General features: G+C 49.6%; 33 non-coding genes and 7 pseudogenes across 33 annotated transcripts; all 40 read left to right on the plus strand.

The window, feature by feature from the left end:
• The first annotated feature begins 26,529 nt into the window (after positions 1 to 26,529).
• LOC147853132 (5S ribosomal RNA) lies at positions 26,530 to 26,648 on the plus strand. The gene has a single exon (XR_015531383.1). It is a non-coding gene; the product is annotated as a 5S ribosomal RNA (ribosomal RNA).
• A 487-nt stretch (positions 26,649 to 27,135) lies between these two features.
• On the plus strand, positions 27,136 to 27,254 carry LOC147853133 (5S ribosomal RNA). Its single transcript, XR_015531385.1, has one exon. It is a non-coding gene; the product is annotated as a 5S ribosomal RNA (ribosomal RNA).
• Positions 27,255 to 27,741: 487 nt separating this feature from the next.
• Positions 27,742 to 27,860, plus strand: LOC147853134 (5S ribosomal RNA). Its single transcript, XR_015531386.1, has one exon. It is a non-coding gene; the product is annotated as a 5S ribosomal RNA (ribosomal RNA).
• Positions 27,861 to 28,347: 487 nt separating this feature from the next.
• On the plus strand, positions 28,348 to 28,466 carry LOC147853135 (5S ribosomal RNA). Its single transcript, XR_015531387.1, has one exon. It is a non-coding gene; the product is annotated as a 5S ribosomal RNA (ribosomal RNA).
• A 487-nt stretch (positions 28,467 to 28,953) lies between these two features.
• LOC147853136 (5S ribosomal RNA) lies at positions 28,954 to 29,072 on the plus strand. Its single transcript, XR_015531388.1, has one exon. It is a non-coding gene; the product is annotated as a 5S ribosomal RNA (ribosomal RNA).
• Positions 29,073 to 29,559: 487 nt separating this feature from the next.
• On the plus strand, positions 29,560 to 29,678 carry LOC147853137 (5S ribosomal RNA). The gene has a single exon (XR_015531389.1). It is a non-coding gene; the product is annotated as a 5S ribosomal RNA (ribosomal RNA).
• Positions 29,679 to 30,165: 487 nt separating this feature from the next.
• On the plus strand, positions 30,166 to 30,284 carry LOC147853138 (5S ribosomal RNA). Its single transcript, XR_015531390.1, has one exon. It is a non-coding gene; the product is annotated as a 5S ribosomal RNA (ribosomal RNA).
• A 485-nt stretch (positions 30,285 to 30,769) lies between these two features.
• On the plus strand, positions 30,770 to 30,888 carry LOC147853139 (5S ribosomal RNA). Its single transcript, XR_015531391.1, has one exon. It is a non-coding gene; the product is annotated as a 5S ribosomal RNA (ribosomal RNA).
• A 487-nt stretch (positions 30,889 to 31,375) lies between these two features.
• LOC147853140 (5S ribosomal RNA) lies at positions 31,376 to 31,494 on the plus strand. The gene has a single exon (XR_015531392.1). It is a non-coding gene; the product is annotated as a 5S ribosomal RNA (ribosomal RNA).
• A 487-nt stretch (positions 31,495 to 31,981) lies between these two features.
• LOC147853141 (5S ribosomal RNA) lies at positions 31,982 to 32,100 on the plus strand. The gene has a single exon (XR_015531393.1). It is a non-coding gene; the product is annotated as a 5S ribosomal RNA (ribosomal RNA).
• A 487-nt stretch (positions 32,101 to 32,587) lies between these two features.
• LOC147853142 (5S ribosomal RNA) lies at positions 32,588 to 32,706 on the plus strand. The gene has a single exon (XR_015531394.1). It is a non-coding gene; the product is annotated as a 5S ribosomal RNA (ribosomal RNA).
• Positions 32,707 to 33,193: 487 nt separating this feature from the next.
• LOC147853143 (5S ribosomal RNA) lies at positions 33,194 to 33,312 on the plus strand. Its single transcript, XR_015531396.1, has one exon. It is a non-coding gene; the product is annotated as a 5S ribosomal RNA (ribosomal RNA).
• A 487-nt stretch (positions 33,313 to 33,799) lies between these two features.
• On the plus strand, positions 33,800 to 33,918 carry LOC147853144 (5S ribosomal RNA). The gene has a single exon (XR_015531397.1). It is a non-coding gene; the product is annotated as a 5S ribosomal RNA (ribosomal RNA).
• Positions 33,919 to 34,405: 487 nt separating this feature from the next.
• On the plus strand, positions 34,406 to 34,524 carry LOC147853145 (5S ribosomal RNA). Its single transcript, XR_015531398.1, has one exon. It is a non-coding gene; the product is annotated as a 5S ribosomal RNA (ribosomal RNA).
• A 487-nt stretch (positions 34,525 to 35,011) lies between these two features.
• On the plus strand, positions 35,012 to 35,130 carry LOC147853146 (5S ribosomal RNA). Its single transcript, XR_015531399.1, has one exon. It is a non-coding gene; the product is annotated as a 5S ribosomal RNA (ribosomal RNA).
• A 485-nt stretch (positions 35,131 to 35,615) lies between these two features.
• LOC147853147 (5S ribosomal RNA) lies at positions 35,616 to 35,734 on the plus strand. Its single transcript, XR_015531400.1, has one exon. It is a non-coding gene; the product is annotated as a 5S ribosomal RNA (ribosomal RNA).
• Positions 35,735 to 36,207: 473 nt separating this feature from the next.
• LOC147853148 (5S ribosomal RNA) lies at positions 36,208 to 36,326 on the plus strand. The gene has a single exon (XR_015531344.1). It is a non-coding gene; the product is annotated as a 5S ribosomal RNA (ribosomal RNA).
• Positions 36,327 to 36,821: 495 nt separating this feature from the next.
• On the plus strand, positions 36,822 to 36,940 carry LOC147853149 (5S ribosomal RNA). The gene has a single exon (XR_015531401.1). It is a non-coding gene; the product is annotated as a 5S ribosomal RNA (ribosomal RNA).
• A 487-nt stretch (positions 36,941 to 37,427) lies between these two features.
• Positions 37,428 to 37,546, plus strand: LOC147853150 (5S ribosomal RNA). Its single transcript, XR_015531402.1, has one exon. It is a non-coding gene; the product is annotated as a 5S ribosomal RNA (ribosomal RNA).
• Positions 37,547 to 38,039: 493 nt separating this feature from the next.
• LOC147853151 (5S ribosomal RNA) lies at positions 38,040 to 38,158 on the plus strand. The gene has a single exon (XR_015531403.1). It is a non-coding gene; the product is annotated as a 5S ribosomal RNA (ribosomal RNA).
• A 485-nt stretch (positions 38,159 to 38,643) lies between these two features.
• On the plus strand, positions 38,644 to 38,762 carry LOC147853152 (5S ribosomal RNA). Its single transcript, XR_015531404.1, has one exon. It is a non-coding gene; the product is annotated as a 5S ribosomal RNA (ribosomal RNA).
• Positions 38,763 to 39,253: 491 nt separating this feature from the next.
• Positions 39,254 to 39,372, plus strand: LOC147853153 (5S ribosomal RNA). Its single transcript, XR_015531343.1, has one exon. It is a non-coding gene; the product is annotated as a 5S ribosomal RNA (ribosomal RNA).
• A 483-nt stretch (positions 39,373 to 39,855) lies between these two features.
• Positions 39,856 to 39,974, plus strand: LOC147853154 (5S ribosomal RNA). The gene has a single exon (XR_015531405.1). It is a non-coding gene; the product is annotated as a 5S ribosomal RNA (ribosomal RNA).
• A 489-nt stretch (positions 39,975 to 40,463) lies between these two features.
• Positions 40,464 to 40,582, plus strand: LOC147853155 (5S ribosomal RNA). Its single transcript, XR_015531407.1, has one exon. It is a non-coding gene; the product is annotated as a 5S ribosomal RNA (ribosomal RNA).
• Positions 40,583 to 41,071: 489 nt separating this feature from the next.
• Positions 41,072 to 41,190, plus strand: LOC147853156 (5S ribosomal RNA). The gene has a single exon (XR_015531408.1). It is a non-coding gene; the product is annotated as a 5S ribosomal RNA (ribosomal RNA).
• A 489-nt stretch (positions 41,191 to 41,679) lies between these two features.
• On the plus strand, positions 41,680 to 41,798 carry LOC147853157 (5S ribosomal RNA). The gene has a single exon (XR_015531381.1). It is a non-coding gene; the product is annotated as a 5S ribosomal RNA (ribosomal RNA).
• Positions 41,799 to 42,291: 493 nt separating this feature from the next.
• On the plus strand, positions 42,292 to 42,410 carry LOC147853158 (5S ribosomal RNA). Its single transcript, XR_015531409.1, has one exon. It is a non-coding gene; the product is annotated as a 5S ribosomal RNA (ribosomal RNA).
• Positions 42,411 to 42,903: 493 nt separating this feature from the next.
• LOC147853159 (5S ribosomal RNA) lies at positions 42,904 to 43,022 on the plus strand. Its single transcript, XR_015531350.1, has one exon. It is a non-coding gene; the product is annotated as a 5S ribosomal RNA (ribosomal RNA).
• Positions 43,023 to 43,511: 489 nt separating this feature from the next.
• Positions 43,512 to 43,630, plus strand: LOC147853160 (5S ribosomal RNA). Its single transcript, XR_015531382.1, has one exon. It is a non-coding gene; the product is annotated as a 5S ribosomal RNA (ribosomal RNA).
• A 493-nt stretch (positions 43,631 to 44,123) lies between these two features.
• On the plus strand, positions 44,124 to 44,242 carry LOC147853161 (5S ribosomal RNA). The gene has a single exon (XR_015531410.1). It is a non-coding gene; the product is annotated as a 5S ribosomal RNA (ribosomal RNA).
• Positions 44,243 to 47,956: 3,714 nt separating this feature from the next.
• LOC147853162 (5S ribosomal RNA) lies at positions 47,957 to 48,075 on the plus strand. Its single transcript, XR_015531346.1, has one exon. It is a non-coding gene; the product is annotated as a 5S ribosomal RNA (ribosomal RNA).
• A 517-nt stretch (positions 48,076 to 48,592) lies between these two features.
• Positions 48,593 to 48,711, plus strand: LOC147853163 (5S ribosomal RNA; annotated as a pseudogene).
• Positions 48,712 to 49,196: 485 nt separating this feature from the next.
• LOC147853164 (5S ribosomal RNA) lies at positions 49,197 to 49,315 on the plus strand (annotated as a pseudogene).
• A 487-nt stretch (positions 49,316 to 49,802) lies between these two features.
• LOC147853165 (5S ribosomal RNA) lies at positions 49,803 to 49,921 on the plus strand (annotated as a pseudogene).
• A 493-nt stretch (positions 49,922 to 50,414) lies between these two features.
• LOC147853166 (5S ribosomal RNA) lies at positions 50,415 to 50,533 on the plus strand. The gene has a single exon (XR_015531411.1). It is a non-coding gene; the product is annotated as a 5S ribosomal RNA (ribosomal RNA).
• Positions 50,534 to 51,016: 483 nt separating this feature from the next.
• LOC147853167 (5S ribosomal RNA) lies at positions 51,017 to 51,135 on the plus strand (annotated as a pseudogene).
• A 493-nt stretch (positions 51,136 to 51,628) lies between these two features.
• Positions 51,629 to 51,747, plus strand: LOC147853168 (5S ribosomal RNA). The gene has a single exon (XR_015531341.1). It is a non-coding gene; the product is annotated as a 5S ribosomal RNA (ribosomal RNA).
• Positions 51,748 to 52,230: 483 nt separating this feature from the next.
• LOC147853169 (5S ribosomal RNA) lies at positions 52,231 to 52,349 on the plus strand (annotated as a pseudogene).
• Positions 52,350 to 52,850: 501 nt separating this feature from the next.
• LOC147853170 (5S ribosomal RNA) lies at positions 52,851 to 52,969 on the plus strand (annotated as a pseudogene).
• A 521-nt stretch (positions 52,970 to 53,490) lies between these two features.
• On the plus strand, positions 53,491 to 53,609 carry LOC147853171 (5S ribosomal RNA; annotated as a pseudogene).
• The last annotated feature ends 12,926 nt before the right edge of the window (positions 53,610 to 66,535 follow it).

Below are 66,535 nucleotides of genomic sequence, written 5' to 3' on the forward strand. Positions count from 1 at the left end.
CATAGAGAGATAACAACGCTTAAGCTTTCATTAATTAACCGCTAACTATTACACTGTATCCGGGCCTTTAAATAGGTTTCCGGTCTGTATTACAAAACGGTGCCATCCGCACCTGTTCGGGATCGGTCCGGATCCGGAACGGCATACCATTTCCGGTCCGTCCGTCCACACTCATAGCTTAATTACAACCACATTCCTACTACTTAATTAACTCTCCGTTTCCAACTCTGGACTCCTTTGCCGGCCGGTAACACCTTGTATGGTTTGAGCCAGAGCTGGTAGGATCCTTTAAATTCTCTTGTTATCTAGTATGGTCCTGTCCACCGGAACCGGAGCTTCCTTGGCATGCTCCCCATCGGGGTCTGAAACACCAGCACTAGTTTTCCGATTCCAAATTCCTTCTCATTTCCCTTCCAGTGTTGGTCGACGAATGCCTTCCATCGATGTTGTTCTAGCTCCAATTGCATGAATCTTAATATCTGGTGTTCTTCAAGCTCACAAAGTGTTTCCAACTGGAATCATTCCGACTCTTGCTCGCTCAACCGTTCACGTACTTGTAAGCGCAAACTAGGAATTTGGAATTCCATTGGCATAACTGCTTCTAGGCCGAATGCCAATTAGAACGGTGTTGACCGGATGCTCGTCTTGTATGTTGTCCGGTAAGCCCACAGAGCATTGTGCAACTTCGTATCCCAGCCTGTCAGGTTGTTCACAAATTTCCATCATATATTCTGAAGCATCTTATTGGTCGATTCCACCAATCCGTTTGCTTGTGGGTAATACAACGTACTCTTCTTGTGGACTACAATGTACAATGTTGTGAGATTTTGGAACACTTGACCTATGAAGTGTCCCCTGAAGATCGAATATGTGCAGAAATGTATGTGTGAGGATCTGTTATAGTGTTCAACAAAAAACACAAAAGGAAGGCAAGAGAATAAACAGAGAATGGACACGTTCGAAGCTTTAATGGAAGCTTTAATATATTACGTTCTTTCTCTCTCTCACTCTGAGATCACTATACAAGATGATCAAGAAGTTCTCTCTCTTTTACACTGTTAGGTTATTGCTTATATACTAAGCCCTAACTCTTTTGGACGAGTTGACACTAGGATACAAATTGGAAGGAGTCGGCCTTTTATGCCAACAAACTCCCTAGTAAAAGGACTACTCTTTCCTGCATGTACAAGTGTTTGGGGTTATCTCCCCCGTAAACCTAGATTACAACATTAATCTAAATTTATATTTACAAGTCAGTCGGCATGTGGCTGAGTCGGCAAAGATGTGTTCAATGTATAGCTTGGTTAGGCTAGTCATTCAGATTGAATTGTTTGAGTCGATCGGTTCGACTTACCTTCTGCTCCTCGTTCAACCTTCTTTTGCTTGGTCATTTGTCGCAGTCCCATCTTTGTCCTTAGTGTTCCGAAGCGTTGATCTGGGAGAGGCTTCGTCAGGAAATCAACGATGTTCACCTTGGTGTCAATCATTCGAACTTCAAGCTTCTTCTCTGTTATGAGCTCCAGGATGTGATGATACCGCACCTCAATATGCTTTGTCTTTGCATGATAGACAGGATTGTTGATGAAACACCGAGTCATTTGAAACAGGTAATATGTCGCAATTTAAGAACAGTTCTTCCAAAAAAGGCACAAAGTAGGTCATTTCACAAAAAGGACCATCACATGCATAAAGGGTTTTGGAAATTTAATCAAAATATATTGATTTATACCATGTCCAAAAATTTAGGGCTTTCAAAAAATGCCCCTAATAATCGACAGGTGAAATTCACAAGAGAACGTACTAAAATTACAAAATGACTACCATGTATATATATACATATTTGTGAATCGCCATATTGATGTAACATACAATATTTACATTTCATATATGAGATCCATCACTTCCCAGAGATACGCCTTCCCCTTCAAACCCACCCGATGAACTGGAAGAGCTTTGTGAGGTCTCATCCTCATCATCACTAGCAACGAATACATTGTCTTCATCCAATTGAAATCCAACGTCACTGTGATTATGAGACATAGTCCATGTTTGTCTTTGTGTTGCGTCAACAAGCACATTTGGGATCTTCTCTTTTATTACCTTGATTGTAGTTTGTCTTAGATGGCCTATTTTGGTCAAGGAGAAGTCATACACGAGTATGTCGACATTATCAAGTGCTAGAGTAGACGTGCTTAATAGATTCTTTTTTCTTCTCTTTCTACTTGTGCCTTCGACATCCTTAACCATCTCTAAACAGTACCTCCCAATCAATGCATCTTTGGAAGAGGTATGATACCAATGAACCATAATAGACTCTACTTGATTGCCTTCATCATCCTTAATAATTTCAATGATTTTGGCAATCCAGAAGGGATGGCCCAACTTATCACCCCCAGCTAATGTTGCAACCAACATACCAACTTGTAGCTCATGTAGATTGCCTTGCCACCTCGCCTCTGCAACATGCAATAATCTTGGTCCCATGTAAATATCTCTTTGTCGTGGACGAACTAGATTATTCAATTCAAGATTATCTAGTGGTTGTAAATGAGTCGTGCTTGCCTTTGATGGGCCACAAAGCGCCCATTCAAATTGATTTTGTAGTGGCCAGTACCCTGTAAAGTGGTTATCTAATATTGTATGTTGATGATTAAAGAAGACATCCCACCAATCCACATCCTGATCACCAACGTACTTTCTAGTTCGCTCAATATTTTTCTGTTTTTCCTCAAGGCACTGAATCCAATATATCTTTTGCTCTTCAATTGAACTACCAATAGCCAATCTTTTATGGTCGTCATAGGGCATTTGCTCAACACCATAGATTGTTGCATCTGGGAAATGCAATAAGAGCTTACCTCCATCTTGTGGCTCCCATTGCGAGCTAGATGAGTATTGTTTGGCATACAACATGGTCTATTTTTGACTGACCACACTTTTTTGGATGAGGAAGACGTGGTTAAAACTTATATTATTAAGTGGAGCAAGAACCCTACATCCATTCCCATCACCATCCGAACAAAAGCGCTTGAAATCATATACTTCATCTAAATGTTGCACATCTGGCTTGGGTTTATAAGCTTCAGCGATCAACCTTGATAGCAAAGGAAGTGTGAAAGCATCGCACCTCGCTAATTTCTTGTAGAACCTACTAAACATTTTATCTATGTGATTATGTATATGACCAACTAGCAAGAAGTTGACCTTAATCTTTTTGAAAATACTCTTGTCTGCTAACATGCTCAAATAACCAAACATAGTTGAGTTCTTGTTTTCTCTCGCGTGTTGTCAAGTTGCACGTATAGTACTGGTGGGAGTAAACCTTGTCAACTCTGTACAACTCTTTGCATGATTGTCACTATATGATTAGGGTCGTTGTGGATATTTGGATAAGTTAGGAAAACTTCAAGCCTTATTGTCTGACAATACACAATACATCCTACTAAGTGCATTTGCACTAGGCATTCATCTCCAACATCCTTGGGCAACCTTCGAAAATGTGGCAAACAAGTTTTCTTTTGATCCATCCCATCTATAATCAAACACATATATCTTTCTAGCGATTGAAGCGCCTTTTGACAATGGTGCATAGCTTTAGATCTTTCCAATGCCCGGCTTTCTCAATGTTCTCTCAATAAATTCTTATATTTTGTTATTTCTTCATCTGTTGTCCCACTCTTTGCCTTGCTTTTTAAACTCGCACATATAGAACAAACACCCATCCGGACCTTGTGGGGTATGACCACATTGTTAAACTTCGATCTCTATAAACGATGAAAATGTTGATATGGTATGCAAGATACACTTTGCAATAACTTGACATCCTTATACGCTTGGTATACCTCACGACGAGTGAAGTTATCTAACAAATGTAACCTTCCAGTGGTGGGCATAACATCACATTGCGTCGAGAAATATATCTCCATCCATCAAACGACATGCCGCCCAATTAGACCCTTACATGTAGATTCTGTATTGTTGAAAGGTACCCACCACCCCTTAAGTAATCGATGTTGATTTTCTTTGTAGGCTCATGTTCCCGATGCTATAGGCAATTTTAAAAACAACTCGAAAACTCTTCATAGTAAGTGAAAGGTAATATTCCACCTGTTGAGAACATGACACTCCCACATGACAAGTTGCATATTGGAAATTAAGAATGTATCTTGTTCGTCGCCATTGAGAGGCAAATACTTTTGTCGCAACCCCCACAAGTTTTTCTTCCCAAAATTTGTGAGACAAAGGCTCCCACAACATACCTTGCATATATCAATTGCAATTTGGTAAACTGAACACAAAAATTTATATCGTTTAACGCTCACTTGTCGAGGAATGCTTCGAAAATTTAGAGGCTTGTTGGCACAGTCGTCGTCAACATTCAAAAAACTAGACTCGTCATGAATTTTATCTACTTTAATATTTCTTATTTTACCTAAGTTAAAAGACTCTATCGAAAAAAGTGACGTCAAACTTTGCTCTTGATCGTCGTTTGACTTTATATGGCACAATTTGTTATTAACATGGTTATATTCCTTGAATGAGAATAACGAGTTATCAAATAATTTAAAAGGCTCAATAGAAAATAGAGAATTTTTACTCGAGTTTGAGGACATTTTGAGTAAGGGGCCTAAGATCACGAGAGTTCAAAATAGGCTCAAGTTTAGTTTTATAATAAGCACCATGTCCAAAAGCATTTTTTCTAAAATACAAAATTTTTAACAAAAACATTAAAAAAATAAATAAAAACAAAACTATATAAGGGAAAGTCATCTTCTCATTGTCATTATCGCGTTCAAGCAACAAAAGAGCACAGAGCAACCAAGATTTCTAGTTTTTGCCTCCCCAGTCAATTCAACACCAACGTCAGCAACTTGAACAAGGGAAAGAAGATTGCCATGTATGTTATCCGAACTATATTTTTAGATTCTCCAAAGATTCCTTTGTGTGTTTGTTAATTTCTACGTCCAGAATTTGAAGCTTTCAATCGAGTTCTCATAATTTTAATGAGAACTCGATGTAGTGCATCGAGTTCTCGTTGAAAGGTGGGACTTTCATGATCAAAATACTAGAATTGGTCACTTTCTTGCTATTTTTTGACATTTTTCTCAATGTTTTTTATGTAACATTACAACCCTAAATGGGTGATTTTTGCCTACTTTTGCAAAACTTTACCTTAGTTTTCAAGTTTATGTTGTGGATTTTTAAGATTCTCGATATATTATTGTGTTATTACCTGTTGTTTTCAGTGAATCATGACAGAAGGTCCCATCCTTCAAATTGAAGATTCCCTCCCCAACAAAGAAAACTTCGACACCATGCCCAAGCCTGACTCACGGAAAACATTTATTGAGTTGGGAGGGGATGGGAGTTCGCACACTTTAGGTGAAAAGAGTAGTGGGGAGCCTTGCCTAAAGAGCTACCCTCATGTCGAGTGGACATTAATCTATACCCACGACAAAGGAGATTTGCTCCTTATTTTTACGAAATCTGAAGGTGAGGGCAAGTTGCAGGTGGGGAAGACTTTCACCTATGGCCATGTAAAGAACATAGTGTCATGATATGGCAAGACTCGAACCCATGACCTTATGCTACATGGGTCGAGCTCTTACCATTAGACTATGAATTGTAATTTGTAGGATATTATTTTCATTTATGCTTTATCATAGAAAATTGATGTATATTCCAGATCTCTCTGGAACATTCTAGAAGCTTCAGGATTATTCCTAAAACCACTATAAAAGGAGGCACAAGGCATTGTTTTGAACCAAATTGGTTCAACACCAGTCTTAAGCCTCTTAGCCGATTTGTACTTATCTTTCATATAATATAAGAGTTGTTGTCATCATCCTATCTCTCTCTCTCCTCTTCTCACTTCCTCTCTCTCGGGAATCTTACGCAGTCCCGTCCTCTTAGTACTAATAGTACTGCTCTTCTTAGTACTAATTCCATCTCTGCTTTAGTACTATTCCTGACACATAGAATACGAAGACAACGACTCATCGAACCTCTTGTTCGATGTTGATAGATCAAGTGGGGATGCATAAAGTCAGGATAGATGAACAAAATTTCGTAACTGACTCGTGCCACCCGAAAGCTTTGAAAACAAATGGTCAAGCAAAAAATAATTTGATTGTTACTTTGTGCCCTTATATTAAGGGGGAGCTGATGGTATCGCAAGCAACCGCACCACCAAATTCTGCCAATAAATCAAAACCGGAACATAAGAAGTATAAGAAAAGGCAGCAACATGAGGAGGACGAGTCTGAGGTACTTGAGGTCATGGAAGATGAGGAAGATACCGAGCTCGAAGGTATTCCTCCATGGGGCCACATTGCATCGGGAATACTCACCTCAGAGCAGAATCAGATTAGAGAAAACATTGTAAAGATGAAGCTTGTTCGTAAAAGACAACTATTTCACTTGCTGATGTCCTCTATTCAGAGGCCACCCATTGATCCTGAAATAGGAAGACGAGCTCTAGAAATAAGAGAGCCACATTCAATGCATGTGCAAAACTAAAAAAGCAAAATGAAGATAAATCCACATGCCACTGTAGTGCCATTCTTAGTAATGGTAGACCTTGATCAATGCCCAACTGTTGCTGACTTTAAGTACAGTTCGGTTGATGACTACACATACTACGTGATTGGAGGATCCCACTCTACTGAACCTTAACGTCAACTTGTGAAGGAATATCCTCTTACCCCATTCTTCAAATATCCACACTGATTCCAGAGACCTTGGGAGTTCGGCCGCCGTGGCGACGTAAGACCAAGGAGATGGTAGGTGGCGGCGAGGGGACGAAGGCAGTGGAGATCAACGTGGAACGAGAATCGGGACAACGCGAAGGCCGAAGGAGGCCAAGCAGGCCATCACGGGTGCTCCTCGGACAGAGGACACCGCGTATCCGAAGGAACGAGAAGCGTGCATGCGGTTGACGGAAGGGCCAACGGGGAAGCACGCACACTACGGGGTCGCAGCGAATGACCTATCGACGGGTCGAACAAGCCTACGGGGAGGCAAATGCAAAGAAGGAACCGGAGCCGACGGTTCGGACTGGCGAGGCCAACACGGCAGCTGAAATGCGAATTACGGAAGACCGGTTCCTCACCAGCCGGAATCTCTCACCCTTCTCCGAACTTGGCATGTACCGGTGGACGTGTGGTTTGGTGGGGGTGGATGTCGTGAAGATTTCCAGCTACGATGTGAAACCGGGATGGAATGGGCAAGTCGGCGGTGTGCAACATGTCCACATTTACAATGTAAAATGGTGTATATAATAAAGAGGGGAAATTTATCCCACATTGTAAGGTCCTTCCCTCCTTGGGCTATAAAAGGAAGGGAGGGGTCACTTGTGAAGGGGTTGCCCATTTTGAGTTAGGAGGGTATACTGTTAGATTTAGGGTTTGGTAGTTCTTGATCTTCATCTTTCTCTTACTCCCTTAGGGTTTGTACTTTGGTCTTTCCACTCTATTTCGTTTAGGGTTTCATCTTGACAGCTTCTTCTTCTTCTTACATTCTTGTTTTCGATTAGGGTTCTTCGACTTCTTCTTCTCCTTCGTGTCGATTTAGGTTTGAGTCTGGTGGAGAGCTTGTATGTTCTGTGGGTGTGTGATTCTACTCAGTCTCCTGTGCAAGACCCCGCTCGGCGCGCCAATCCCGAGAGCTCCCTGATCGGCGACTTGGCGGCAGACTGCTATTGTGACATAACCTACCTCAGTCCGGCTCGAAGCAGTAGTTGTATCTTGCTCTTGTAATTATATATATAAAAGGTTGTGCATATTTGTGTCTCTGATGGGGTCGGGTGTGTTTCTTTCCCTTTGTTTCCTGTACATAAGAGGCGTGTGTTGAGTCGGTGTTGCGCACGTGGTTTCTCTCTCTCCCTCTCTCGTGTTCGGTAGCCGCCGGTACGCGTCCAGAATTGCTCTAGTTTGCGCCACAACCAATGCAGCCGGGACTGGAGAGAAGTTGGCTTCTTGACACCCATCTCTTCCTCATCCGAGACCCCCGTGGTCCCACCCCTTTCGACACACACTCGTGGAAGACTGCGACAGTGGTACATAAGCGGCACTAAGGACCAAGGGCTACTATTTCGGTCCGGTACAGCCCCGCAGTTGGTCGTCTACACCGATGCCGATTGGGCCGGCAATGTCGTCGATCGCCGATCCACGTCTGGTTTCACATTCTCTCTTGGGAGTGCCGCGATCGCGTGGAGTAGCAAGAAGCAACCAACAGTTGTGTTGTCGAGCACCGAAGCCGAGTATAGAGGAGCGGTTGTCGCGACATGCGAAGCCATATGGTTGAAGCGGCTACTTAAGGATCTGCAGTTGGAGGTATCCAATCCAACGACAATCTACTGTGACAACCTCAACAGCATCTAGCTAGCACAGAACCCCGTCTTCCAGGCCGGGACTAAGCACATTGAGGTGCACTACCATTTTTTCTACGAGTGTGTCCTCTCCGGTGAAGTCGAACTTCAATATGTTCCGACGGATCGGCAGACCGCCGACGTCTTCGCCAAGCCTCTTGGACTCGACAAGTTGCAGCAATTCTCGGGTGCGCTTGGGTTGCGTCACCTCGACATGCCAAACTTGAGGGGGAGAGACGTCCCGAATGACCACGGAAAGAGGACAGAAGTTCTGGAAGACTGCGACGCCGAGTCGGATGACAAATTCAATTTCGGATCGGTTGAAGAAGCCGAGAGCGGATCCGCAGAAGATTCCGAAAGCGGACATACCAAGCGTAGGGGAGACGAAGCCATCAAGGGCGAGAAGACCGAAGACGAGTTGGAGACAGCCAACTTGGACGAGAGCGAAAACCGACTAGAGGAAACCGAGTCGGTTCAGATGTTTGATTCAGATACACTAAATCAACCAAGGGCCAAGCGAAAAAGAAAGCAGTAGAAGAGGCGCCAACACCGCAACAGCAAGGAAGCTGAGAAGGGCCGTGTGAGCAGGCAAGCCGACCAGAAGAGTCGAGGCGCGTGGAATCGAATAGGTCGAGGAGCGCGAGCAAGGCGTGAAGCCAGAAGGAACCAAAGCGTAGATCCGGAAGAGAGGATGGAACCTCAAGTTGAGCTTGAGGGGGAGTGTTGAGATACAAGTTCAACATTGGCCGGATTGGCTATGCAAGCCGAGAACCGGATCGGTTGGGATCAATTAGTTAAGCCGTAGCGGTGTGTAAACCGCGAGGCCGTTGGAAAGATATTCCGCGTAGGAATATATTTTGGGAGTTAGTGTAGAGCTCATTTATGAACATTAAAGTACGTGTCAGTACTTCTGTCAGTTCGTATGGACTTGTATAAAAGTGCTCATTGAGCACATCCTATGTACAAATTGAGTATTATTTTGAATTGAATTTATGTGTCTTCTCTCTCACTTTCTGTCTCTCCCGCGTACTGTGTATGTTCAAGCTCTCCATTAAACCTGCGTTTTTGTGTTCGGTTTTCTATTGCTTCCGCACACTATTCTTTTTACAAATAGCATTCACACTAGCTCATGGACATACCATGCTAGTTTTGTAAATAGTAGAAAGGGCCCTTGCCCTAATTTAGTTGGTATTTAAACCAACCCTTTGTAACTTTGTTATTGTTGGATGTAATAATAGTTATCTCTATCTTAAGCTCTCTCTCACTCTCTCTCTATTTTGCCTTACGTGCACACAGTCCTTCCGCTGCATCTCAGCCACTCTTGCTCCTCTTTACAATATCAAAGGCTTCAACATTTATGTCTTTTGATTAACATCCCAAGTCTTATTAGAAATGTGTTCTTTATGTGGATCATGTATGATGAGTGGGTCTTGTCATAAACATTGAAAGAATATGTATGTGCCTTAGTTTATTGGTAGTAAAATGTGTGTGTGTGTGTGTGTGTGTGCGTGTGTGTGTGCATTAGCGCACACCTATACGTGATATCATATTGTATGCTTTGGCAACCATTGTGTTATGGCCATGTTAGTATTGACAATGAATCTCTATTACACATCATCTTCATTTGTAGGAGAATCGGTCTCGTAACAAATGGTTGTCAATCTGTGTATGTGGCTAAATGATTGATCCATTTTGGGATAACTCAATAAATTAACAATCAGCACCTTATTTACAATGCTTGAAATAGTACCATGTTGTTGGCATTCAAATGTGGTTGAGGGTGCAATTCGGTTCGCACTAATTTTTTTTGTTTAGAGCTAGCTCTTTAACAAGTATTGTTTCGACAAGTAAGCGGATGGAAGGTTTTAAATGCATGTTTGTTAGTCATGTGAAATGGTATATGATGGAAGGATATGTTTCTTTTGTTCAAGTTCATGAATAGTTGTATCGACACGATTTATTGTTTGTTGAGCAAACAAGCTTAACTAGATCCGGATCGGCTGAATAAGCCAGAGTTGGATCGGTGTCCGGATCGAGGAGGCGGATCAGTATCTGGAAATCGGGGAACCAGATCATACTCCAGAATAGTGTAAACCGGTAGGTCGTTAGAGGCGTATGGTCTGAGCCTAGTGAGTAGGCATATTTCTTGGAGTTAGTGTAGAGACTCATTTATGAGCATCCAAGTACTTATGGTTTTGGTGTCAGTCCGTGTAAGGACTTGTAAAATGTGCTCTCTGAGCACATTATATATATAGAGTATTATTTTGAAATCAAGTTTTGGTTTTGCCATATCTCTCTCTCTCGTGTATGTGGATTAAGGTTTCCATTAAACCTTCATCTCTGCTTTCTATTGTTCTTTTGTTAACCGACTGAGCCGGTATGTCTACACTTCTGCACGCCATCATTTTCATGGTATCAGAGCGCGAGGGCTAGAAATCCTTTGTTGCAGATGAAAACCTAATTTTCGGTAAAAGAAACAGACGAGAAGGAGAGAATGGCTAGCTCACTCCTGACAGAGAAGCTCGACAGATTCAACTACGCATCTTGGTCGTAGAAGATGCACCATTACCTGCTTGGGCATGGCAACTGGAGTTATGTCAACGGAGTGAATGATACAACACCCAATGTGCCACACAAGGACTTTTCGGCTTGGGAACAAGTGGCAAGCAGGGTAGGGTACTGCTTCGCATCCAATGTTAGTGATCAGCTGCTCAGCCATATCTGAGACGCCAAGATGCCAAAGGAAGCTTGGGGAAACCTGAAGAAGGTCTTCGGCGCAAGTACCACAGCCCGGAAGCTGCAATTCCGACAAAAGTTCAGCAATGTCCGATAGAGTGCACATTGTTACCGTGGCCGACTACATGGTATCGTGAAGATTTTCGGCAACAGTGTGTAAATTGCGTGGAAAGGAGAAAATCGAGAAGATGCAATGTGCACACGTATGAAAGGGGTGATGGTTACACTCATATTTTAGCACATTAACGTGCTCGTGAGATGTGCGTTTGGGTGCTCATTACACAAAACATTAAAAAAAGCCTAGGGCCTAGTGGCATACAAAGAGGTGCAAGTAGGGTTTTGAACCTTACACCCCCAAGATAAAAGACAAATGACATACCATTAAGCTAAGTTATTTCTTTAAAGTTTATTTTCATATGTAAATTCTCATACATGAGCGCTTGGATAAGTGACATGGTCATCATGCATCACATGTAAATTCTCATACATGAGCGCTTGGATGAATGACATGGTCATCATGCATCACATGTGATGCATGAACGCCAAATGGCAAACAAGCATTGCATTCATTGTATGTGTGTCTTGTACCCTTACATGCATCATATGCATGGGGCATCTATAAAAGAAAGGAAGAAAAAGAAAGAAGGGAATCAAGTTAATAATAATAACCTAGTTATCTTATTGGTGGCATGTTTTGTTTCTCAACATTGAAAGTCACAGGTTCAAACCTGGAATTGGTGTTTTCGTCTCTCTCTCTCTTCAATGTATTAGTGATATGGACGGGAAAGGAAGCACATGTATGGATTAGCGATATGTTTAATCATTCATTGCAACATCGTATGTCGTACGATTGGACTACAAATTGGAACAAACCTTTACAAAAAGGTGTAGATGTAAATAATGCAAACAACTATTGAACCGGTTTACATAAAGGTGTAGATTTTCTCAAAAGCACTATTGTGATGATAATGTCATGATATGGCAAGATTTGAACTTATGACCTTATGTTATATGGGTCGAGCTCTAGACCATTACACTAACTATTATAATGTGTAGGATATTATTTTCATTTAAGTTTTACTATAGAAAATTAATGTATATTCTAGATTTCTCTAGAACATTCTAGAAGCTTCAAGACTACTCCTAAGGGCACTATAAAAGGAGGCACAAGGCATTATTTCAAACCAAATTGGTTCAACGCCAGTCTTAAGCCTCATAGCTATTTTGTACTTACTCTTCATATAATATATCATTTTTTATCATCATCTCTCTCTCTCTCTCTCTCTCTCTCTCTCTCCTTTCCTCTCTTTCTCTCTTGAGAGTCTTACGCAGTCTCATCCTCTTAGTACTAATAGCACTTCCCTTCTCCAGTACTAATTCTCTCTCTGTTTTAGTACTATTCTTGACAGTTTGAACCCATTTGTTCCTCTAATCTTCTTTTCGGTTTCCCCCATCCTCTTACCCCTTTTTTTCCAATACTATGGCTACTATTAGCGCCCAAGAATATCAATCCGTTTTTTCCGAGCTATAGTGTCTAAAAGAAAAATTCGTTCCATTGGAACAAGAAAACCAACGATTGTTAGGGGATCTTCAACAAATCACTCTAGAAAAACAGCAAACATCGCAACAACATGGGGAGTTAGCGTTACGTGTACAACAACTCGAAGCAACCATCGTAGCGTTGCAACAACAAGGATCAAGTCCCCAAGGATTTCATAAAGAGCCCAAGATTGGACTTCTTGTGAAATTCGATTGAACACGATCGCAATTCAAGGGGTTCCTTAATCAAGTACGCTTAGTCATTCAAATGCATCCTTCCCGATACCCCACTGATGCATCCCGAGTAGGCCTAATAGGCATGTTACTTAGCGGCTCAGCCTTGGCATGGTTCGCTCCGCTTCTAGAAAAACAATCACCCTTGCTTAATAACTTTGAAGACTTTATTAGTGAGTTTAAAGCCTGCTTTGGAGATACTGACAGCATCAGGACGGAGATCAACAAAATCCGACGATTGCGTCAAGGTGATCCTCTAGACTCTGCCTACGTGGCGTATTTCCGTCTACTCGCCTCAGATATCCCTTGGGATGATCAGGCATTAATGGACCAGTTTCGCTACGGCCTACAAAATGATGTCAAAGATTTACTTTTAACCTTCCCCGAAGAACCAAAGTCTCTTACAGAGGCAATCCGATGTGACAACCGCCTTTTCGAACGACGTTCGGAACATCAATTACAAATACCATGCCCTAGGCCGGAACCCACATACGCCTCAGTCGCAGCTAAACCATTTGCACAAGATGTATCTCAAGCAAATACTCCGACACCAATGGAGATTGACACCATGCGTCGACATGGCCCGTTATCAGAAGAAGAAAAGCAACGACAACGTGCAAATCGATTATGTCTTTATTGCGGTGGGCCAGGGCATATCACAAGCAACTGTCCCCATAGGCCAAGAAGACAGGTAAATCAAATTGTAGCCTGTACTAAACCCGAGTCAATTCCCTTAGGAGTGTTTCATAGTATTAATAGTACTGATATCCCAGGAATCTCAAAGAAATTTGAAATCCTTAGGCAATTAGAAGAAGAGTCAAACGACTGAGTCTAGCCAAAATAGGAACCATTTGGTTGCATGACCCTAGATCTGTGCAACCCATTAGTGGTTCCATTCCCTCTAAGAAAGTTAGCAATGTGTTCTTAGCCCAAGTCATGGTTAGTACTAGAAGTACCCTTCCAATACACATCTTAGCACTTTTAGATTCCGGAGCCAATTCCTGTTTCGTGGATCGAAATTTTGCCCAAGCTTCTCAGATATCCTTAAGAAAACTTCCTTGACCCGCATCTATAGTAGTCATTGATGGTCATCCCATTGCTTTCGGGAATATTATAGAATAGTCAGAACCCATTCAAGTTGTCCTAGGTAGTTTTGTGTGTGTGGTATCATATAATATATTTAGTAGTACAGAGCATCCCATTGTCCTGGGATTACCTTGGTTTGAATTACATAATCCAGACATAGATTGGAGAACAAGAGAAGTCTGGTATCGACAACCCCGAGAATCTACTCATCGAGTTTCGACCATTTCACTACATCAATTACGCGAAGAAGGACGCAAGGAGGCAATGTTTCTATTTGCAATATTAGTACATCCTTTCAGCAATACTAAGAAGGAATCCTTAGTTCAACTTCCGGCGAAATATCATCCTTATGTCGAAGACCTCTTGGATATCTGTTTGATCATCTATCTGGATGATCTATTGATTTATTCGAAGACCCAGGAAGACCATGATTCTCATGTACTATTAGTACTAAAACGACACCGAGAGAATGGTCTTTATGCCAAACTGGAAAAATGTAGCTTTGATTGCAAGCAAGTGGAATTTCTAGGCTACGTCATCTCCTCAAAGAGCATCTCCATGGATCCAACTAAAGTCAAAACTGTGCTAGAGTGGCAAACTCCACGTTCGTTACGAGATGTACAATGTTTCCTAGGCTTTGCTAACTTCTACCGCAAGTTTATACAAGATTACTCGAAGATTACTTTGCCTCTCACCCGGCTTACCAAGAAGGGACAAACATTTCTTTGGTCCAATGAAGCAGACATGGCTTTTATGCATCTTAAGAAAGCCTTTACATCAGCTCCTATTCTAGCTCATGTGGATACAAACAAACCATTCATCATGGAGGCCGACGCATCGGATTTCACCCTCGGTAGCATCCTTTCCATTTGCGCAAATTTGATGCTGCGGAAATCAACTACGAGATACATGACAAGGAGTTATTAGCCATCGTGGATTCATTTGTGCAATGACGGCACTTCTTAGAGAGCTCTCCACATCAGTTCATCATCTTTAGTGATCATAAAAATCTTGCTTATTTCCAGAACGCTCGTGTACTAAATTGACGGCAAGCTCGATGGGCCCAATTCCTCACGCGTTTTGACTTCAAAATCACATATCAACTGGGGAAGCACCAAGGAAAAGCAGATGCACTATTGCGACGTTCATATGTTGCACCTCGTCCTGGTGATCCAGCATTTGATAATCCTAAGCAGGTAATCTTGGGACCAACACGTTTGCACACAACACGGATTTTTCACACTCCACTAGATTCCTGGATTATCGATGCCATACGTGCCAACTTGAAGAGGGACAGTTTTGCTCAAGCCATTCTAGCGCAAATTGATACCTCTCGGGCATCTTGTTCCCAGTCTCAACAACCAAGTATGGACTACCGACAATTTGAATATCATGATGGTTTATTATTCTTTAAAAGCTCGTATATGTTCCCGATTGCTCCTGTCGCCTTCAAATCGTCCAAAATTGTCACGACGCCCATACATCGGGACATTTCGGTAGTATTAAGATGTTGGATCTAGTTCAACAATCATTTTGGAATCCTTACCAATTCCAAGTAAGTCGTGGCAGTCCATTTGTCTTGATTTTATCACAGATCTTCTAGTCTCAAAGGGTTTCAATGCTATCTTAATCGTCGTCGATTGATATACTAAGATGGCACATTTTGTGCCTTGTACTAAGGCCATCACAAGTGAAGAAACCATTGCCCTTGTCATGCGTGAGGTATTTCGGCATCATGGCCTCCCAGATAGTATCATCAGTGACCGAGGACCTCAATTTGTCTCCAAATTTTGGTAGCATCTCTTTAAGATGCTCAAGATCTCTTGCAACCTCTCCTCTGGCTACCATCCCCAGACTGATGGCCAAGTGGAACAAACAAATCAAACGCTGGAGCAATACCTCCGGTGTTTTCTGAGTTACCAACTGGACGATTGGGCTGATATTCTCCACTTTGTGGAGTTTGCTTATAATAACTCTATTCACTCCTCGACTCAGGTCTCCCCATTTTACGCTTATACTAGTTCTCATCCTCACTGGTCTGTGATCGACACCCCGGAGGTACCTACCAATCCTCGTGCCGAGGATCATTTGGAGAGGCTACGCAAGATTCAAACGAATCTATCTACTCATCTTCGTCATGGTCAACACACAGAACCCATGACCTTATGTTATATGGGTCAAGCTCTTGACCATTACACTATCTATTGTAATACATAGGATATTATTTTTATTTAAGTTTTACTATAGAAAATTAATGTATATTCCATATTTCTCTAGAACATTCTAAAAGCTTCAAGACTACTCCTGAGGGCACTATAAAAGGAGACACAAGGCATTATTTCAAACCAAATTGGTTCAACGCCAGTCTTAAGCCTCATAGCTATTTTGTACTTACTCTTCATATAATATATCATCTGTTATCATCATCTCTCTCTCGTCCTCGCTATCGAGAGAGAGGGAGAGAGAGAGAGAGAGAGAGAGAGAGAGAGAGAGTCTTACGCAATCCCGTCCTCTTAGTACTAATAGTACTTCCCTTCTCCAATACTAATTCTCTCTCTGTTTTAGTATTATTCCTGACAACTATTGGTGTTAAGCAAGGATGCCCACTCTCACCAACCATATTTGGTCTATGCATTGATGAATTGGAAGAAATGGTTACCAAGTTTGCAAAGGAAGAATGTGTTGAAGAAGTTGCCATTGGGAATGTTGTGATTATGCTTTATATGATGTAGTGCTTTTTGCAAATACTTTAGGAGATGCACAAAAGCTTATGAAAGCATTGGAAAATTTTGCGTGCATACTAAATTAAGTGACAATAGCTCTAAAACAAAGATTATGCTTATGAAGAGCCAAAAAAGAGATAAAGCATGCATTATGTACAACAATGAGCCACTTGAATGTGTGGAAAGCTTCAAATATCTTGGGTTTGAAGTTCATTCAAATCATAGATGGAATGAATGTGTTGCACGCCGCTTAGAGACGGGTAAGCGAGCATACTATGCATTTGAGAACACATGCAATCTTGGAGTTATTAAGTGTTGGGTCCTCAAGAAATATCTTTTCGGCACTTTGGTGACACCGGTTCTTCTCTATGGAGTGGAAGTATGGGGCGGTAGCATCCCTAAATCTATGTTGAAAGAGTTTGAAAATGTCCATAAACATTTTCTTACAAAGTTTCTACAAGTTAAGAAACAAACGCCCTACACCCTCCTCCTTGAGACGGGATCGCTTCCCATTGTGATCATGGCCATGGAAAGGGTTGTTGAATACATGCTTAAGGTTCAAAATGTCCCTCACATCGACTTCCTAGAATTGCATGTGAAGCAAGCAAAAAGATCCAAAAGAAGCATAAAAGCAAAATTTTGTGTTCCGGTTGGATGCAAGATATAGAAAAATGGTTTGGTAGATGGGATGCGAGACACTTGCTTCATGATGCATCATTAGATTCCTCTGTAAATGAGGCATTTTTGCAATGCCTATGTATCATGACATGGGACAAATGTGGAGGTTCACGCTTCACACATTATACTACACATGTTGCACCTAACTACAAAAACATATTCTTTGCTGAACGGGGAAATTGTACACATTGATACATGTTAGAGACCATACCGTTATCTACCATTCGAACCATTGCTTCCATGCGACTTAGCTCACATGCATTGCGATGGGAGACAGGGTGTTGGGGCACAAGTGATGAGAGTGGTCGGTTATGCACACTTTGCCCTAAATAAGTTCGTGAGTCTGAGTATCACACTTTGATACAATGCTCTGCCTTTGATCATATTCAACCATGCTTTCCACATCTCTTCAACCAAGCCCAATACTTGCATGAATTCCTCTCACAACCACAATGTGCAGTCTCGATTGCAACATTCATTGGTAAAGTTCTTGAACATCGAGAGTCACTACTCACTTACACACGTATCACATGAAATGTAATATTTTTGGTCTCATAGGTCATATTTGACCTCCGAAGAAGATAATATAATCTATTTATCTATCTATCTATCTCGCAGCCACATTAGTGCGACACTTCAACTACTACCATTTCATTTCTTGTGGTCATTCACTCTCTCTCAGAAATTCTTGTCAAGAAGGAACCAGCACCGGCAAAGATCGTTTCATTGTCGTCGTTGCCCGCTAAAACGTTTTGCACCACCACATCACCGTCGTGTTGTCGTGAGAATCCGTCACTATGTGCGGATCATGAGACGAAACCGTCGGGGCTATGGACTGGAAGGAATTAGTACACACACGCACAACACAAGCAAGATTCACATATAAGACAAGTAGGTGAGAGGAAACATTCGTTTATTGCAAAAGAAATCGATTCTTTATAAACTTAGAATCATGTTACAATGGATTGGATATGAAAATGAGAGATAAATCTTTTAAAGAAAGGAGCCAACAACCATATAAGGAGTGATCCAATATGAATATGAGAGATAATATTTTTGACAAGAAAGATTGAGCCAGCCAAGTAAGCCAAACCCGGAGTTTGATATCAATATGATAGATAATTTGTTTTTGGAATCAGAGAGAGAAGAAGAAAAATAACTAGAGGGAAAAAATGGGACATATATTGAGCATCAGCAACAACAACAGCCACAACAGAGTTCTGTAGAACCACTGGAGACCCTGGAGCAAAGCATCCTGGATATCTTGGAAGAAGTGTAAGGGGCCGGTGTGGGATTCGACGTACAAGGTACTGTCCCACGGGCGTGCCATGTGTTACCCGACCGGCAAAGAAGTTAAGGACGCCAAGACTAGGGTGTGAAAAGGGGAATTGTTATTTAGGAATCTGTTGCAATTACTAATCTTAATATATTAATTTATGAGAAGATGTGGACGGACGGACTGGAATCGGTATGCCGATTCAGATCCGGACTGATCCCGAAAAGGTGCCGGTGACCTATATAAAGGCTCGGTTATAATGTAGTCGTTAACGAAGAGTAATATAAACCTTTTGTTTCATCATTGAGTATTGCTCACCATTCTGTGCTTATTGTATATCTTACGCGTGTTAATGATGTATTGCTAAGTAACCGATTAAGGTCCAATTAAGTGTTGTGTCGTAAGTTATCTCGCGGTAACACCCTTTGGTGAAGTGTCTTAAGTGGACACCCTGTGTTAGGCTGTTGTCTGGCCCTAAGGATTAACATTAAGCCTCCTAGCCTTCGTTGTATATTCTTCTCACATAATATATCGTTGTTATCATCATTTTCTCTCTCTCTCTCTCTCCTTCTCTCGAGTGTTGCACACCCTCTATTCCTCTTAGTACTAATATTCCTCTCTTAGTACTAATTTCTTCTCTGTCTCAGTACTATTCCTGACACACAAAGACACATATACAAATGATGATAGAAAACACAAAGGCAGGGATGAAGGTGATAGGAAACGTAGAGAAAGTGACGAAGATAATAAGAAACACATAGATAGAGATGAAAACGGTAGGAAACACAAGGAGAAGGATGACAATGACAAAAAATGTAAAGATAGGGATGTGGAAGATGATAAGAAGTGCAGAGATAGAGATGATGATGAGAAGAAACTAGGAGTTAGAGATGTGAAGGATGAGAAAAAACTAGGAGATAGAGATGATGATGAGAAAAAACTAGGAGATAGGGATGTGGAAGATGATAAGAAGTGCAGAGATAGAGATGATGACGAGAAGAAACTAGGAGAGAAAAGACAAAGATGATGATCAAAAGAAACTAAGAGATAGAGATGGTGAGGAAGATAAAAAACAAAGGGATGTTAATGATGGTAACTTTAGAACCAATGACGGTGACGATGGTAACTCTAGACGCAAGGGCGATGATGAAGACAGGTAATGCTTCTAGTTGGAAGGGATTCAAACTGTCACGGACACACCAACCGCGAACTACGACGGAGGACGGATGACAAGGCTATAATCGACTGACTACGAATTTGGAGCTAGAAGTGACGAGGCTAGGAACTCTAAAAGTTGAGAGACATGAGTGCATGAAGACAAATATGAAGATCAAGGTGCAAAATGGAATGAAACGAGGAAAACTAGATTGATGTGTCAGTGACTGGTGTTGAATCCCTTGAAAAGGACCAAGCAGGTTACAAGTATTTATATTATGAGTCGAAGTACATGCATTAGAATATTTTGGAGAATATTCGGGAGAAATTTGTAGAACCCTCTAGAACGTTCTAGTTCTAGAACTTTCTTAAAACTCCTAGAACTTGAAATAGATAATCTACTAATAATCTACTAAGATATGTTATACATAACATGACCATATATTTGGATGTGGTGGTTAGAACACAAGATTTGACTATATATGTTAAGAGGTCAAGAGGTCAAGAGGTCAAATCTTGTCTGTGACACGGATAAGCGTCATCGATCGCACTTCTTTGGAAGCTCGGAGGGAGCCGGGTCGGGATCGACCCTCATGATGAAGCATAAGGCCAGCAAAATGGTTGCATCTGACTTCAAGCCAGAGGAAGTTTGGTATGTGGACTCCAGAGCTTCCAACCATATGACCAACGACAAAGAATGGTTCTCCTTTCTCGAAAAGCCGAGGGTCGTTGAAATCGGAGACGACACCCCACATCCCATCGAGGATGTCACTCTAAGCCATGTCAACCAGAAGGGAACCATGAGGAACATCCTACATGTTCCGACGATCACGAAGAACATGGTGTCGGTCAACCAGATCGTGGATCACGGAATGCAGGTTTGGCTCACTTACCACGGATGCTTCATCGAGGAGGAAGGTTGGATCATCGTGCAAGGGTGTTGAGGATGGAAGATCGTTCATCCTCAAAACCAATGATGTGGGCACCGCTATGTTTGTGAAAGGGCAGAAGGTCAAGTTGGACATCAACTTGTGGCATAAACGGATAGGCCACATCAACTTTCGGAAGCTTCAAGAAATGTAGTCGAAACATGCTGTTTCCGGAGTGCCGAAGTTTAGTAGACGGAAAGGCCAAATATTTGAAGCCCGTTGAGCACTTATTGAGCCTTCCTGAGTAGGAATATTTTTTGGGAGTTAGTGGCAATAGCTCATTTATGAGCAGTCAAGTACTTGTCAGTCCCTTTGAGGACCTATATAAAGAGTGCTCACAGAGCACATTGTATGTATAGAGACCACATTCACATGCAATATTCATTGTAATAGTGGACTATATTAATACCAATGGAGGATTTTTTTATGGAAAAAAACAACAATAACCAATATGTCGAACCTATGAAATGTACCCTCACGTATTGGAAGTGGAGTTGGTAAGTCTACCAATCCTAGCCTTTTTACCAACCCATCGGCACCCATAAACCCAAAAGTAATTGTTTCAGATTAATTTGGAAGATTTGTCGTGGTTGAGATATGTTATGAAGGGCAAGTTCTTTGGTTAGTTGGTGTGTATGCATTGATTGCTTCACAAGAACGAAAGTTGTTATGAAGATCTCTAAACTCAATGCTTGACAATGGTAGACGAGTTTTATTGACGGGAAAATTTAATGTTTGTTGTGAGACAAATCAATCAACATCTATCCACTCTATTAAGCATTATTCAACATTTAATGGACCAAAGGCTCAAGAATGGGGAGATTTTGAGACTGAAATCATGTTAAGAGATGTATAGAAATGGATCAAGGGAGATGAACCAAAGATTTTTGATATTTCAATGTCTTATTGGTCAATTACATCAAATCATTTCCCATTAATTTTTGAATTCACTCACCACTCAATCAGAGCTTTTCATGAGTTTTTAGGAAAACCACAGTTGATCTTCAAATCTTCGTTTTTGGATCATGAGGTCTTCCATGCCTATATGTGTTAATTGATTGATGTATTTGCCTATTGTGTTCAATTTGATGGGTATGAAGTGTGGGAAGTATTTGTTGCAAATGTTCTGAGGTTAGATAAGTAAATTATTGAATTCGCCATGCTTTTAAAAGTAGAAAGAAATTAAGTGTCCTCGTTTGCTTGATAAATGTAACTCGTCATTAAATTAATTGCCAGTGGATGTAGAGTCGATGGGATATCAAGGTGTATTAATTTCTGCGATGCATGATCTTACGGCAAAAAATTATCAACATGGTAGACTACATCATGTAAGAGAAGAAGTGGAGGATGTTAATTGTCAATCACATAAGTTTTTTAATGGTTGTCATGAATCACATGCATGACATAATGTGGCAAGGTTAGAGGAAAACAATATCATGTGTTCCGATCCTCAAGAAATTGTGAAGAAATGCGTAGAATATTATATACTATCGATGATAATATTAAAAAGGATAGAGATATATTTTTTGATGGAATAAAAAAACATGTATCACATGATGTGGCACAATCATTAGATATTGAGATTTCAGAGGCTGAGGTGGAACATGTCATGTCACATTTTGGTAATGATAAGAGTCCTAGGTGAAATGAATTAACAAACGAAGTCTTTACGAAATACATAATTAAGTTAAAGGGCCTTTTACAATCTTATTTCAAAAGGGTTGGACATCAAGGGAAATGCCTCATTCCTAAAAGATTGGTTTGATAAAGCTTATGCCGAAGGTGCATCTCCATCTTCCTTTGCTCAATGGAGGCCTATTTCATTTATGGGGGGAATGTACAAGATTCTTGCAAAAGTAATGGTAGGCATCGATTTCTTTCATGCCCGATGGCTAGGATGGTTTGGAGGTGTATCAATTTAGTGTGGATGTCTCTAACTGGAGTAAGTGTATCCTTTAGTTCAATTTTTGCAGATACAAAGAACAATGAACCAATGCCTCATTTCCAAAAAAAAAATCAGTTCATGAGGTATTGGGGGCTTTGGTTCAATTGGAAAATGTGGAACTCCTTCATTTGAAAGTTGGGGTGAGAAAATATGTTGTGAGAACACTAGAGAAGTCATGAAATCTTTGCCAAGTCACATATCGTCATATTTACCATTTGAATTGGTGTGTAGGGTGGCATTGAGGTTGGATTGATAGTATAGTATTTAGATCCCGAGATAGAAGCGGTCTACACTTTGTGGTAAGTTAGTCATGTTGGTGTTTTTTTCTTTTGTAATGAAAGCCATTATTTATGAGAGAAAAGAGAGAGAGAGAGAGAGAGAGAGTTGTGAAATCAAGGAAGTTAAGAAGAATAATTAAAAAGGTGTAAAAGTAAATAACTTTATAGTTCTTTAGAAAATCCAATGCCCCATTTCACATGGGGTGATTCTAAAGATTTCATGTTTCCTGCTCTCTTAGCACCAATGATGATATCTTTATTCCTACATAAACACAAACTTAACAAACATTTAGCCTAAAAGATACTCCTATATTGTGGTTTAGTGAGATTGACATGACAAATGGGTATCATCAATTGTGTATTCATAAAGAGGATAGATATATTGAAGACAAATTTTCTCATTTGTTCAAATAATTCAAGTGTTTATAATGCATTAATTACTATTATGATGATCCCAAATGAAAAATTCATTTGACATTAGATGAATTGGTGGATGACTTGTATTGGGTGAATCTTCTATTCATAGAGTTTGAAATTTTAAAGTACCAGCTAGTGTAAATGATAAGAAACCTTTATTGTGGCAAGAGGTTGTTCAATACTTATGTAGGGCACATAGTATACATTGGCAATGAGGATAGATGCTTGAAGGGTGTTTGAGATTCTCCAATAGCAAACAATGTGATTTGTTGGAGGAAAGATTGTTTTAGGGCTTTTGAGTTCTATCAAAAGTCAAAAGTTCATAAAACAAACATTCATCCTCAACAAATTGTTAAGTACAATCAATGTAATGAATAGTTGGAATCTTACTCTATAGCAATCATTTGTATATCAAACACTTGTTTTGAAAGTTACTGACCCTAGTGTGTATATGCTACTTATTTAGTTGTAACTGTAATTATTCAAGAAGACAGATGTGTAGGTTTTGAGTGCAAGAAGCTGTCCATAGAGTTGGAAGTGGTCTGCACAAGAGCTAGAGTTGTATGCAACAATTCATGCACTTAGATTTGGTTCCACTATGTGTACAGAACTGAAATCAAGGTCGTGACTGATTATGCCACTTTGAAGTGATCTTGTACTCAATTGGAACTCAAGGGTCGTCAAAGTAGATAAGTGCAACTCATGCAAGATTTCCATATGAAAATTGAGTATTGTAGCAAGAAAGAAAATACAATGGCCGAAATTTATCTATACTTGTGTTACGTGTACTAACTAAATGAGTTTCAGAATGTGAGACATCAAATGTTTAAAAATAAAAGCATAGAAAGTGGACATACAGTTTTAGAATAAGTGGCTTAAAGCTAGCCACATAAAGAATGCTAGTAAGGGTCTTAATTCCATTAGAACACTGGCTTCAAATTTCACCATTGAGCAAGGATTGCTCAAGAGAAAAGGAAAATGAACTTGCTTGTAAAATGAATATACCCCAAAAGTGTATACGTAATGAAGAAATAGCAACTTACCTGATATATGATCCTTCAAAATTTAACATTTCAAGAATGAATATTCACATCTTGCACACAAATTCATAAGATCTTCAAGCATTTAACAGTAAGATGTGTCTAACCTAACCTAGTGGTGTACAACCTTAATATCCAACATTCACATTTGATTAGATAACAAGCTAACAACTCTAACTATAGTTTATAAACAAATAGATCAGTTGTAATTTCTGGCCATCATGCAAGTTTCTGGCCATTTTACTTATTTTTTATGGGCGAGAAATAAGAATCAAACTTCCATTTGTCATTTGCATGCAAGATCGGTCTGCTGGCTTTTACCATTTTCACACCTTACCTTGTAGAAAAACTTCCTGCATCAGTAAGGCAGATGCAAATTAGATAGTCTCACAAATAAGCACGTTGATCTGGACATACAAATATATACCTAATGTCATACATGCATGTGCATGTGTGTAGGAATGAGTATATTTACGTGTGTGCATGAATGCCTATGCATTTGTGTGAGTATAAGAATAAGGAAATGGTATAGGTGGGGATATTCATTTGTGCATATGTACAGTACAGTGCATACATATTTCAAATAGTCCTGTATTTATTCATACGCAGATGTGTATATGCATAAGGATCTACGCCTATGCATGTGCATAGGCACAATACGCAAAAAATTTCATTTACTTAACTGATGCTGAACATTTAGTTTATTCAGACATTGCAAATGATCATTTAGTAACCCAAATCCTGTCTCCCTTCTATAATCCCTATTCCAAGTATCAAACATAGTAAAGAATGAGGGGGGATGGGACATTTCTCACATATACCTGATAGGATAGATCAATGAAACGGAGCAGTCGAGTATAAGATGTAACATCCTGGATCACAGAGGAAGAAAGATCAATTCTTTTCACGGAAAAGAGAGAGAGAGAGAGAAACATGTATATATAGATGTGTGTGTGTGCCTTCACTCTGGTACAGCAATTAGGGTCTTCTTTCTCTCCGTTCTGACCTGCAATGAAGCTATGGCGCTCTCTCTCTCTCTCTCTCTCTCTCTCTCTCTCTCTCTCTCTCTCTCTCTCTAAGAGAACATCTAAATGTCACCACAGTCATGTTTCTTTTCTTTTCTTTTCTGCTGCTTGTTTTTGCTCAATCTTGACCATCCCATTACAACTTCTTACCTGAGAGTCAGAGAAAAATGCTTAGGACAGACAATGAGTACATCACTAGAATTTCAAATCCAGTACTTCCTTCAAAAGATTCAATCAGAAAAGCTCCAATAAAAAAAGATTCCTCATATGACAAGAAACTAGCATCATGAGAATGCAAATGAGTCGCAAGCTGCTGGAGACCACACTGCAAGAGCAGTATTTTCAAGTCGATAAACAAAATATGCACAATATATTCGATACTTTCTCATTCGCTCAGTCGATGAAATTTAAAACCATGCCCTCTAACTTTGCCAACATAGTGATCCTGAGAAAAAAAGAGTGTTTACAAAACCATATACCCATTTCTACAGACAATGAAGACGTTCGTACCACTATATCTCCTGTCAGTAGAAAATCATAATACCATCAAAAGAAGAACCTTGTGAGACAGACAGAGAGGAAAGGAGAATAAGTTACAATACAGCGCAGCGCGATCACTACTATGCCAAGCCATTACAAAGAATATGTTCACTTCAAATTAAAACTAATTAATTGGAAGATCAACCACATTAAAACCATATCTTACGCAACAAAAAGATATACCTATAGCCCACCGAATTTAAGCCACCTCATTCATTCCTATCTCCAAAATATAAAACCAACACATTTCTCTGTTATTTAAATACAATGCAAACACTTTTACCACAAAACTCTACATAGTGAATTGGTTAAGGGAGCGTAAGAGGCTATTGTGTGGGCGTGGGCGGCGAGGATCGAATCCGGGTCAGGGAAGATATATATATATATATATATATGTACCCCTTTGTCTAGGATCCAAGGCCTTAGCCTTAGCCTTCGCCGGCGCCCGTCGCGCGTGCGGTTGGGACGACGACGTGGGTCCCTCGATTTTAGTTGTCGTCGTAGAGCATTTTTGCACAGGCCTCTCTGGCACTAGTACCTCGGACCGCAGAGCATTGTTGTGGTGCGGTCATACCAGCGCTAATACACCGGATCCCATCAGAACTCCGCAGTTAAGCGCGCTTGGGCCAGAACAGTACTGGGATGGGTGACCTCCCGGGAAGTCCTGGTGCTGCACCCTTTTTGCTTCGAGCCGTGTTCTTTTTGTGGAGAGTACTGCCGTGTTCTTTCTGTAGAGAGTACTGGGATGGGTGACCTCCGGGGAAGTCTTGCGCATGGGTTGCGTTCTTCTCGCGCCCGAGCCGTTCCCGTGCGTGTGCGCTCCTGGCATTCTTAGAGGCGGACGAGAGCGTAGGATGGGTGAAGCGCCGAGGGGCATTGCCGTTCGGTCTGGGTTAAGTGCGTCGTCCGGATCAAGGAGAGGGCGTAAGAGGCTATTGTGTGGGCGTGGGCGGCGAGGTTCGAATCCGGGTCAGGGAAGATATATATATATATATATATATGTACCCCTTTGTCTAGGATCCAAGGCCTTAGCCTTAGCCTTCGCCGGCGCCCGTCGCGCGTGCGGTTGGGACGACGACGTGGGTCCCTCGATTTTAGTTGTCGTCGTAGAGCATTTTTGCACAGGCCTCTCTGGCACTAGTACCTCGGACCGCAGAGCATTGTTGTGGTGCGGTCATACCAGCGCTAATACACCGGATCCCATCAGAACTCCGCAGTTAAGCGCGCTTGGGCCAGAACAGTACTGGGATGGGTGACCTCCCGGGAAGTCCTGGTGCTGCACCCTTTTTGCTTCGAGCCGTGTTCTTTTTGTGGAGAGTACTGCCGTGTTCTTTCTGTGGAGAGTACTGGGATGGGTGACCTCCGGGGAAGTCTTGCGCATGGGTTGCGTTCTTCTCGCGCCCGAGCCGTTCCCGTGCGTGTGCGCTCCTGGCATTCTTAGAGGCGGACGAGAGCGTAGGATGGGTGAAGCGCCGAGGGGCATTGCCGTTCGGTCTGGGTTAAGTGCGTCGTCCGGATCAAGGAGAGGGCGTAAGAGGCTATTGTGTGGGCGTGGGCGGCGAGGTTCGAATCCGGGTCAGGGAAGATATATATATATATATATATATGTACCCCTTTGTCTAGGATCCAAGGCCTTAGCCTTAGCCTTCGCCGGCGCCCGTCGCGCGTGCGGTTGGGACGACGACGTGGGTCCCTCGATTTTAGTTGTCGTCGTAGAGCATTTTTGCACAGGCCTCTCTGGCACTAGTACCTCGGACCGCAGAGCATTGTTGTGGTGCGGTCATACCAGCGCTAATACACCGGATCCCATCAGAACTCCGCAGTTAAGCGCGCTTGGGCCAGAACAGTACTGGGATGGGTGACCTCCCGGGAAGTCCTGGTGCTGCACCCTTTTTGCTTCGAGCCGTGTTCTTTTTGTGGAGAGTACTGCCGTGTTCTTTCTGTGGAGAGTACTGGGATGGGTGACCTCCGGGGAAGTCTTGCGCATGGGTTGCGTTCTTCTCGCGCCCGAGCCGTTCCCGTGCGTGTGCGCTCCTGGCATTCTTAGAGGCGGACGAGAGCGTAGGATGGGTGAAGCGCCGAGGGGCATTGCCGTTCGGTCTGGGTTAAGTGCGTCGTCCGGATCAAGGAGAGGGCGTAAGAGGCTATTGTGTGGGCGTGGGCGGCGAGGTTCGAATCCGGGTCAGGGAAGATATATATATATATATATATATGTACCCCTTTGTCTAGGATCCAAGGCCTTAGCCTTAGCCTTCGCCGGCGCCCGTCGCGCGTGCGGTTGGGACGACGACGTGGGTCCCTCGATTTTAGTTGTCGTCGTAGAGCATTTTTGCACAGGCCTCTCTGGCACTAGTACCTCGGACCGCAGAGCATTGTTGTGGTGCGGTCATACCAGCGCTAATACACCGGATCCCATCAGAACTCCGCAGTTAAGCGCGCTTGGGCCAGAACAGTACTGGGATGGGTGACCTCCCGGGAAGTCCTGGTGCTGCACCCTTTTTGCTTCGAGCCGTGTTCTTTTTGTGGAGAGTACTGCCGTGTTCTTTCTGTGGAGAGTACTGGGATGGGTGACCTCCGGGGAAGTCTTGCGCATGGGTTGCGTTCTTCTCGCGCCCGAGCCGTTCCCGTGCGTGTGCGCTCCTGGCATTCTTAGAGGCGGACGAGAGCGTAGGATGGGTGAAGCGCCGAGGGGCATTGCCGTTCGGTCTGGGTTAAGTGCGTCGTCCGGATCAAGGAGAGGGCGTAAGAGGCTATTGTGTGGGCGTGGGCGGCGAGGTTCGAATCCGGGTCAGGGAAGATATATATATATATATATATATGTACCCCTTTGTCTAGGATCCAAGGCCTTAGCCTTAGCCTTCGCCGGCGCCCGTCGCGCGTGCGGTTGGGACGACGACGTGGGTCCCTCGATTTTAGTTGTCGTCGTAGAGCATTTTTGCACAGGCCTCTCTGGCACTAGTACCTCGGACCGCAGAGCATTGTTGTGGTGCGGTCATACCAGCGCTAATACACCGGATCCCATCAGAACTCCGCAGTTAAGCGCGCTTGGGCCAGAACAGTACTGGGATGGGTGACCTCCCGGGAAGTCCTGGTGCTGCACCCTTTTTGCTTCGAGCCGTGTTCTTTTTGTGGAGAGTACTGCCGTGTTCTTTCTGTGGAGAGTACTGGGATGGGTGACCTCCGGGGAAGTCTTGCGCATGGGTTGCGTTCTTCTCGCGCCCGAGCCGTTCCCGTGCGTGTGCGCTCCTGGCATTCTTAGAGGCGGACGAGAGCGTAGGATGGGTGAAGCGCCGAGGGGCATTGCCGTTCGGTCTGGGTTAAGTGCGTCGTCCGGATCAAGGAGAGGGCGTAAGAGGCTATTGTGTGGGCGTGGGCGGCGAGGTTCGAATCCGGGTCAGGGAAGATATATATATATATATATATATGTACCCCTTTGTCTAGGATCCAAGGCCTTAGCCTTAGCCTTCGCCGGCGCCCGTCGCGCGTGCGGTTGGGACGACGACGTGGGTCCCTCGATTTTAGTTGTCGTCGTAGAGCATTTTTGCACAGGCCTCTCTGGCACTAGTACCTCGGACCGCAGAGCATTGTTGTGGTGCGGTCATACCAGCGCTAATACACCGGATCCCATCAGAACTCCGCAGTTAAGCGCGCTTGGGCCAGAACAGTACTGGGATGGGTGACCTCCCGGGAAGTCCTGGTGCTGCACCCTTTTTGCTTCGAGCCGTGTTCTTTTTGTGGAGAGTACTGCCGTGTTCTTTCTGTGGAGAGTACTGGGATGGGTGACCTCCGGGGAAGTCTTGCGCATGGGTTGCGTTCTTCTCGCGCCCGAGCCGTTCCCGTGCGTGTGCGCTCCTGGCATTCTTAGAGGCGGACGAGAGCGTAGGATGGGTGAAGCGCCGAGGGGCATTGCCGTTCGGTCTGGGTTAAGTGCGTCGTCCGGATCAAGGAGAGGGCGTAAGAGGCTATTGTGTGGGCGTGGGCGGCGAGGTTCGAATCCGGGTCAGGGAAGATATATATATATATATATATATGTACCCCTTTGTCTAGGATCCAAGGCCTTAGCCTTAGCCTTCGCCGGCGCCCGTCGCGCGTGCGGTTGGGACGACGACGTGGGTCCCTCGATTTTAGTTGTCGTCGTAGAGCATTTTTGCACAGGCCTCTCTGGCACTAGTACCTCGGACCGCAGAGCATTGTTGTGGTGCGGTCATACCAGCGCTAATACACCGGATCCCATCAGAACTCCGCAGTTAAGCGCGCTTGGGCCAGAACAGTACTGGGATGGGTGACCTCCCGGGAAGTCCTGGTGCTGCACCCTTTTTGCTTCGAGCCGTGTTCTTTTTGTGGAGAGTACTGCCGTGTTCTTTCTGTGGAGAGTACTGGGATGGGTGACCTCCGGGGAAGTCTTGCGCATGGGTTGCGTTCTTCTCGCGCCCGAGCCGTTCCCGTGCGTGTGCGCTCCTGGCATTCTTAGAGGCGGACGAGAGCGTAGGATGGGTGAAGCGCCGAGGGGCATTGCCGTTCGGTCTGGGTTAAGTGCGTCGTCCGGATCAAGGAGAGGGCGTAAGAGGCTATTGTGTGGGCGTGGGCGGCGAGGTTCGAATCCGGGTCAGGGAAGATATATATATATATATATATGTACCCCTTTGTCTAGGATCCAAGGCCTTAGCCTTAGCCTTCGCCGGCGCCCGTCGCGCGTGCGGTTGGGACGACGACGTGGGTCCCTCGATTTTAGTTGTCGTCGTAGAGCATTTTTGCACAGGCCTCTCTGGCACTAGTACCTCGGACCGCAGAGCATTGTTGTGGTGCGGTCATACCAGCGCTAATACACCGGATCCCATCAGAACTCCGCAGTTAAGCGCGCTTGGGCCAGAACAGTACTGGGATGGGTGACCTCCCGGGAAGTCCTGGTGCTGCACCCTTTTTGCTTCGAGCCGTGTTCTTTTTGTGGAGAGTACTGCCGTGTTCTTTCTGTGGAGAGTACTGGGATGGGTGACCTCCGGGGAAGTCTTGCGCATGGGTTGCGTTCTTCTCGCGCCCGAGCCGTTCCCGTGCGTGTGCGCTCCTGGCATTCTTAGAGGCGGACGAGAGCGTAGGATGGGTGAAGCGCCGAGGGGCATTGCCGTTCGGTCTGGGTTAAGTGCGTCGTCCGGATCAAGGAGAGGGCGTAAGAGGCTATTGTGTGGGCGTGGGCGGCGAGGTTCGAATCCGGGTCAGGGAAGATATATATATATATATATATATGTACCCCTTTGTCTAGGATCCAAGGCCTTAGCCTTAGCCTTCGCCGGCGCCCGTCGCGCGTGCGGTTGGGACGACGACGTGGGTCCCTCGATTTTAGTTGTCGTCGTAGAGCATTTTTGCACAGGCCTCTCTGGCACTAGTACCTCGGACCGCAGAGGATTGTTGTGGTGCGGTCATACCAGCGCTAATACACCGGATCCCATCAGAACTCCGCAGTTAAGCGCGCTTGGGCCAGAACAGTACTGGGATGGGTGACCTCCCGGGAAGTCCTGGTGCTGCACCCTTTTTGCTTCGAGCCGTGTTCTTTTTGTGGAGAGTACTGCCGTGTTCTTTCTGTGGAGAGTACTGGGATGGGTGACCTCCGGGGAAGTCTTGCGCATGGGTTGCGTTCTTCTCGCGCCCGAGCCGTTCCCGTGCGTGTGCGCTCCTGGCATTCTTAGAGGCGGACGAGAGCGTAGGATGGGTGAAGCGCCGAGGGGCATTGCCGTTCGGTCTGGGTTAAGTGCGTCGTCCGGATCAAGGAGAGGGCGTAAGAGGCTATTGTGTGGGCGTGGGCGGCGAGGTTCGAATCCGGGTCAGGGAAGATATATATATATATATATATATGTACCCCTTTGTCTAGGATCCAAGGCCTTAGCCTTAGCCTTCGCCGGCGCCCGTCGCGCGTGCGGTTGGGACGACGACGTGGGTCCCTCGATTTTAGTTGTCGTCGTAGAGCATTTTTGCACAGGCCTCTCTGGCACTAGTACCTCGGACCGCAGAGCATTGTTGTGGTGCGGTCATACCAGCGCTAATACACCGGATCCCATCAGAACTCCGCAGTTAAGCGCGCTTGGGCCAGAACAGTACTGGGATGGGTGACCTCCCGGGAAGTCCTGGTGCTGCACCCTTTTTGCTTCGAGCCGTGTTCTTTTTGTGGAGAGTACTGCCGTGTTCTTTCTGTGGAGAGTACTGGGATGGGTGACCTCCGGGGAAGTCTTGCGCATGGGTTGCGTTCTTCTCGCGCCCGAGCCGTTCCCGTGCGTGTGCGCTCCTGGCATTCTTAGAGGCGGACGAGAGCGTAGGATGGGTGAAGCGCCGAGGGGCATTGCCGTTCGGTCTGGGTTAAGTGCGTCGTCCGGATCAAGGAGAGGGCGTAAGAGGCTATTGTGTGGGCGTGGGCGGCGAGGTTCGAATCCGGGTCAGGGAAGATATATATATATATATATATATGTACCCCTTTGTCTAGGATCCAAGGCCTTAGCCTTAGCCTTCGCCGGCGCCCGTCGCGCGTGCGGTTGGGACGACGACGTGGGTCCCTCGATTTTAGTTGTCGTCGTAGAGCATTTTTGCACAGGCCTCTCTGGCACTAGTACCTCGGACCGCAGAGCATTGTTGTGGTGCGGTCATACCAGCGCTAATACACCGGATCCCATCAGAACTCCGCAGTTAAGCGCGCTTGGGCCAGAACAGTACTGGGATGGGTGACCTCCCGGGAAGTCCTGGTGCTGCACCCTTTTTGCTTCGAGCCGTGTTCTTTTTGTGGAGAGTACTGCCGTGTTCTTTCTGTGGAGAGTACTGGGATGGGTGACCTCCGGGGAAGTCTTGCGCATGGGTTGCGTTCTTCTCGCGCCCGAGCCGTTCCCGTGCGTGTGCGCTCCTGGCATTCTTAGAGGCGGACGAGAGCGTAGGATGGGTGAAGCGCCGAGGGGCATTGCCGTTCGGTCTGGGTTAAGTGCGTCGTCCGGATCAAGGAGAGGGCGTAAGAGGCTATTGTGTGGGCGTGGGCGGCGAGGTTCGAATCCGGGTCAGGGAAGATATATATATATATATATATATGTACCCCTTTGTCTAGGATCCAAGGCCTTAGCCTTAGCCTTCGCCGGCGCCCGTCGCGCGTGCGGTTGGGACGACGACGTGGGTCCCTCGATTTTAGTTGTCGTCGTAGAGCATTTTTGCACAGGCCTCTCTGGCACTAGTACCTCGGACCGCAGAGCATTGTTGTGGTGCGGTCATACCAGCGCTAATACACCGGATCCCATCAGAACTCCGCAGTTAAGCGCGCTTGGGCCAGAACAGTACTGGGATGGGTGACCTCCCGGGAAGTCCTGGTGCTGCACCCTTTTTGCTTCGAGCCGTGTTCTTTTTGTGGAGAGTACTGCCGTGTTCTTTCTGTGGAGAGTACTGGGATGGGTGACCTCCGGGGAAGTCTTGCGCATGGGTTGCGTTCTTCTCGCGCCCGAGCCGTTCCCGTGCGTGTGCGCTCCTGGCATTCTTAGAGGCGGACGAGAGCGTAGGATGGGTGAAGCGCCGAGGGGCATTGCCGTTCGGTCTGGGTTAAGTGCGTCGTCCGGATCAAGGAGAGGGCGTAAGAGGCTATTGTGTGGGCGTGGGCGGCGAGGTTCGAATCCGGGTCAGGGAAGATATATATATATATATATATATGTACCCCTTTGTCTAGGATCCAAGGCCTTAGCCTTAGCCTTCGCCGGCGCCCGTCGCGCGTGCGGTTGGGACGACGACGTGGGTCCCTCGATTTTAGTTGTCGTCGTAGAGCATTTTTGCACAGGCCTCTCTGGCACTAGTACCTCGGACCGCAGAGCATTGTTGTGGTGCGGTCATACCAGCGCTAATACACCGGATCCCATCAGAACTCCGCAGTTAAGCGCGCTTGGGCCAGAACAGTACTGGGATGGGTGACCTCCCGGGAAGTCCTGGTGCTGCACCCTTTTTGCTTCGAGCCGTGTTCTTTTTGTGGAGAGTACTGCCGTGTTCTTTCTGTGGAGAGTACTGGGATGGGTGACCTCCGGGGAAGTCTTGCGCATGGGTTGCGTTCTTCTCGCGCCCGAGCCGTTCCCGTGCGTGTGCGCTCCTGGCATTCTTAGAGGCGGACGAGAGCGTAGGATGGGTGAAGCGCCGAGGGGCATTGCCGTTCGGTCTGGGTTAAGTGCGTCGTCCGGATCAAGGAGAGGGCGTAAGAGGCTATTGTGTGGGCGTGGGCGGCGAGGTTCGAATCCGGGTCAGGGAAGATATATATATATATATATATATGTACCCCTTTGTCTAGGATCCAAGGCCTTAGCCTTAGCCTTCGCCGGCGCCCGTCGCGCGTGCGGTTGGGACGACGACGTGGGTCCCTCGATTTTAGTTGTCGTCGTAGAGCATTTTTGCACAGGCCTCTCTGGCACTAGTACCTCGGACCGCAGAGCATTGTTGTGGTGCGGTCATACCAGCGCTAATACACCGGATCCCATCAGAACTCCGCAGTTAAGCGCGCTTGGGCCAGAACAGTACTGGGATGGGTGACCTCCCGGGAAGTCCTGGTGCTGCACCCTTTTTGCTTCGAGCCGTGTTCTTTTTGTGGAGAGTACTGCCGTGTTCTTTCTGTGGAGAGTACTGGGATGGGTGACCTCCGGGGAAGTCTTGCGCATGGGTTGCGTTCTTCTCGCGCCCGAGCCGTTCCCGTGCGTGTGCGCTCCTGGCATTCTTAGAGGCGGACGAGAGCGTAGGATGGGTGAAGCGCCGAGGGGCATTGCCGTTCGGTCTGGGTTAAGTGCGTCGTCCGGATCAAGGAGAGGGCGTAAGAGGCTATTGTGTGGGCGTGGGCGGCGAGGTTCGAATCCGGGTCAGGGAAGATATATATATATATATATATATGTACCCCTTTGTCTAGGATCCAAGGCCTTAGCCTTAGCCTTCGCCGGCGCCCGTCGCGCGTGCGGTTGGGACGACGACGTGGGTCCCTCGATTTTAGTTGTCGTCGTAGAGCATTTTTGCACAGGCCTCTCTGGCACTAGTACCTCGGACCGCAGAGCATTGTTGTGGTGCGGTCATACCAGCGCTAATACACCGGATCCCATCAGAACTCCGCAGTTAAGCGCGCTTGGGCCAGAACAGTACTGGGATGGGTGACCTCCCGGGAAGTCCTGGTGCTGCACCCTTTTTGCTTCGAGCCGTGTTCTTTTTGTGGAGAGTACTGCCGTGTTCTTTCTGTGGAGAGTACTGGGATGGGTGACCTCCGGGGAAGTCTTGCGCATGGGTTGCGTTCTTCTCGCGCCCGAGCCGTTCCCGTGCGTGTGCGCTCCTGGCATTCTTAGAGGCGGACGAGAGCGTAGGATGGGTGAAGCGCCGAGGGGCATTGCCGTTCGGTCTGGGTTAAGTGCGTCGTCCGGATCAAGGAGAGGGCGTAAGAGGCTATTGTGTGGGCGTGGGCGGCGAGGTTCGAATCCGGGTCAGGGAAGATATATATATATATATATATGTACCCCTTTGTCTAGGATCCAAGGCCTTAGCCTTAGCCTTCGCCGGCGCCCGTCGCGCGTGCGGTTGGGACGACGACGTGGGTCCCTCGATTTTAGTTGTCGTCGTAGAGCATTTTTGCACAGGCCTCTCTGGCACTAGTACCTCGGACCGCAGAGCATTGTTGTGGTGCGGTCATACCAGCGCTAATACACCGGATCCCATCAGAACTCCGCAGTTAAGCGCGCTTGGGCCAGAACAGTACTGGGATGGGTGACCTCCCGGGAAGTCCTGGTGCTGCACCCTTTTTGCTTCGAGCCGTGTTCTTTTTGTGGAGAGTACTGCCGTGTTCTTTCTGTGGAGAGTACTGGGATGGGTGACCTCCGGGGAAGTCTTGCGCATGGGTTGCGTTCTTCTCGCGCCCGAGCCGTTCCCGTGCGTGTGCGCTCCTGGCATTCTTAGAGGCGGACGAGAGCGTAGGATGGGTGAAGCGCCGAGGGGCATTGCCGTTCGGTCTGGGTTAAGTGCGTCGTCCGGATCAAGGAGAGGGCGTAAGAGGCTATTGCGTGGGCGGCGAGGTTCGAATCCGGGTCAGGGAAGATATATATATATATGTACCCCTTTGTCTAGGATCCAAGGCCTTAGCCTTAGCCTTCGCCGGCGCCCGTCGCGCGTGCGGTTGGGACGACGACGTGGGTCCCTCGATTTTAGTTGTCGTCGTAGAGCATTTTTGCACAGGCCTCTCTGGCACTAGTACCTCGGACCGCAGAGCATTGTTGTGGTGCGGTCATACCAGCGCTAATACACCGGATCCCATCAGAACTCCGCAGTTAAGCGCGCTTGGGCCAGAACAGTACTGGGATGGGTGACCTCCCGGGAAGTCCTGGTGCTGCACGCTTTTTGCTTCGAGCCGTGTTCTTTTTGTGGAGAGTACTGCCGTGTTCTTTCTGTGGAGAGTACTGGGATGGGTGACCTCCGGGGAAGTCTTGCGCATGGGTTGCGTTCTTCTCGCGCCCGAGCCGTTCCCGTGCGTGTGCGCTCCTGGCATTCTTAGAGGCGGACGAGAGCGTAGGATGGGTGAAGCGCCGAGGGGCATTGCCGTTCGGTCTGGGTTAAGTGCGTCGTCCGGATCAAGGAGAGGGCGTAAGAGGCTATTGTGTGGGCGTGGGCGGCGAGGTTCGAATCCGGGTCAGGGAAGATATATATATATATATATATATATATATATGTATCCCTTTGTCTAGGATCCAAGGCCTTAGCCTTAGCCTTCGCCGGCGCCCGTCGCGCGTGCGGTTGGGACGACGACGTGGGTCCCTCGATTTTAGTTGTCGTCGTAGAGCATTTTTGCACAGGCCTCTCTGGCACTAGTACCTCGGACCGCAGAGCATTGTTGTGGTGCGGTCATACCAGCGCTAATACACCGGATCCCATCAGAACTCCGCAGTTAAGCGCGCTTGGGCCAGAACAGTACTGGGATGGGTGACCTCCCGGGAAGTCCTGGTGCTGCACCCTTTTTGCTTCGAGCCGTGTTCTTTTTGTGGAGAGTACTGCCGTGTTCTTTCTGTGGAGAGTACTGGGATGGGTGACCTCCGGGGAAGTCTTGCGCATGGGTTGCGTTCTTCTCGCGCCCGAGCCGTTCCCGTGCGTGTGCGCTCCTGGCATTCTTAGAGGCGGACGAGAGCGTAGGATGGGTGAAGCGCCGAGGGGCATTGCCGTTCGGTCTGGGTTAAGTGCGTCGTCCGGATCAAGGAGAGGGCGTAAGAGGCTATTGTGTGGGCGTGGGCGGCGAGGTTCGAATCCGGGTCAGGGAAGATATATATATATATATATATATATATATGTACCCCTTTGTCTAGGATCCAAGGCCTTAGCCTTCGCCGGCGCCCGTCGCGCGTGCGGTTGGGACGACGACGTGGGTCCCTCGATTTTAGTTGTCGTCGTAGAGCATTTTTGCACAGGCCTCTCTGGCACTAGTACCTCGGACCGCAGAGCATTGTTGTGGTGCGGTCATACCAGCGCTAATACACCGGATCCCATCAGAACTCCGCAGTTAAGCGCGCTTGGGCCAGAACAGTACTGGGATGGGTGACCTCCCGGGAAGTCCTGGTGCTGCACCCTTTTTGCTTCGAGCCGTGTTCTTTTTGTGGAGAGTACTGCCGTGTTCTTTCTGTGGAGAGTACTGGGATGGGTGACCTCCGGGGAAGTCTTGCGCATGGGTTGCGTTCTTCTCGCGCCCGAGCCGTTCCCGTGCGTGTGCGCTCCTGGCATTCTTAGAGGCGGACGAGAGCGTAGGATGGGTGAAGCGCCGAGGGGCATTGCCGTTCGGTCTGGGTTAAGTGCGTCGTCCGGATCAAGGAGAGGGCGTAAGAGGCTATTGTGTGGGCGTGGGCGGCGAGGTTCGAATCCGGGTCAGGGAAGATATATATATATATATATATATATATATGTACCCCTTTGTCTAGGATCCAAGGCCTTAGCCTTAGCCTTCGCCGGCGCCCGTCGCGCGTGCGGTTGGGACGACGACGTGGGTCCCTCGATTTTAGTTGTCGTCGTAGAGCATTTTTGCACAGGCCTCTCTGGCACTAGTACCTCGGACCGCAGAGCATTGTTGTGGTGCGGTCATACCAGCGCTAATACACCGGATCCCATCAGAACTCCGCAGTTAAGCGCGCTTGGGCCAGAACAGTACTGGGATGGGTGACCTCCCGGGAAGTCCTGGTGCTGCACCCTTTTTGCTTCGAGTCGTGTTCTTTTTGTGGAGAGTACTGCCGTGTTCTTTCTGTGGAGAGTACTGGGATGGGTGACCTCCGGGGAAGTCTTGCGCATGGGTTGCGTTCTTCTCGCGCCCGAGCCGTTCCCGTGCGTGTGCGCTCCTGGCATTCTTAGAGGCGGACGAGAGCGTAGGATGGGTGAAGCGCCGAGGGGCATTGCCGTTCGGTCTGGGTTAAGTGCGTCGTCCGGATCAAGGAGAGGGCGTAAGAGGCTATTGTGTGGGCGTGGGCGGCGAGGTTCGAATCCGGGTCAGGGAAGATATATATATATATATATATGTACCCCTTTGTCTAGGATCCAAGGCCTTAGCCTTAGCCTTCGCCGGCGCCCGTCGCGCGTGCGGTTGGGACGACGACGTGGGTCCCTCGATTTTAGTTGTCGTCGTAGAGCATTTTTGCACAGGCCTCTCTGGCACTAGTACCTCGGACCGCAGAGCATTGTTGTGGTGCGGTCATACCAGCGCTAATACACCGGATCCCATCAGAACTCCGCAGTTAAGCGCGCTTGGGCCAGAACAGTACTGGGATGGGTGACCTCCCGGGAAGTCCTGGTGCTGCACCCTTTTTGCTTCGAGCCGTGTTCTTTTTGTGGAGAGTACTGCCGTGTTCTTTCTGTGGAGAGTACTGGGATGGGTGACCTCCGGGGAAGTCTTGCGCATGGGTTGCGTTCTTCTCGCGCCCGAGCCGTTCCCGTGCGTGTGCGCTCCTGGCATTCTTAGAGGCGGACGAGAGCGTAGGATGGGTGAAGCGCCGAGGGGCATTGCCGTTCGGTCTGGGTTAAGTGCGTCGTCCGGATCAAGGAGAGGGCGTAAGAGGCTATTGTGTGGGCGTGGGCGGCGAGGTTCGAATCCGGGTCAGGGAAGATATATATATATATATATATATATATGTACCCCTTTGTCTAGGATCCAAGGCCTTAGCCTTAGCCTTCGCCGGCGCCCGTCGCGCGTGCGGTTGGGACGACGACGTGGGTCCCTCGATTTTAGTTGTCGTCGTAGAGCATTTTTGCACAGGCCTCTCTGGCACTAGTACCTCGGACCGCAGAGCATTGTTGTGGTGCGGTCATACCAGCGCTAATACACCGGATCCCATCAGAACTCCGCAGTTAAGCGCGCTTGGGCCAGAACAGTACTGGGATGGGTGACCTCCCGGGAAGTCCTGGTGCTGCACACTTTTTGCTTCGAGCCGTGTTCTTTTTGTGGAGAGTACTGCCGTGTTCTTTCTGTGGAGAGTACTGGGATGGGTGACCTCCGGGGAAGTCTTGCGCATGGGTTGCGTTCTTCTCGCGCTCGAGCCGTTCCCGTGCGTGTGCGCTCCTGGCATTCTTAGAGGCGGACGAGAGCGTAGGATGGGTGAAGCGCCGAGGGGCATTGCCGTTCGGTCTGGGTTAAGTGCGTCGTCCGGATCAAGGAGAGGGCGTAAGAGGCTATTGTGTGGGCGTGGGCGGCGAGGTTCGAATCCGGGTCAGGGAAGATATATATATATATATATGTACCCCTTTGTCTAGGATCCAAGGCCTTAGCCTTAGCCTTCGCCGGCGCCCGTCGCGCGTGCGGTTGGGACGACGACGTGGGTCCCTCGATTTTAGTTGTCGTCGTAGAGCATTTTTGCACAGGCCTCTCTGGCACTAGTACCTCGGACCGCAGAGCATTGTTGTGGTGCGGTCATACCAGCGCTAATACACCGGATCCCATCAGAACTCCGCAGTTAAGCGCGCTTGGGCCAGAACAGTACTGGGATGGGTGACCTCCCGGGAAGTCCTGGTGCTGCACCCTTTTTGCTTCGAGCCGTGTTCTTTTTGTGGAGAGTACTGCCGTGTTCTTTCTGTGGAGAGTACTGGGATGGGTGACCTCCGGGGAAGTCTTGCGCATGGGTTGCGTTCTTCTCGCGCCCGAGCCGTTCCCGTGCGTGTGCGCTCCTGGCATTCTTAGAGGCGGACGAGAGCGTAGGATGGGTGAAGCGCCGAGGGGCATTGCCGTTCGGTCTGGGTTAAGTGCGTCGTCCGGATCAAGGAGAGGGCGTAAGAGGCTATTGTGTGGGCGTGGGCGGCGAGGTTCGAATCCGGGTCAGGGAAGATATATATATATATATATATATATGTACCCCTTTGTCTAGGATCCAAGGCCTTAGCCTTAGCCTTCGCCGGCGCCCGTCGCGCGTGCGGTTGGGACGACGACGTGGGTCCCTCGATTTTAGTTGTCGTCGTAGAGCATTTTTGCACAGGCCTCTCTGGCACTAGTACCTCGGACCGCAGAGCATTGTTGTGGTGCGGTCATACCAGCGCTAATACACCGGATCCCATCAGAACTCCGCAGTTAAGCGCGCTTGGGCCAGAACAGTACTGGGATGGGTGACCTCCCGGGAAGTCCTGGTGCTGCACCCTTTTTGCTTCGAGCCGTGTTCTTTTTGTGGAGAGTACTGCCGTGTTCTTTCTGTGGAGAGTACTGGGATGGGTGACCTCCGGGGAAGTCTTGCGCATGGGTTGCGTTCTTCTCGCGCCCGAGCCGTTCCCGTGCGTGTGCGCTCCTGGCATTCTTAGAGGCGGACGAGAGCGTAGGATGGGTGAAGCGCCGAGGGGCATTGCCGTTCGGTCTGGGTTAAGTGCGTCGTCCGGATCAAGGAGAGGGCGTAAGAGGCTATTGTGTGGGCGTGGGCGGCGAGGTTCGAATCCGGGTCAGGGAAGATATATATATATATATATATATATGTACCCCTTTGTCTAGGATCCAAGGCCTTAGCCTTAGCCTTCGCCGGCGCCCGTCGCGCGTGCGGTTGGGACGACGACGTGGGTCCCTCGATTTTAGTTGTCGTCGTAGAGCATTTTTGCACAGGCCTCTCTGGCACTAGTACCTCGGACCGCAGAGCATTGTTGTGGTGCGGTCATACCAGCGCTAATACACCGGATCCCATCAGAACTCCGCAGTTAAGCGCGCTTGGGCCAGAACAGTACTGGGATGGGTGACCTCCCGGGAAGTCCTGGTGCTGCACCCTTTTTGCTTCGAGCCGTGTTCTTTTTGTGGAGAGTACTGCCGTGTTCTTTCTGTGGAGAGTACTGGGATGGGTGACCTCCGGGGAAGTCTTGCGCATGGGTTGCGATCTTCTCGCGCCCGAGCCCTTCCCGTGCGTGTGCGCTCCTGGCATTCTTAGAGGCGGACGAGAGCGTAGGATGGGTGAAGCGCCGAGGGGCATTGCCGTTCGGTCTGGGTTAAGTGCGTCGTCCGGATCAAGGAGAGGGCGTAAGAGGCTATTGTGTGGGCGTGGGCGGCGAGGTTCGAATCCGGGTCAGGGAAGATATATATATATATATATATATATGTACCCCTTTGTCTAGGATCCAAGGCCTTAGCCTTAGCCTTCGCCGGCGCCCGTCGCGCGTGCGGTTGGGACGACGACGTGGGTCCCTCGATTTTAGTTGTCGTCGTAGAGCATTTTTGCACAGGCCTCTCTGGCACTAGTACCTCGGACCGCAGAGCATTGTTGTGGTGCGGTCATACCAGCGCTAATACACCGGATCCCATCAGAACTCCGCAGTTAAGCGCGCTTGGGCCAGAACAGTACTGGGATGGGTGACCTCCCGGGAATACCTGGTGCTGCACCCTTTTTGCTTCGAGCCGTGTTCTTTTTGTGGAGAGTACTCCCGTGTTCTTTCTGTGGAGAGTACTGGGATGGGTGACCTCCGGGGAAGTCTTGCGCATGGGTTGCGTTCTTCTCGCGCCCGAGCCGTTCCCGTGCGTGTGCGCTCCTGGCATTCTTAGAGGCGGACGAGAGCGTAGGATGGGTGAAGCGCCGAGGGGCATTGCCGTTCGGTTTGGGTTAAGTGCGTCGTCCGGATCAAGGAGAGGGCGTAAGAGGCTATTGTGTGGGCGTGGGCGGCGAGGTTCGAATCCGGGTCAGGGAAGATATATATATATATATATATATATATATGTACCCCTTTGTCTAGGATCCAAGGCCTTAGCCTTAGCCTTCGCCGGTGCCCGTCGCGCGTGCGGTTGGGACGACGACATGGGTCCCTCGATTTTAGTTGTCGTCGTAGAGCATTTTTGCACAGGCCTCTCTGGCACTAGTACCTCGGACCGCAGAGCATTGTTGTGGTGCGGTCATACCAGCGCTAATACACCGGATCCCATCAGAACTCCGCAGTTAAGCGCGCTTGGGCCAGAACAGTACTGGGATGGGTGACCTCCCGGGAAGTCCTGGTGCTGCACCCTTTTTGCTTCGAGCCGTGTTCTTTTTGTGGAGAGTACTGCCGTGTTCTTTCTGTGGAGAGTACTGGGATGGGTGACCTCCGGGGAAGTCTTGCGCATGGGTTGCGTTCTTCTCGCGCCCGAGCCGTTCCCGTGCGTGTGCGCTCCTGGCATTCTTAGAGGCGGACGAGAGCGTAGGATGGGTGAAGCGCCGAGGGGCATTGCCGTTCGGTCTGGGTTAAGTGCGTCGTCCGGATCAAGGAGAGGGCGTAAGAGGCTATTGTGTGGGCGTGGGCGGCGAGGTTCGAATCCGGGTCAGGGAAGATATATATATATATATATATATATATATGTACCCCTTTGTCTAGGATCCAAGGCCTTAGCCTTAGCCTTCGCCGGCGCCCGTCGCGCGTGCGGTTGGGACGACGACGTGGGTCCCTCGATTTTAGTTGTCGTCCTAGAGCATTTTTGCACAGGCCTCTCTGGCACTAGTACCTCGGACCGCAGAGCATTGTTGTGGTGCGGTCATACCAGCGCTAATACACCGGATCCCATCAGAACTCCGCAATTAAGTGCGCTTGGGCCAGAACAGTACTGGGATGGGTGACCTCCCGGGAAGTCTTGGTGCTGCACCCTTTTTGCTTCGAGCCGTGTTCTTTTTGTGGAGAGTACTGCCGTGTTCTTTCTGTGGAGAGTACTGGGATGGGTGACCTCCGGGGAAGTCTTGCGCATGGGTTGCGATCTTCTCGCGCCCGAGCCCTTCCCGTGCGTGTGCGCTCCTGGCATTCTTAGAGGCGGACGAGAGCGTAGGATGGGTGAAGCGCCGAGGGGCATTGCCGTTCGGTCTGGGTTAAGTGTGTCGTCCGGATCAAGGAGAGGGCGTAAGAGGCTATTGTGTGGGCGTGGGCGGCGAGGTTCGAATCCGGGTCAGGGAAGATATATATATATATATATATATATGTACCCCTTTGTCTAGGATCCAAGGCCTTAGCCTTAGCCTTCGCCGGCGCCCGTCGCGCGTGCGGTTGGGACGACGACGTGGGTCCCTCGATTTTAGTTGTCGTCGTAGAGCATTTTTGCACAGGCCTCTCTGGCACTAGTACCTCGGACCGCAGAGCATTGTTGTGGTGCGGTCATACCAGCGCTAATACACCGGATCCCATCAGAACTCCGCAGTTAAGCGCGCTTGGGCCAGAACAGTACTGGGATGGGTGACCTCCCGGGAATACCTGGTGCTGCACCCTTTTTGCTTCGAGCCGTGTTCTTTTTGTGGAGAGTACTCCCGTGTTCTTTCTGTGGAGAGTACTGGGATGGGTGACCTCCGGGGAAGTCTTGCGCATGGGTTGCGTTCTTCTCGCGCCCGAGCCGTTCCCGTGCGTGTGCGCTCCTGGCATTCTTAGAGGCGGACGAGAGCGTAGGATGGGTGAAGCGCCGAGGGGCATTGCCGTTCGGTCTGGGTTAAGTGCGTCGTCCGGATCAAGGAGAGGGCGTAAGAGGCTATTGTGTGGGCGTGGGCGGCGAGGTTCGAATCCGGGTCAGGGAAGATATATATATATATATATATATATATATGTACCCCTTTGTCTAGGATCCAAGGCCTTAGCCTTAGCCTTCGCCGGCGCCCGTCGCGCGTGCGGTTGGGACGACGACGTGGGTCCCTCGATTTTAGTTGTCGTCGTAGAGCATTTTTGCACAGGCCTCTCTGGCACTAGTACCTCGGACCGCAGAGCACTGTTGTGGTGCGGTCATACCAGCGCTAATACACCGGATCCCATCAGAACTCCGCAGTTAAGCGCGCTTGGGCCAGAACAGTACTAGGATGGGTGACCTCCCGGGAAGTCCTGGTGCTGCACCCTTTTTGCTTCGAGCCGTGTTCTTTTTGTGGAGAGTACTGCCGTGTTCTTTCTGTGGAGAGTACTGGGATGGGTGACCTCCGGGGAAGTCTTGCGCATGGGTTGCGTTCTTCTCGCGCCCGAGCCGTTCCCGTGCGTGTGCGCTCCTGGCATTCTTAGAGGCGGACGAGAGCGTAGGATGGGTGAAGCGCCGAGGGGCATTGCCGTTCGGTCTGGGTTAAGTGCGTCGTCCGGATCAAGGAGAGGGCGTAAGAGGCTATTGTGTGGGCGTGGGCGGCGAGGTTCGAATCCGGGTCAGGGAAGATATATATATATATATATATATATATATATGTACCCCTTTGTCTAGGATCCAAGGCCTTAGCCTTAGCCTTCGCCGGCGCCCGTCGCGCGTGCGGTTGGGACGACGACGTGGGTCCCTCGATTTTAGTTGTCGTTGTTGTATGCGAGGAAGGTCGTCAATGCGGAAGATCGAGAAGCATTCGATCCCTGTTTCTTCCCTGTGTATGATAGAATGTAGGTCGTTGCACAGAGAGAGAGAGAGAGAGAGAGAGAGACACAAAAAAACTCTATATTCCAATAGACAAGAATACAACAATCCAACCTTACAAAAAGGTTACAAGGTCACTATATATAGTGACTGACTTAGGGCAATTACCCTTTATGCTAATTACATAAATGGCCAAAACGGGATAGTGTGAATACGTCCATTATACACATGTATTCGACACTCCCCCGTAATGGGCGTATACATGGGTTATCTAAGATTACAGGTATAGACTTGGGTTCTCGGACATATCAGCTTTGTTCGAGTCGGCAGGGTCCGAAAGCAGAAGACCGAACTGGTCGGGTCGGAACAGTTGAAGCCGATCATTAAGGAACTGATGTCGGTTGTCGGGAACCATCCTGCTCTGTGTCCGGCTCTAACCGGACTGGTTTGTCGTTACGCCCATCTGATGCCGAAGAGACCGAAAATGGTCTGCCGAAAGACACTTGGTCATTCCATCTGCGACATTGTCGGTTGTGGATATTTTCTCTAGACCGATTCTCCCTGAAATGACGCAGTCCCGAACGAAGTGATATCGAACGTCGATATGTTTGGAGGCGTTGTGGTGAACCGGATTTTTCGACAGGGCAACAACACCTTGACTGTCGCTGTAGACAACTGGAGCTGAGTCATGGTCGACTTGTCGAAACGTGTGCGCCAACCGACCGAGCCACAAACCTTTTTTGCTGCGTCGGACGCAGCTACATATTCTGCTTCGGTTGTTGAGGTCGCTGTGCACTCCTGAAGTTTCGACTTCCACGAGATTGCTCCATTGCCGAATTTGAAGCAGTATCCGGTTGTTGATTTTCGACTGTCTATACAGCCGGCGAAATCCGAGTCGGTGTAACCGACTACGCCTGAGGTTCGGTTCGGACCGAAAAGAATGCCATGGTCTTTTGTGCCAGCCAGATATCTGAACACATGCTTGACTGCGTTCCAATGCGATCGGCCAGGATTGTGCATAAATCTGCTAACGACTCCTACGGCATGAGAGATATCAGGCCGTGTCGCGACCATCAGGTACATAAGGGAGCCGACTGCCGGTGCATACAGTACCGACTTCATATCTTCCCCCTCCGGACCGGATGTCGGGCAGTCTCGCTGAGAGAGCCGAAGATTCATGGGGAGCGGGGTTGAAGCAGATTTGGCTGATTGCATGTTGAAGCGTTCTAAGACACGTCCGATATAGTCGGTCTGAGACAAAAAAAGATGTCGTTTATCGCGATGCCGACTAATCTTCATGCCGAGTATGTGTCGTGCCGGACCGAGGTCCTTCATGGCAAACTTCAACCGCAGTTGCCGAACGAGATCGGCAAGTTCGCCCGCGTGGCGTCCAGAAATTAGCATGTCGTCCACGTAGATGATGAGGAAGATGGGTGATCCATCTTGAGCTGTGTTGGTAAAGAGACAATGGTCCTCATCGCTTTTTGAGAAGCCGATCGATTGGATGAAGTCGTCGAACTTCTTGTACCATTGTCGCGGTGCCTGTTTGAGGCCGTATAGACTCTTCCTGAGTCGGCAGACTAGATGTTCTTGGCCAGGTGCCACGAAGCCTTTTGGCTGCTCCATATAAATTTCCTCCTCGAGATCACCATGGAGGAAGGCTGTTTTGACATCTAGCTGAATCAGCTCCAAGTTGTCGGCTGCCACTACGCCGAGCAGAAAACGAAGGGTTGTCATTTTCACCACTGGTGAGAAAATCTCGTCGAAGTCGACGCCATATTCTTGTCGGAAGCCCTTCGCAACTAATCTGGCCTTGTACTTTGGGGTGGTCGAATCAGACGTCTCTTTTAGTCGATAAACCCACTTGCAAGGAAGAGCACGTCGGTTCCTAGGTAATTCGACCAGATCCCAAGTCTTGTTTGCCCGAATGGAGTGCATTTCCGACTCCATCGCCAGATGCCAGGTGGCGGAATCGACAGATGTCGATGCTTCTTCGTAAGACGTCGGTTCGCCGGCGTCGGTGAAGAAAATTCCAGGAGAATACCTCTCCGGAGGTTGCGACAATCTCTCGGATCGTCGAGGTAAGATTGGACTGGTCGCATCGGGTATCGAGGTCGGATGGTCCGAAACCGACTCATTCGGCTGTGCCGAGTCAGAGTTGTCCGAGTCGGTAATGTAAGGTTCAGCTACCCGTGAAGCTGACCGTGTGTTAAGAGCGGGGCCTTCTTGAAGGGTCGGCACATCGGAAAATGTTACCCTTCGGACTTCGATCGGTTTTTCGACTGATGGATTCATAGCCGACTCGTTGAACACAACGTCCGAACTTCGAACGATTTGTCTGCGTTCGGGGTCCCAGAGTCGGTATCCCATTTCGCCGTCGGATCCATATCCAAGGAAAATGCATTTCCTGGACCGAGGTGCAAGTTTTCGGCGATCATCTTTCGGAATAAGGGCGTACGCCTCGCATCCGAAGATCCTCAGCTTGTCGTAATTCGGCTTACTGCCGATCCATAGTTCCTGAGGAATTTGAAGTCCTAGAGGTCTACTTGGCGACATATTTATTATGTGTACTGCCGTGAGTAGAGCCTCTGCCCAGAAGCCATCCGACAGTCGGGAGTGTTGGAGCATGGAAACTATCCGTTCTTGGATTGTCCGATTCATTCGTTCTGCAATCCCGTAAGCGTGCTTGGGCCAGAACAGTACTGGGATGGGTGACCTCCTGGGAAGTCCTGGTGCTACACCCTTTTCGCTTCGAGCCGTGTTCTTTTTGTGGAGAGTACTGCCGTGTTCTTTCTGTGGAGAGTACTGGGATGGGTGACCTCCGGGGAAGTTTTGCGCATGGGTTGCGTTCTTCTCGCGCCCGAGCCGTTCCCGTGCGTGTGCGCTCCTGGCATTCTTAGAGGCGGACGAGAGCGTAGGATGGGTGAAGCGCCGAGGGGCATTGCCGTTCGGTCTGGGTTAAGTGCGTCGTCCGGATCAAGGAGAGGGCGTAAGAGGCTATTGTGTGGGCGTGGGCGGCGAGGTTCGAATCCGGGTTAGGGAAGATATATATATATATATATGTACCCCTTTGTCTAGGATCCAAGGCCTTAGCCTTAGCCTTCGCCGGCGCCCGTCGCGCGTGCGGTTGGGACGACGACGTGGGTCCCTCGATTTTAGTTGTCGTCGTAGAGCATTTTTGCACAGGCCTCTCTGGCACTAGTACCTCGGACCGCAGAGCATTGTTGTGGTGCGGTCATACCAGCGCTAATACACCGGATCCCATCAGAACTCCGCAATTAAGCGTGCTTGGGCCAGAACAGTACTGGGATGGGTGACCTCTCGGGAAGTCCTGGTGCTGCACAATTTTTGCTTCGAGCCGTGTTCTTTTTGTGGAGAGTACTGTCGTGTTCTTTCTGTGGAGAGTACTGGGATGGGTGACCTCCGGGGAAGTCTTGCGCATGGGTTGCGTTGTTCTCGCGCCCGAGCCGTTCCCGTGCGTGTGCGCTCCTGGCATTCTTAGAGGCGGACGAGAGCGTAGGATGGATGAAGCGCCGAGGGGCATTGCCGTTCGGTCTGGGTTAAGTGCGTCGTCCGGATCAAGGAGAGCGCGTAAGAGGCTATTGTGTGGGCGTGGGCGGCGAGGTTCGAATCCGGGTCAGGGAAGATATATATATATATATATATATATATATATATATATATATATATATATATATGTACCCCTTTGTCTAGGATCCAAGGCCTTAGCCTTAGCCTTCGCCGGCGCCCGTCGCGCGTGCGGTTGGGACGACGACATGGGTCCCTCGATTTTAGTTGTCGTCGTAGAGCATTTTTGCACAGGCCTCTCTGGCACTAGTACCTCGGTCCGCAGAGCATTGTTGTGGTGCGGTCATTCCAGCGCTTATACACCGGATCCCATCAGAACTCCGCAGTTAAGCGCGCTTGGCCCAGAACAGTACTGGGATGGGTGACCTCCCGGGAAGTCCTGGTGCTACACCCTTTTCGCTTCGAGCCGTGTTCTTTTTGTGGAGAGTACTGCCGTGTTCTTTCTGTGGAGAGTACTGGGATGGGTGACCTCCGGGGAAGTTTTGCGCATGGGTTGCGTTCTTCTCGCGCCCGAGCCGTTCCCGTGCGTGTGCGTTCCTGGCATTCTTAGAGGCGGACGAGAGCGTAGGATGGGTGAAGCGCCGAGGGGCATTGCCGTTCGGTCTGGGTTAAGTGCGTCGTCCGGATCAAGGAGAGGGCGTAAGAGGCTATTGTGTGGGCGTGGGCAGCGAGGTTCGAATCCGGGTCAGGGAAGATATATATATATATATATATGTACCCCTTTGTCTAGGATCCAAGGCCTTACCCTTAGCCTTCGCCGGCGCCCGTCGCGCGTGCGGTTGGGACGACGACGTGGGTCCCTCGATTTTAGTTGTCGTCGTAGAGCATTTTTGCACAGGCCTCTCTGGCACTAGTACCTCGGACCGCAGAGCATTGTTGTGGTGCGGTCATACCAGCGCTAATACACCGGATCCCATCAGAACTCCGCAATTAAGCGCGCTTGGGCCAGAACAGTACTGGGATGGGTGACCTCCCAGGAAGTCTTGGTGCTGCACCCTTTTTGCTTCGAGCCGTGTTCTTTTTGTGGAGAGTACTGCCGTGTTCTTTCTGTGGAGAGTACTTGGATGGGTGACCTCCGGGGAAGTCTTGCGCATGGGTTGCGTTCTTCTCGCGCCCGAGCCGTTCCCGTGCGTGTGCGCTCCTGGCATTCTTAGAGGCGGACGAGAGCGTAGGATGGATGAAGCGCCGAGGGGCATTGCCGTTCGGTCTGGGTTAAGTGCGTCGTCCGGATCAAGGAGAGGGCGTAAGAGGCTATTGTGTGGGCGTGGGCGGCGAGGTTCGAATCCGGGTCAGGGAAGATATATATATATATATATATATGTACCCCTTTGTCTAGGATCCAAGGCCTTAGCCTTAGCCTTCGCCACCGCACGTCGCGCGTGCGGTTGGGACGACGACGGGGGTCCCTCGATTTTAGTTGTCGTCGTAGAGCATTTTTGCACAGGCCTCTCTGGCACTAGTACCTCGGACCGCAGAGCATTGTTGTGGTGCGGTCATACCAGCGCTAATACACTGGATCCCATCAGAACTCCGCAGTTGAGCTCGCTTTGGCCAGAACAGTGCTGGGATGGGTGACCTCCCGGGAAGTCCTGGTGCTGCACCCTTTTTGCTTCGAGCCGTGTTCTTTTTGTGGAGAGTACTGCCGTGTTCTTTCTGTGGAGAGTACTGGGATGGGTGACCTCCGGGGAAGTCTTGCGCATGGGTTGCGTTCTTCTCGCGCCCGAGCCGTTCCCGTGCGTGTGCGCTCCTGGCATTCTTAGAGGCGGACGAAAACGTAGGATGGGTGAAGCGCCGAGGGGCATTGCCGTTCGGTCTGGGGTAAGTGCGTCGTCCGGATCAAGGAGAGGGCGTAAGAGGCTATTGTGTGGGCGTGGGCGGCGAGGTTCGAATCCGGGTCAGGGAAGATATATATATATATATATATATATATATGTACCCCTTTGTCTAGGATCCAAGGCCTTAGCCTTAGCCTTCGCCGGCGCCCGTCGCGCGTGCGGTTGGGACGACGACGTGGGTTCCTCGATTTTAGTTGTCGTCGTAGAGCATTTTTGCACAGGCCTCTCTGGCACTAGTACCTCGGACCGCAGAGCATTGTTGTGGTGCGGTCATACCAGCGCTAATACACCGGATCCCATCAGAACTCCGCAGTTAAGCGCGCTTGGGCCAGAACAGTACTGGAATGGGTGACCTCCCGGGAAGTCCTGGTGCTGCACCCTTTTTGCTTCGAGCCGTGTTCTTTTTGTGGAGAGTACTGCCGTGTTCTTTCTGTGGAGAGTACTGGGATGGGTGACCTCCGGGGAAGTCTTGCGCATGGGTTGCGTTCTTCTCGCGCCCGAGCCGTTCCCGTGCGTGTGCGCTCCTGGCATTCTTAGAGGCGGACGAGAGCGTAGGATGGGTGAAGCGCCGAGGGGCATTGCCGTTCGGTCTGGGTTAAGTGCGTCGTCCGGATCAAGGAGAGGGCGTAAGAGGCTATTGTGTGGGCGTGGGCGGCGAGGTTCGAATCCGGGTCAGGGAAGATATATATATATATATATATACCCCTTTTTCTAGGATCCAAGGCCTTAGCCTTAGCCTTCGCCGTCGCCCGTCGCACGTGCGGTTGGGACGACGACGTGGGTCCCTCGATTTTAGTTGTCGTCGTAGAGCATTTTTGCACAGGCCTCTCTGGCACTAGTACCTCGGACCGCAGAGCATTGTTGTGGTGCGGTCATACCAGCGCTAATACACCGGATCCCATCAGAACTCCGCAATTAAGCGCGCTTGGGCCAGAACAGGACTGGGATGGTTGACCTCCCGGGAAGTCCTGGTGCTGCACCCTTTTTGCTTCGAGCCGTGTTCTTTTTGTGGAGAGTACTGCCGTGTTCTTTCTGTGGAGAGTACTGGGATGGGTAACCTCCGTGGAAGTCTTGCGCATGGGTTGCGTTCTTCTCGCGCCCGAGCCGTTCCCGTGCGTGTGCGCTCCTGGCATTCTTAGAGGCGGACGAAAACGTAGGATGGGTGAAGCGCCAAGGGGCATTGCCGTTCGGTCTGGGTTAAGTGCGTCGTCTGGATCAAGGAGAGGGCGTAAGAGGCTATTGTGTGGGCGTGGGCGGCGAGGTTCGAATCCGGGTCAGGGAAGATATATATATATATATATATATATATATGTACCCCTTTGTCTAGGATCCAAGGCCTTAGCCTTAGCCTTCGCCGGCGCCCGTCGCGCGTGCGGTTGGGACGACGACGTGGGTTCCTCGATTTTAGTTGTCGTCGTAGAGCATTTTTGCACAGGCCTCTCTGGCACTAGTACCTCGGACCGCAGAGAATTGTTGTGGTGCGGTCATACCAGCGCTAATACACCGGATCCCATCAGAACTCCGCAGTTAAGCGCGCTTGGGCCAGAACAGTACTGGAATGGGTGACCTCCCGGGAAGTCCTGGTGCTGCACCCTTTTTGCTTCGAGCCGTGTTCTTTTTGTGGAGAGTACTGCCGTGTTCTTTCTGTGGAGAGTACTGGGATGGGTGACCTCCGGGGAAGTTTTGCGCATGGGTTGCGTTCTTCTCGCGCCCGAGCCGTTCCCGTGCGTGTGCGCTCCTGGCATTCTTAGAGGCGGACGAGAGCGTAGGATGGGTGAAGCGCCGAGGGGCATTGCCGTTCGGTCTGGGTTAAGTGCGTCGTCCGGATCAAGGAGAGGGCGTAAGAGGCTATTGTGTGGGCGTGGGCGGCGAGGTTCGAATCCGGGTCAGGGAAGATATATATATATATATATATACCCCTTTTTCTAGGATCCAAGGCCTTAGCCTTAGCCTTCGCCGTCGCCCGTCGCGCGTGCGGTTGGGACGACGACGTGGGTCCCTCGATTTTAGTTGTCGTCGTAGAGCATTTTTGCACAGGCCTCTCTGGCACTAGTACCTCGGACTGCAGAGCATTGTTGTGGTGCGGTCATACCAGCGCTAATACACCGGATCCCATCAGAACTCCGCAATTAAGCGCGCTTGGACCAGAACAGGACTGGGATGGTTGACCTCCCGGGAAGTCCTGGTGCTGCACCCTTTTTGCTTCGAGCCGTGTTCTTTTTGTGGAGAGTACTGCCGTGTTCTTTCTGTGGAGAGTACTGGGATGGGTAACCTCCGTGGAAGTCTTGCGCATGGGTTGCGTTCTTCTCGCGCCCGAGCCGTTCCCATGCGTGTGCGCTCCTGGCATTCTTAGAGGCGGACGAGAGCGTAGGATGGATGAAGCGCCGAGGGGCATTGCCGTTCGGTTTGGGTTAAGTGCCTCGTCCGGATCAAGGAGAGGGCGTAAGAGGCTATTGTGTGGGCGTGGGCGGCGAGGTTCGAATCCGGGTCAGGGAAGATATATATATATATATATATATATATATATATATATGTACCCCTTTGTCTAGGATCCAAGGCCTTAGCCTTAGCCTTCGCCGGCGCCCGTCGCGCGTGCGGTTGGGACGACGACGGGGGTCCCTCGATTTTAGTTGTCGTCGTAGAGCATTTTTGCACAGGCCTCTCTGGCACTAGTATCTCGGACCGCAGAGGATTGTTGTGGTGCGGTCATACCAGTGCTAATACACCGGATCCCATCAGAACTCCGCAATTAAGCGCGCTTGGTCCAGAACAGTACCGGGATGGGTGACCCCCCGGGAAGTCCTGGTGCTGCACCCTTTTTGCTTCGAGCCGTGTTCTTTTTGTGGAGAGTACTGCCGTGTTCTTTCTGTGGAGAGTACTGGGATGGGTGACCTCCGGGGAAGTCTTGCGCATGGGTTGCGTTCTTCTCGCGCCCGAGCCGTTCCCGTGCGTGTGCGCTCCTAGCATTCTTAGAGGCGGACGAGAGCGTAGGATGGGTGAAGCGCCGAGGGGCATTGCCGTTCGGTCTGGGTTAAGTGCGTCGTCCGGATCAAGGAGAGGGCGTAAGAGGCTATTGTGTGGGCGTGGGCGGCGAGGTTCGAATTCGGGTCAGGGAAGATATATATATATATATATATATATATATATATATATATATATATATATATATATATGTACCCCTTTGTCTAGGATCCAAGGCCTTAGCCTTAGCCTTCGCCGGCGCCCGTCGCGCGTGCGGTTAGGACGACGACGTGGGTCCCTCGATTTTAGTTGTCGTCGTGGAGCATTTTTGCACAGGCCTCTCCGGCACTAGTACCTCGGACCGCAGAGCATTGTTGTGGTGCGGTCATACCAGTGCTAATACACAGGATCCCATCAGAACTCCGTAGTTAGGCGTGCTTGTTCCAGAACGGTACTGGGATGGGTGACCTCCCGGGAAGTCCTGGTGTTGCACCCTTTTTTCTTCGAGCCGTGTTCTTTTTGTGGAGAGTACTGCCGTGTTCTTTTTGTGGAGAGTACTGGGATGGGTGACCTCCGGGGAAGTCTTGCGCATGGGTTGCGTTCTTCTCGCGCCCGAGCCGTTCCCGTGCGTGTGCGCTCCTGGCATTCTTAGAGGCGGACGAGAGCGTAGGATGGGTGAAGCGCCGAGGGGCATTGCCGTTCGGTCTGGGTTAAGTGCGTCGTCCGGATCAAGGAGAGGGCGTAAGAGGCTATTGTGTGGGCGTGGGCGGCGAGGTTCGAATCCGGGTCAGGGAAGATATATATATATATATATATGTACCCCTTTGTCTAGGATCCAAGGCCTTAGCCTTAGCCTTCGCCGGCGCCCGTCGCGCGTGCGGTTGGGACGACGACGTGGGTCCCTCGATTTTAGTTGTCGTCGTAGAGCATTTTTGCACAAGCCTCTCTGGCACTAGTACCTCGGACCGCAGAGCATTGTTGTGGTGCGGTCATACCAGCGCTAATACACCGGTGTCGTGAAGAAAACCGTCCATAGGCGGAATTGGCGCACCAAGGCGTGGGAACCGGTTCTTCACGCGCGCACGCTCCAAGTTGTACATAGAAGCGAATTAGGAGGATAATCGGCAGGAACGGGCCCTAACACAAGTGGAGACAAAGACCGCGCGAACAGTGTTTTCGGTCGCGCGCGCGAGCTAAGGAACTGTACGAGTCGGCGGCGTAACTATGCGGATGCGTGAAGAACGGAGTGGATCCCTGTCCAAAAGGGACAGGGAATAAAGCTGACATGACGGCCTGCTCGTCGGCCTATATATGGAGCAGGAAAGAGCTGTTGCAGGCATCTCGCGCAGAGAGGACGAAGTGCTGCCGGACCGTTTCTGGACGCTTCTCTCTCTGTTTCCTTCCTTCTTGAGGTCCATAGCTTTTCTGTGCAGGGTTCCGAGGAGGCTCGCGCTGTTTCGAGGAACGCCCGAGTGCTTCCGGCAACACCTCCTGTCGAATACAAGTGTATAATGGACGTATTCACACTATCCCTTTCTATAGATCAAGTTTGGGCCATTTGTGTAATTAGCATAAATGGTAGTTACCCTAAGTCGGTCACTATATATAGTGACCTTGTAACCTTTTGTAAGGTTGGGTTGTATTATTGTTTCTATTGAATAGAAAGACTCTTTTGTGCCTCCTCTCTCTCTCTCTCTCTCTCTCTCTATCTCTGTGCACGATCTTAGAAACTGTCATACGCAGGTACTCAACCCCAATCGAATGCTACTTGATCTTCCGCATTGACGGCCTTGTCTTCAACATCTGGTATCAGAGCCTGCACAGTATTCGGTCCTTCAACCCGCTGTCGGCCGTCGTCTTAGCCTGCACAGCATTCGGTTTCTTGCGTCATTCGAAGAAGAGAGAAGAAGAAGAAAAAACGAGGCTTGCATCTCATCGCGTTAGATCATCTTCGCTTGGAGTAAGCCAGCCGGTTGTACTCTGTTCCTTGTGATCGTAACCGCTCGAGGTGAAATCCCCTTGTGCAACATTGACACGATCGTGCTCCACTCGGTTAAACGGCATCCGAAGAGGTCATCAAACGCTGCTCGCCGCTCATTGTAACCACTCGGTGCAGATCGGTCTCAAGACAACAACCCAAATTCGTGCTTCATCCGGCTGATCGACATTCGGGAGGATCAGTTGGATCCGTCTCTCTCGTCGCTGCAGTCACCCGAAGCGAATATATATATATTCGGAAGCGAACCGGGCTCACTCCGACTCGGCAACATTCGGGAAGACCAGTCGGTTCTGTCCCTCAAGTTACCGGAGTCAATTCGAGCAAGTTCAACAATACATATATCCGAAGCCGAACCGACTCGGGTTCAAATCCGACTAGAACGATATCGGGTGAGCCAACCGGCTGCACTCCAACAAGGTTCGTAGTCAACTCCGAACCGAGCTTCGTCAACCGAAACCAAATTTGATGGCATCAACATCCGGCTCGTCAGAAATGAGTCTACGAAAGTTCGATGGATCGAACTTCAACTTCTGGAAGGAGCAAATGCAGGACTATCTCATAGTCAAGGGGCAAATCGATCCCATCGAAAATGAAGAACCTCCAGAAGGATACAAACCAATTGAGTGGCAGAAGCTGGACAGAATCGTCCGCGCCACGATTCGGATGCACCTATCGGAATCGGTATACTTTACGGTGCAATCGTGTACGACAGCATTCGAACTGTGGAAAACACTGTCGGGCACCTACGAAAAGAAGGTCGCTGCAACGAAGATGTTTCTGATTCGGCGCCTCTACAACTTGCGGATGAAAGAATCAGACTCGGTTCAAGCACATCTCAATGAGTACGAAAGCATAAGCTCCCAAATCTCATCTCAGGGGACGGCAATCGAGGATGAACTCAGAGCAATGATACTCATGAGCAGCCTTCCCTCATCATGGGAAACTTTCGTCACAACCGTGTGCAACGCGTCAACCACGGCTGTTAAATACTCCGAAGTCACGAGCGCAATCCTGACCGAAGCAGCTCGGAGAAAGTCTTTCGCCAAAGACTCAACAAACGACGCTTATGTAGTACAAGGTTCGACAGAACGATCGAACATACGAGGAAGAGATTCCTCACGGCAGCCGAACAATCAGCGAAGACGGAGCCAGTCACGGGATAATCGAATCTGCAACTATTGCAAGAAACCCGGACACATCAAAGCCGACTGCCGCGCACTCAAGAACAAGAACGACAAGTCTTAGAAATCAGACAAGAAGAGTGGCCGGCATGAGGAGATCAATTACGTCAGCTTCTCAGCTGATGTGCTACCAAACGACCCGAATATACTATCAATCGAAAATCCAGTCGGATCAGAAGTTCTGCTCACGACTGAAGAATCGAGCACATGGCTCTTAGATTCGGGCGCGTCATTTCACGTGACTCCTCATCGATCCCAATTTCGGCAATATACGATCCGTCACTCCGACTCAGTTCGAGTCGGCAACTCGCAATACTGTGACATCATTGGAATCGGCACAGTAGAGCTCAACCTTGCAGGTGGCTCTACACTTGTACTTCACATTGTCCGACATGTACCCGAGCTCTCAAGGCCATTGATCTCAGTCGGACAACTAGATGAAGACGGCATTCGTGCCGGTTTTTCTTCGGGAGGGTGGACACTCCACAGGGGGAACCTCCTGCTTGCTAGAGGACCCAAGATACACTCACTGTATCCGTTACATGTTACGCTCAGAGAGGGTAACCTGTTTTTGGTGGATATTCCTGTGTCATCACTATGGCACAGAAGATTAGGACACCTCAGCAAGGCCGGCATTACGCACCTATCTAGAGCCGGATACATCCCTAAACTCTCCTTCTCGGACCATCAATTCTGCGAACATTGCCAGTATGGCAAACAAGCAGCCGCATCACATCCGACATCAGCACCAAGAGAAACGAGACCTCTCGATTTAGTCCACTCGGACGTCTGTGGCCCAATGCCGCATCAGTCTCTCTGCGGTGCCTCTTACTTCGTCAGTTTTATTGACGATTCGACTCGAAAGGTGTGGGCTTATCCAATTCGCACCAAAGATCGTGTCTTCTCGATCTTCTCCGATTGGCTCGCTATGGTAGAAAATCAAACTGACCGAAAACTGAAATGCTTTCGGACCGACAATGGGGGAGAGTTCAAATCAGAAGAATTCGTCAAATTCTGCCGACAACGCGGCATCCGACGTGAATTTACGGCACCACACAGTCCGGAGCAAAACGGGATTGCAGAACGCATGAATCGGACAATCCAAGAACGGATAGTTTCCATGCTCCAACACTCCGGACTGTTGGATGGCTTCTGGGCAGAGGCTCTACTCACGGCAGTACACATAATCAATATGTCGCCAAGCAGACCTCTAGGACTTCAAATTCCTCAGGAACTATGGATCGGCAGTAAGCCGAATTACGACAAGCTGAGGATCTTCGGATGTGAGGCGTACGCCCTTATTCCGAAAGATGATCGCCGAAAACTTGCACCTCGGTCCAGGAAATGCATTTTCCTTGGATATGGATCAGACGGCGAAATGGGATACCGACTCTGGGACCCCGAACGCAGACAAATCGTTCGAAGTTCGGACGTTGTGTTCAACGAGTCGGCTATGAATCCATCAGTCAAAACACCGATCGAAGTCCGAAGGGTAACATTTTCCGATGTGCCGACCCTTCAAGAAGGCCCCGCTCCTAACACACGGTCAGCTTCACGGGTAGCTGAACCTTACACTACCGACTCAGACAACTCTGACTCGGCACAGCAGAATAATTCGCTTTCGGACCATCCGACCTCGATACCCGATACGACCAGTCCAATCATACCTCGACGATCCGAGAGACTATCGCAACCTCCGGAGAGGTATTCTCCTGGAATTTTCTTCACCGACGCCGGCGAACCGACGTCTTACGAAGAAGCATCGACATCTGTCGATTCAGCCACCTGGCATCTGGCGATGGAGTCGGAAATGCACTCCATTCGGGCAAACAAGACTTGGGATCTGGTCGAATTACCTAAGAATCGACGTGCTCTTCCTTGCAAGTGGGTTTATCGACTAAAAGAGACGTCTGATTCGACCACCCCAAAGTACAAGGCCAGATTAGTTGCGAAGGGCTTCCGACAAGAATATGGCGTCGACTTCGACGAGATTTTTTCACCAGTGGTGAAAATGACAACCCTTCATTTTCTACTCGGCGTAGTGGCAGCCGACAACTTGGAGCTGATTCAGCTAGATGTCAAAACAACCTTCCTCCATGGTGATCTTGAAGAGGAAATTTATATGGAGCAGCCAAAAGGCTTCGTGGCAACTGGCCAAGAACATCTAGTCTGCCGACTCAGGAAGAGTCTATACGGCCTCAAACAGGCACCGCGACAATGGTACAAGAAGTTCGACGACTTCATCCAATCGATCGGCTTCTCAAAAAGCGATGAGGACCATTGTCTTTTCACCAACACAGCTCAAGATGGATCACCCATCTTCCTTATCATTTACGTGGACGACATGCTAATTTCTGGACGCCACGCGGGCGAACTTGCCGATCTCATTCGGCAATTGCGGTTGAAGTTTGCCATGAAGGACCTCGGTCCGGCACGACACATACTTGGCATGAAGATTAGTCGGCATCGCGATAAAGGACATCTTTTTTTGTCTCAGACCGACTATATCGGACGTGTCTTGGAACGCTTCAACATGCAATCAGCCAAATTTGCTTCAACCCCGCTCCCCATGAATCTTCGGCTCTCTCAGCGAGACTGCCCGACATCCGGTCCGGAGGGGGAAGATATGAAGTCGGTACCGTATGCACCGGCAGTCGGCTCCCTTATGTACCTGATGGTCGCGACACGGCCTGATATCTCTCATGCCGTAGGAGTCGTTAACAGATTTATGCACAATCCTGGCCGATCGCATTGGAACGCAGTCAAGCATGTGTTCAAATATCTGGCTGGCACAAAAGACCACGGCATTCTTTTCGGTCCGAACTCAACCTCAGGCGTAGTCGGTTACACCGACTCGGACTTCGCCGGCTGTATAGACAGTCGGAAATCAACAACCGGATACTGCTTCAAATTCGGCAATGGCGCAATTTCATGGAAGTCGAAACTTCAGGAGTGCACAACGACCTCAACGACCGAAGCAGAATATGTAGCTGCGTCCGACGCTGCAAAAGAAGCTTTGTGGCTCGGCCGGCTGGCGCACGCATTTCGACAAGTCGACCATGACTCGGCCCCAGTTGTCTATAGCGACAGTCAAGGTGCTGTTGCCTTGTTGAAAAATCCGGTTCACCACAACGCCTCCAAACATATCGACGTTCGATATCACTTCATTCGGGACTGCGTCATTTCAGGGAAAATCGGTCTAGAGAAAATATCCACAACCGACAATGTCGCAGATGGAATGACCAAGTGTCTTTCGGCAGACCGCTTTCGGTCCCTTCGGCATCAGATGGGCGTAACGACAAACCAGTCCGGTTAGAGCCGGACACAGCGCAGGATGGTTTCCGACAACCGACATCAGTTCCCTAATGATCGGCTTCAACTCTTCCGACCCGACCAGTCCGGTCTTCTGCCTTCGGACCCTGCCGACTCGAACAAAACTGATATGTCCGAGAACCTAGGTTTATACCTGTAATCTTAGATAACCCATGTATACGCCCATTACGGGGGAGTGTCGAATACAAGTGTATAATGGACGTATTCACACTATCCCTTTCTATAGATCATGTTTGGGCCATTTGTGTAATTAGCATAAATGGTAGTTGCCCTAAGTCGGTCACTATATATAGTGACCTTGTAACCTTTTTGTAAGGTTGGGTTGTATTATTGTTTCTATTGAATAGAAAGACTCTTTTGTGCCTCCTCTCTCTCTCTCTCTCTCTCTCTCTCTCTCTATCTCTGTGCACGACCTTAGAAACTGTCATACGCAGGTACTCAACCCCAATCGAATGCTACTTGATCTTCCGCATTGACGGCCTTGTCTTCAACACCTCCGACCTGCTACCCCTTTGTGCGTCGAAGCGAACAAGCATCGGCATCTGTTCGCCGGCCTGTTCGGTTGTAGCCAACCTGTGCCCCATCGAGGGTTGTAGTCGTGTTAGCCATTTTTGTTAATATACATATTTAGTCATTCGCATTTGTCTGTGTCGGTGTCTGTTCGCGTTCTCCGTGCTGAAGGGCCGTGTCCCTGTGTATCCCCGGTCCTGCGTAGCCGGTTCTCTCTCTTTCTCCTCCCTCGCTTGCTCTTTGGTTCGAGACCCCCGCGGTCCCGCCTCGTTTCCAAACGCACTTGCGTAATATCTAGACATCTCTGGTGAACCCGACGTGAAGGAGGCGGCAGAAGAGCAGAAGATGAGGGGGTCGGATCTTGCAGAGGCCATGGCTTCGGCCGTGGACCGGATTGTAAACGCGCGCGAGGGCACCGGTGCCCTCGACAGAGCCATTGAGGCGGTCGTCGGCACGATCGGCCGGTTCGATGGGAAGGATGCCACGAAGTATTTGGCGTCCTACGGTGCAGAGATGCTGATGCGGGACATTCCGGAAGAAAGGCGTCTTGCCGGATTTCCCCGAGTGGCGATGCCGAGCATCCATGCGGAGGTGCTCGAGGTGCGGGCGGAGAGCCGTACTTGGGAGGAGTTCGAAGGTCGGCTCCTAGAGAAATACGGGCTGGACGACGCGCTCCGGCTTTCGAAGCGAAGGTTCATGGAATGGGTGGAGTCCCCGGGGAAGGGAAGAAACGCGTCGGCACTCCTCCGGGAGTTCGAGGAAAACTTTGCGCGCCTTTCGGCGCTCGACCGAACCATCCTGGACACGAGCCGGGTCTTGCTGTTTGTCAAGTCGGTCGACGAGCGGGATCGGGAGCAAGTGGGCCTCTTGCTGGAAACCGAAGACGGGCTCACTACCGACTGGGCGGCTGTCAAGAAAGTCTGTGGCCGTTTCGACAAACGGTGAGAATGGGCGGATAACGGGGCAACCGGGTCGGGCTCGGTCGCAGCAAGGAAGCTCGAACCAGCGCCACAGGTGCGAAAGGAAGAGACCCGAGAATGGTTGGAAACCGGTTCGGCTTCGACCGGCGTAGTCAGAGGCTCAACCGGAGGAGCGGCGCTGGAGGAATTGACGAGGGCGATAAAGGACCTCCAAATCGCGCAAGCCCGAAGGGAAGGTGGCGAACCGGCTCGTGACCGACGGCCGGCGGCAGGAAACAGGTGCATGTGGTGCGATGAAGTCGGCCACATTCGGAAGGACTGCGGCGACTTCGCGGAGGCGCTGAGGAACAGGGTGGTGTACCTGTGGGAAGGACGGGTGCATGCCAACGACACCCGAAGGGCCCTGAGCCGAAACGACGGGCGAGGTGGTATGAAAAGGTTGATGGAAGAGGCGGCGGCCCGACACGCGGAAACCGTCCACTACTCGGCGTCGGCCGGCATTCGAGTCGGGGGCGGCGAGGCCCGAAGGGAAAGCAAAGCCGGATTCTGGCCGACGATGCTGGAAGGCCTTGCCGGTGCAAGGCTTAAAAGGGAGGAATCGGACCGTGCGGAGAAACGGGTACGGGAGATGACCGGGTGGAGCGACCCGGTCGAGGAAAAGACGGGCTTCGTGGAAGCCGCTTGCCAGAACTACGAGGCTCTGGTAGAAGAGAAGCGGGTGGGGAAACCCGGGACGACCGGGCCCTCACAACGATACGAGACCCGGTCCGGGCCACGACGGGACGAAGCCGGCGGGGCCGGTACGCAAGATAAACCCCAGAAGGGCGGGTACCGTCTGGGGACGGAGATAGAAAGGACCACGGACTTACGAAAGGTCCTGGAGGAACGGATCCTCGACAGCAAGGTGGAGCTGTCGTTACGAGAGGTGCTGGGAATCGCCAAGAAGGAGTTCCACGACTCCATTGTGGACTTGGTGAAACGGAAGAGGCTGTCAACGGAGACAGAACCGGAAAGACCGGTGGAAGTGCAGACGACGCACCTAGACGACATGGCGCTGGGAGACGAGTGGGCGGAAAGCCACTATTCGAGACCACACTGGGCCCGAGCGACCACGGAAACCCCGGTGAAGATCGGCGATGTCCAGGAACCGGTGATAGCTTTGGTGGACTTCAATTTGATGTCCATGGACTTCTATAAGAAGGGCAAATGGCCGATCAACACCAAGCACGGGTGGAAAATAAGGGCAGCAACGCGCGCCACCGAGGAACTGCACGGGGCCTGTCCGAATGTGCGAGTCAAGATCGGCGACGTCGAGATTGACCAGCACTTCTTCGTGCAGGAGACGTCTTCGCATCCGGTCATACTGGGAGAGCCGTACATCACGGCGGCGCGAATGGAGACCAAGGTGCTGGACAATGGTTCGGCCTACGCGAGGGTCAAAAGCGAAGACGGGCGCCATTCGGTCCAGTTTCTGACGGTACGGCTGAACCACGAACGTAACCGCGACTCCCTCGGTTCCGAAAACCGAGAGGATTTTTAGAGAGGACTGCCAAGGCGTGGGGCCGCGACAGTCCGGATGCTCCGGGAAAACCCCACATCTGTACGATAAAACCGTGTACAATAGGTAGGAAATTTTGCTTCTCCGACAGCGGAGCATGTACGATGGTCGGCATCGCCGGCCGAGAGAAAACAAAGACGGAGGGGAGACTTCGAGCGTGCGGAGTTCTCGGCCTTGACGAAGAAATCAGTGGCGCCGTGGAGGCGGTCTCCTTCGACGACACCTTGGGAATGCTGGGGAAGGTAGTCGAAGAAGACCTTAACGAAGACCGGACGATACTGGTATGTTCCGAAGAAATGTACGAAGTCATCGCGGACTTTGGTCGGGGGCTCGAGTCGGATCGGACGGCCCGAGTAAGCACCAAGTACAAGACTGTGGACCGGAAGGTAAGGCCAGTCGCGGTACCGTTACCGGAGGGCAGCGAGTCGCGAATCAAAGGGGTTGCATCGGACCCCAGCTTACGAGATCCGGCCTGTATAGGACACACCTTCACCAACGAGACGCTCCGGGAGCTCAAAATCGGTGGGGGCGGGTTCCTACTACCGGCGGAGGAAGACCGGTTTCGGAGAATGCTCGGAAGGCACGGGAAAGCCTTCGCAGTCTCACCGGAGGAAATCGGGTGCGTAAACCCGACGATCGTAGAGCCGATGGTGATATTCACGGTACCGCATGTACCGTGGAATCTCAAGCCAATTCCGGTTCCGAGAGCTCACATCCCGAAGTTGATGGAGCTGTTGAAGCAGAAAGTTGATATGGGCATTCTCGAGCCGTCGAGCGCCCTGTATTCAAACCGATGGTTTACTGTACCAAAGAAAAACGGATCATTGCGCTTCATTCAGGACCTGCAACCGGTCAATAGGGTGACCATTCGGAACGTAGGGATTGGACCGACCATAGACGAGTTCGCGGAGGCCTTCGCCGGAAGGTCGATTTACTCGGTCGGTGATCTATACTCAGGGTACGACCAGTTCCAGCTAGCCGTGGAGAGCAGAGACATTACGACGATGCGAACTCCCCTCGGCCTAGTGCGGATGTGTACGCTGCCGCAAGGATGGACCAACTCGGTGGCCCACATGGTGAATGCGATGAACAAGGTTCTGAGGGACTGCATCCCGGACATCACCATGCCGTTTCTGGACGACATCCCGATCAAGGGATGCCCGGTAGCAGAAAAGGACGAGACGATCGGGCCGGACGGATGCCGGCGATTCGTGGTGACGCACATCGACGACTGCGAGAAGGTGCTGCAAAGGCTAGAGGCTGCGAGGCTCACCTTCTCGGGGGAGAAATCAGCCTTCGGGCAGTCGGAAATCATGGTGGTCGGACATTTATGTGGACCATATGGCCGGAAACCGTCTCCGGCAAAGGTAGAAGCCATCTCCGCGATGAAGCCTGATTGCAGCTCGGTCACGGAAGTACGAAGATTCTTGGGAGCATGCGCCTTCTACCACATATGGATCCCGCATTACGCGCACGTCGCGGAGCCGCTGTACGGATTATTGAAGAAAGGGCGAAGATTCGAATGGCTAGACAAGCACACGGAGTCGGTCCGGAAGCTGAAGGAGGCTCTTTCGGCAGCACCGGCGCTCCGAAAGGCCGTCTACAGGAAGGGCACCCCAGTGTACATAACGGTTGACACGAGTCCGACCAGAATCGGGTGGGTCGTCAACCAAGAAGACGAGGACGGCAATCGGTTCCCGATCCGATTCGGCGCGAAGGTCCTCAGTGAGCGGCAGCGAGGATACGCCCAGGTTAAACGCGAACTCTGGGGTATCGTTTCGGCGGTGAAGGCCGACAAGGACTATCTGATCGGGACAGAGGTAATCATAGAGACGGATTGCATGCCGATTCTCGGCATGGTTTCCGGATGCGCGACGCCGGACCTGGCAATGCTCAGGTGGATAGCGTACATCAAGTCCCTGGACCTGGAAATACGACACATTTCCGGGAAAGACAACGCCATGGCCGACATGCTTTCAAGGGCGAGATTCGATGATGAGGGCGGCATGGTTTCAGAGGACGAAGAGGTCGGCGTGGACTTCTTCGAGGCAGCATACGTAACAACCGGCGGGACGAGCACTCCGGCGCTTAACGACTTCGACGCGAGCAAGTACGACGGGGAGTGGCTGCAGATCGGCGGGTTCTTGAGGACAATGGCGCCGGATGCGTCATGGACGAAAGACGAGGCCAACCGGATCCGGAAGAAAGCGTACCGGTTCTTTCTCCGGGATGGCTATCTATGGAAGCACCCGAAGAAGAGGGACGGCGCTCCGCTCCGGGTGGTGGCGATGAAGGAAGAACAGGAGGAGCTGCTGACGGCCTACCACGACAGCCCTTGGGCCGGACACCGTGGAACTTGGGCCACGTAAAAGAAGATAAAGGAGAAGTACTGGTGGCCGGGACTGTACCGGGACGTGCATCGATTAGTGACAACTTGCGAGAGCTGTCAGATGCACTCCGTGGTCCGACACCGGGACGAGCTTCACCCTACGTACCCTCCGACCATCCACTTCAAATGGATGGTAGATCTGGTGACGATGCCAATGGGGGTAGGACAGATGCGGTACCTGGTGCTAGCGCGGGAGGATCTGACGAACCAGGTGGAAGGCCGGGCCCTTCCGAACAAAACGACCGCGGCCGTATGTCGGTTCCTAATCGAGGACGTGATATGCCGGTACGGGTGCGTCGGGAAGATCGTGGCTGACCGAGGGGAGTTGGACGCCGAAGAAGCCGCGGAGCTGTTCGACCGGCTGGGAGTCAAGCTCTCGCTCACCACTGCGTACAATCCGGAGGCGAATGGAAAGGTGGAGCGCGGACACGGACCGATCGTCAAGGCGCTGGTTCGAGCATGCGGAGGCCAAGTCGGTAACTGGCTCATGTTCGGCCAGAAGCCGATCATGCCGATAGAACGGACGATCTCCTCGTGGGCAACGGTCGACTGGAGGGACGAGATGAGCCGGGAGGAGTTGTTGGCCGCGCGTATACGACAGCTCGAGCGGAGACCGGAGGACGTGGAACTGGCTGCGGAGAAGCTCCGGGTGGCGAGGACAAAGAACAAAGCCAAGTTCGACCGAACGCACCGGCTCCGACCGAAGAAAATCGACGAAGGTGACTGGGTGCTCGTCTACGACAGCAGCCTCGACAACCAGCACCGAGCTACACGGAAGTTCGCACGAAGGTGGTTCGGGCCTTACGTGGTACAGAGCGCCAATGACAACGGGACATATCACCTGGCGGAACTAGACGGCACGAGAATGGCGATACCGGTTGCAGGGAAGCGGATCAAAGCGTTCAAGAAGCGACACGACGACGAGCCAGACCCGGCCCTCCTAGTCAGCAGTGACGAACGATCCGAAAACGAGGAAGAACCGACGGGCGAGGAATGAAGACGGGACGGTTTTCTCCGTCCCAACTCTCTTGGCGCATACCGGAGGATGCGCGGTTAGGTGGGGGCGGATGTCGTGAAGAAAACCGTCCATAGGCGGAATCGGCGCACCAAGGCGTGGGAACCGGTTCTTCACACGCGCACGCTCCAAGTTGTACATAGAAGCGAATTAGGAGGATAATCGGCAGGAACGGGCCCTAACACAAGTGGAGACAAAGACCGCGCGAACAGTGTTTTCGGTCGCGCGCACGAGCTAAGGAACTGTACGAGTCGGCGGCGTAACTACGCGGATGCGTGAAGAACGGAGCGGATCCCTGTCCAAAAGGGACAGGGAATAAAGCTGACATGACGGCCTGCTCGTCGGCCTATACAAGGAGCAGGAAAGAGCTGTTGCAGGCATCTCGCGCAGAGAGGACGAAGTGCTGCCGGACCGTTTCTGGACGCTTCTCTCTCTGTTTAATTCCTTCTTGAGCTCCATAGCTTTTCTGTACAGGGTTCCGAGGAGGCTCGCGATGTTTCGAGGAACGCCCGAGTGC

This window comes from Azolla caroliniana, unplaced genomic scaffold (assembly GCF_043228905.1).
Source record: "Azolla caroliniana isolate FFs.n. ecotype wild unplaced genomic scaffold, voAzoCaro1.0.p SCAF_17, whole genome shotgun sequence".
In the NCBI taxonomy this organism is placed as follows: domain Eukaryota; kingdom Viridiplantae; phylum Streptophyta; class Polypodiopsida; order Salviniales; family Salviniaceae; genus Azolla; species Azolla caroliniana.